At 48.8% G+C, this 65,532-nt stretch overlaps 1 protein-coding gene and 1 long non-coding RNA gene across 2 annotated transcripts; both read left to right on the plus strand.

The window, feature by feature from the left end:
* Window positions 1-13,122: 13,122 nt before the first annotated feature.
* Window positions 13,123-37,703, plus strand: LOC149347694 (uncharacterized). The gene is made up of 7 exons (XM_089541625.1): window positions 13,123-13,752; window positions 14,062-14,550; window positions 26,164-26,263; window positions 31,937-32,017; window positions 35,926-36,000; window positions 36,685-36,820; window positions 37,571-37,703. The coding sequence occupies exons 1-4, from the start codon at window positions 13,123-13,125 to the stop codon at window positions 31,963-31,965; spliced, it is 1,248 nt and encodes a 415-aa protein (XP_089397751.1). The 3' UTR covers window positions 31,966-32,017; window positions 35,926-36,000; window positions 36,685-36,820; window positions 37,571-37,703.
* Window positions 37,704-61,105: 23,402 nt separating this feature from the next.
* On the plus strand, window positions 61,106-64,070 carry LOC149347695 (uncharacterized). The gene is made up of 3 exons (XR_016292615.1): window positions 61,106-61,222; window positions 62,035-62,111; window positions 64,007-64,070. It is a non-coding gene; the product is annotated as an uncharacterized LOC149347695 (long non-coding RNA).
* Window positions 64,071-65,532: the final 1,462 nt, after the last annotated feature.

The following is a 65,532-nucleotide window of genomic DNA, read 5'->3' on the forward strand; positions in this document are numbered from 1 at the left end:
TTGACCTTTCGTGACCTCCATGTCATACCACGTGATGCGTGACGTGACAGCAGATGAAAAAAATTGCTGAGGCTCAGCTTGGCTAAGCCTTGGGAATGCGAAGCATCCCACGGCGACGGCGCGAGGTGGAGGCCGGCTCTCTCATCCGATGTCACGTGGTGTGACGTCGCGGTGTCACGTGGCGTGACGGCTAGGAGTCCCACGGCGACGGCGCGAGGTGGACGCCGGCTCTCTCATCCGATGTCACGTGGTGTGACGTCACGGTGTCACGTGGTTTCACGGCTAGGGGTCCCACGGCGACGGCGTGAGTGGTAGCTCTAGCAATATGCTTCGCATAAAACGGGGGCCCAACTCGCGCCGTCGCGCGAGGCGTCGTGACCAAGGATGACCACGTGGTGCGTGATGTCACAGCAGATGAGAAACGGGGGCCCAGCTCGCGCCGTCGCGCGAGGCGTGTGTTTCCTGCTTCTGCCGCTAGGTGCGCTGTAGTGAACACGTGATGCTGGAGCGGCGGTATACAAGGGGGTGCGCCTGCCTCTGCTAGGCGTACACGGGATAGAAATGCCTCCTGGAGACAGGGCTGCTCGTTGGAATGAGAAGCAAAAGTTGCGGCGTGCTACAGAGACTGATGAAGAGCGTGAAGAACGTCTAGCCAAACGGCGTGCTCGATATGCAACGGCGCCACTACGGCGTCTCTCATAGCCTTAGTCGCTTTGGGACGTTACACCCCATAAACCAACCAACCAACCAACCGCAACTCGGCGACAATATGCTTCGCATCTGACTAGGCTTAACCTAAGCTAAGCCTCAGCCATTTTTTCTGCATGCCCAAACCATGTGGAAGGTGTCGGCCACCTCCCCACAGAATGAGCAGCGGCCGCCAAAAGAAGGATTAAAGTGCTTGAGAACCGCCGGGTACAGCAGGGTGTTTGTAAAGAGCCTGAGGAGAATTCGTTCGCCAGCTTTACCCAGTCCATTCATAGGAACTGGGTATCGCCGGTGTTCGGCACGATAGTGCTCAGTAATTTCTTTAAAAGAAAGGAGAGGGCTGTGATCTGGGTTAAGCTCCTGCCAAGGGACGCCTGTTGCCCGTTGAGTGAGTGCGCGGGCTGCCTCATGGGCGGCTTCGTTACCTGGCATGCCTTGGTGGCCGGGGACCCATATGATTGAGCGATGAGTTGGATCGCCGTCGCGAGTACTGCGGTGTAAAATTTCTTGAGCGAGTGGAGTGATACAACCGAACTCAAAGTTACGACATGCTCCGCGAGAGTCTGTGAGGATGAATTTAGAGTCGGGATGGGAGGCTGCGAGGGCGATCGCCACCTCCTCCGCATGCGTTGAGTTGGGCGCTCTTAACGAGAGGCCGTCCACCTGTTTTCCCTCGTGTATGACTGCAGCCGTGTACCATTCCCCCCTGGAGCGGTAGGGGCCTGCAATGTCGACGTAGAAGACGTGTTTCTTTGAGCCATAGTGGCGGTGCAGGGCATTCGCCCGCGCCTGGCGCCGGCCATTATGGTCCTCCTTGTTCATCTTAGTCGGAAGGGGTCGAACGTAGAGGGCGCTTCTCCACAGTTCTGGCACTCGAACCCGTTCCATGGTATGGTGATCATGTCTGATATGTAACCGGTCCAAGAGGCGGCGACCGGACGCGGTCTGGGCGAGGCGCGTGTATTGGTTAACGAGATGCGCCTCGCGGAGTTCTCGATAGGTGTTGACCACCCCCAACGCGAGGAGCCGCGCGTTGGAAGTGGATATCGCGAGGTCGAGGGCTCTCTTGAAAATTTTGCAAGGCATCACGCCGAACGGGTGGTGGCGTTCCGTTGACTCCGTGGCAGCGCTACAACACACTGTCGCGTTCCACTCCTAAAGGCGAAGCTTAAGCGTCATTAATTTACAGTTAATTAGTATCTGGTCATTAATTAGTAATTAGCAACTAATTAATAATTTGGCATTACTTCGTCAATTATGTGAGACGTCATCCAGTATTGACGTCACCAGTGTCACATAGGCAAAGTGGTGCAGAAAACATTTTCGCCTCTACGCACAGTCAAAGTGCCCCCTGCATTTTTTCCAGAACCCTACACTGCGGCACCTTTTGAAGCGGAAAGCTTCACTACGAGGGTCGGAGCCGAGCTTCGCGTATGCCGGGTACGCCGAAAAAGCCATATCGTGCGCAGGTGGCCGCCGACTCCGTAATAAAAAAAAGAATAAAAGTAAGCACAGAAACTAGAATAAAAAAAAGAAATGAATGAAATAAAATATCTGAACTAAAAAATAAATAAAAGGCAAACAGTGTGCCAGGAAACACTCATATCTCGGCAGACCCCGGAACAGCACCGTAAGGGAAGGAAAATGAAAGGACATTTGGTTTTAAGGAAAGGAACCGAGGTCTGTCTCTCTCATATCTCGGTGGATACCCGAACCACGCCGTAAGGGCGTTAAGGAAAATGAAATGAAAATTGGTTTTAAGGAAAGGAAATGCCTATCTCTCACATCTTGGTGTACACCCGAAAGGAATGGACACCACAGTACATGTCTCTGAAGCAACCTTCTAAGACAGCACCGTATTCAGTACACGCGCGGCTCCTCCTCCGCCTCCGGTACAGGCAGTGTGTGGACGGCCGAACGCCTCCACCGTTATCGTGGAGCTCCCAGTGCACTGTGCGCGAACTATGACAGCCATGACGTCAAACCAAGCGTAACTGAACCTTTTCGCTCGTATATCGAGGCTTAACCACAGCTAATCCACTTCTTCATTCGGAGGTGCTGGTATTTGGCCTCTGGTGGAGTGGCACACACCAACTGGCGGGATTAGCAAAGGGGGCCTCGCTTCCACTGAGAAGTTCGATAGGTAATGCGCCTTTCATTTCCTCACAGCCAACTTTTTCTCTGATTTCGGCGGCTCTCTCATTCAGTCTCATTCCTGAAGTAACTTTTTCTACTTCATTTCAAAAAAATCGATCACAGCCAGGTTCCACCTGGATGAAAAATTTAGCTGCGGTTTTAATGTTGAATCTGCTTAGTGTGTGAAAGCTGTAGTGTATCGGGCAGCTAGACGAGCCTTGGCGTCTGTGAGCGTGTTCCAGAGACAATTGGCAGCGCAGCCGCTCAGCCACCTTCGCAGGTGGGTTGACTGCGAGATGTTGCTCACCCAATGATTGTGCGGCCTATTGATGCAGTGCCGCGTGTCTGCCGCAACGTTGTCAGCGCTAATGCATCCAGCCCAAATCTCTCTCACCCCCACCATACCTCAACACGCGATTAAGGCATTCAGTTACCCAGGAAGTCATGCGCACCTTCTTTCCTCAAAATCATCGGAGTCTAGAATGTTGACAACGCCGTCGCCAATTAACACAATGAACGCCAAAGGCCTATAGCGTTAGTGACGTGTTTCTGCCACAACGTCGTATATGCCAACGCATGCAGCCTACCGCTCACTACTGACAGGTAGCTTAAAGCGCGACAGGTGTTCAGTGTCCCAGGGAGCAGTTATGCGCCTTTGCTTTCGAAGCTCCCGCTGTTCGTCTGCTTCGGCGCAGCTCCGGAGCGGTCTCAATTTCCGGGCAGGAGTTGGACCCCCCTCCTCCATCCCGGGAGCGTCTTCCTACCTTCAGAGATATCATTATCCACTACCAAGATACCCGGCGCGTTTACGCACCGCCGGCTCCCTCTCTAACCCTAACCCAGGCTTCCCACTGGCGCCGACTCCGAACCCGTACTACTCCCTACCCTATTCTTCTTCATGCCTGCTACCCCGATCAGTTCCTTTCTTCCTGTAAGCTCTGCGGGAAACCGGGAGACTTTATTCGTATCCTTCTCACATGCCCTACCTTCCCACACCCTCCATCCCCAACCATGGCGGAGTAATACTGCGAGAGACTTCTGGCCAGCTCCGCCGCAGCTGACCAGCCCCGGATAATTACCGGCGCCTTCAAGTGCATAGCCCTCCAAGGACTGTCCTTTGCCCTTTAAGGGGCAACCCCTAAGGGTTGCCTCGTGCCACGTAAGGGGAGGAAGAGTTTGCCCCCTCTGCATTGCTTGGCAATAAATGTATCCACCACCACCGGAGCGGCTGGAGGTCGCTCATCGTAAAAGCGACGTGGTGGGCGAAGCTCGCGGAGCATGCCGTAGTAGAGATTTCGCTTTGAAATGCTAACCCTGCTCGCTGCGCATATGCACATAGTCGAACCGCCACGGCGGCTGAGTGGTTATGGCGCTCGGGTGCTGACCCGAATGACGCGGGCTCGATCCCGCCGCGGTGGTCGAATTTCGACAGAGGCGAAATTCTAGAGGCCCGTCTACTGCGCGTTTTCAGTGCACGTTAAAGAACCCCAGGGGGTCAAAATTTCTGGTGGTGGTGAAAATATTTTAATGAAATGGTTTAGGAGGTTGTAGCGGTGGTTGGAGCTCTCAGTCCGGAACCCCATTGGCGTAGGCTGCTGTCCGGGCTCTTTCGATGAGTTGCTTTTGACTATTTTCGTCCGAGCTGGACAGAGCTGCCTCCCACCCCTCCTGCGTTGGCTGGTTATTAACAGTGATCGCCTGATTTCGTTGACAGGCCCATACCATATGGTACAGGTCCGCCTTCTCCCCGCAGAATTTGCATTGTGAGTCAAATGACTCCGAGTCTATGGCATGTAGTCTTCGTGGGTTGTTGTAAGTGTTGGTCTGTAGCTTTCGGAGGTGGTGTTCCTCCCCTTTATCTAGTGTCTTAGCCGGTGGAGGGTAGACCCGACGGGATAATCTTAAGTGCTGAAGTATGTCATTGTAAGTTAGCAGTGGGGTAGGAGGTTCCATGGCATCCGCACTGGGTGCCCGGGGGAGAAATGCTCGGGCTGAGGCATGTGCGCTCTCGTTCCCTGGGATGCCCTGGTGACCTGGTACTCATAGTAAGTGTTTGTGTGTGGGTTGGTAGCCACGGATGTAGCTATCTTGCAGGATTTTAGCTGCTAGCGGTGCGACCCTGCCCCTGAGGTAATTGCGATACGCTGTCTGTGAATCTGTGAGAATGTATATTGAGCTAGTGTGTGTTGCAGCTAGAGCAATCGCCACTTCTTCCGCAGCCAGTATGTCCTGGCTAGCTAGTACTAGTCCGTCGACTGTTGTATTTTGGTGCACTACCGCGACGGCAGTCATTCCCTGCTCGGGACCGCAGCATCGACATAGAACACGCCCTCGCGCCCGCCGTAGTGTCTTTTCATGGCTTCGGCTCGTGCTTGTCGTCTTGACTGGTGAAAATCAGGGTGCATATTCCTGGGTAGTGGAGCTGCCTTGAGTTGTCCTCTCCATGAGGCTGGGATGTCGGTTTTGGTGTCTAACTGTCGGGGGCAATTGATGTTTAAATCACTCAGGACTTGTCGGCCAGTTCGAGTTGTGGAGAGCCGTACCACCTGCGCCGTAAGGTGTGCCTCTATCAGCTCATCGCTCGTGTTGTGCACACCCAGTCGCAAGAGCCTGTCCGTCGATGTCGCAAGAGGGAGTCCCAGGGCCTTCCTGTAGGCAGTTCTGATTATGATGTCGAGGTTTTTTATGTCACGCTTCTTTAGGCGGAGGTAGGGCGCTACGTAGACGACGCGACTTACAACGAAAGCCTGCACCAGTCGCAGAGTATCGTCTTCTCGCATCCCTGATTTGCCCGTCGTTATCCTGGCGATCATCCTGGCGACTTGCTCGCTCACGAGCCGTAGTTTCTGGAGGGCAAGAAGGTTGTTGCCGTTGCTATTTATGTACAGACCCAGTATCTTCAGGGTCTGAACTTCCTTGATGGGTGAGTTGTCTACGCGGATATTGATGGTGTCTTGATTCTTGCGTTGACGGAAGACTGTGAGTTCGGATTTTTCGGGTGAGCACGTTAGTCCACACGCCCGGGCATAATTTTGAACTGTTGTCGCCGCGGTTTGTAGTTGTTCTTCAATCATTCCCATACTTCCCGTGGTTGTCCAGATGGTTATATCATCAGCGTACAGGGCGTGCCGTATGCCCTGTACCTGATTGAGAAGAGGTGGGAGATTTAGGAGTGCAATGTTGAAGAGAAGTGGTGATAGTACTGCCCCTTGCGGAGTGCCTCTCGTGCCCATCTTCACTTGCGCTGTGTGTTTTGTGCCGGTGCTGATGTTGACGGTTCTGTCCGTAAGGAAATCGCAGATGTACGAGTAGACTCGCTGTCCACAGTTCATGCTGTGGAGGGTGTTGAGGATTGTGGAGTGTTTGACATTGTCAAACGCTCCCTTCAGGTCAAGGGCTAGAAGCGCTCGGTTACTGTTTGTGCGTGCGGGATCAATGACTTCGCGTTTGATTTGCAGAAGCACATCATGGGTGGACAAGGGTGCCCGGAATCCAAACATCGTGTGTGGCAGTAGCTCATTGTCCTCAAGATAATTGGAGAGACGCGTGTGGACTGCCTTTTCCATGAGTTTGCCTGCGCACGACGTGAGGGATATGGGGCGCAGGTTTTCGATGCTGATTTTCTTGCCGGGTTTGGGAATAAAGTGTACATTGGCTGTTTTCCATGCTTTTGGAATGGTGCCCGTACACCAACATTCGTTTATGTAATCCGTGAGTTGCTGCAGAGCCTCCGTGCCGAGGTTGGCCAGAAGTCCGACAGTAATTTTGTCTTGTCCCGGGGCTGTGCCTCGGCGCATATCTGCTAGTGCTGCAATGATTTCCTCTGAAGTGATATCTCTGTCTAGGTCTTCGTTCGGTTCCCCACGGTACTCCTTATTGTAGGGTTGTGGGTCTCGCGCGGTGCAGATATAGCGACGCGTCAGTTCATTCACGAGTTCTTGATCCGTGCCTTGAAAGCTGTGCAGGGCTCGATGCAAATTTCTGTGTTGTTCACTCTTCGCTTTCGGAGGGTCAATTAGGCATCGCAGAAGGTTCCATGTAGCCTTGGTGTCTAGGCGGCCATTGAGGGATTCGCACTTCGTTAGCCAATTGGTGCGAGCGAGGTCCCATGCGTATTGGTCTGCTTGAATAGTAAGCTTGGCTATTCGAAGTCTTAGTTTCCGATTGTGTCTTTGTTTTTTCCACCGTTTTATAAGACTACGTCTTGCTTCCGAAAGGTGTAGGAGGTGGTTGTCAACAGCTGGGTGGTCCTCTGTGGTGGCGAGAGACTTTGTGAGCTTTTCTTTAAGGTCCAGAATGGAAGCCGCCCAATCTTCGCAGCTGGTTATTTTTCGGATGTGGTTAGTTTGGTGTCCTTCCTGAATGTCTCCCAGTCTGTAATTCTGGCATGCCCTCGTGGTTTGCTGTGCTTGTTGCTTTCGAAGGTGGTCTGCAGCACGTAGTGATCGCTGCCTAGGGTCTCTCCTGTATTGAGCCACTCATAGTTGCGGGCATTGCGGACGAGCGTGAGGTCGGGGGAAGTATCCCGGGTTACGCTGGTGCCGACTCGCGTCGGATGCTGCGGGTCCGTGAGTAGGGTCAGAGCCATGTCAGCGATGGCGGATGCTAGTTTTCTGCCTTTCGTGTCTTCCTTGTGGTATCCCCACAGGGGGCTAGAAGCATTAAAGTCGCCAACTATAGCTAGGGGAGCTTTTTGGGCTTCTCTTAGGGCTTTAAGAAAGATCACGTCGAAGGCTACTCGGTGCTGTTTGGGGCGACTATATATATTGAGTATATAGGTGCCCTTGCTGTTTCTGTGCTGTGGCAGAATTTTTATGAAGGTATATTCAATGTCACTGTCTAGATTAAGGTCTACAGTGATTGCCGTGCATGATTTGTGGACCAAGATGCATGTCGAGGGATTTGTTTGATGTGTTGAGTATCCTCTGATCTTAGCCTCCATATTCACTTTTTGCAGGGCTATTATTTGCGGCGTATCGGGATGAGAGTCTATGTATTGCTGTAATGCTTCCCTCTTCCGTTTTAGTTCCCTGCAGTTCCACTGTAGGTTGGTAAGTTTATGTCTGCGTTGTGGAGCCATGCTGAACACTAGAATCGTAGGTCTCATCATGTGGTGCGCACTCAGGTTGTAGATCTGTCTCAGTGCTTAGCAGGCGTTGAGTTCCCCTTTTACCGTAGCTTTGGGCCCTTGTTGTGAGAAACATCTGATAATTCCTGAAGTTTGCGGTCAATTCTAATCTCTTGCGCTTGCATCCTTATTAGAACTGGTTCGAGGTTTTCCATCATGGGTTTAATAACTGATTCGAACATGCTTTTGATTGCCGTCTCGATCATAACTTGTAATTTATTTTCAATGAGGTCTTGAATAGTTCTTTCCAAGCGAGTGATGCGTTCCTGGGTTTGGGGGTGCTCTGTATATTGCGGCTTTAGTGCCTGCGGTGGTGGTGCCTGCGGAGTTGGCGCCTGGTGTGGTACGTCTGGTGTAGTTGCTTGCCTCTCGGGGGTGCTATTATCTAACTGGTGTGGAGACGGAGGGGTTAGCTCTGCCTTATCTTCTTTCATCGGACATGCCTGTTGCGTCGATGGAGGTAATGTGTTGTTTGGATTGACTGCGATGCCTAACTGCTGTTTCAATGTGCTATTTTCTGATTTTAGTTGTTCAATCTCTGCTTTAAGTCGTTTGTAAGCCAACGCTTCGGGGGAGGAGGCAGCTACATCTGCCCAGCTCACCTTGCTGCCGTTGCGTTGCTCCTTGTTATGGGGTCCTGTTGTCTTCTCGGCTCGACGACTGCCGTTGTTGTGCGACACCTTGTCGGTAGTCCCAGGTCCATTGCTTGAAGAGCGTGAGCCTGGGGGTGCTGAGTTGTTGCTGGAGGACTGGGCCTGGTGGGTCAGTCGGTCCCCGCTGCTCGATGGGCCTCTGCTGCCGGACCGGTTGCGAAACCTGGATCTTGACCGGTGGTAGACTTCTCCTGTCTTGGACTTGGTTTTTTGCGATGTTCGGTACTTGTACTTGCACTGATTCGACCCCATGGGATGTGGACCATCGCAGACCGTGCACTTGGGTTGGCAGTCGTGGGATTCTGGAACATCTTGCTGACCGCACTGCGGACATCATGACTTCGAAGTGCAAGGGCAAACATCCGCCCGGTTTCCAAGTTTTCCGCACAGTGCGCAGGCTGGCGTTGTTTTCTTGTATAGGCGTACTGGAACCGCTTCACCGTAGTAGAAGACGTGAAAGGAAACCTTTCTTCCTTCAAACGTGATGGCGGCCACGTTGGAGGAAAATAATTTTCTCACGCTCACCACTGGTGCGTCCGGGGAGCGAAGCGCGTTCGTGATGTCTTCGTTGGAAACCCTCGGGTCCACTTGTATTACTCCTTTGCAAGTGTCGTCGGAGGGGCGGAGGTAGGAGTACACTGCCTGTGCCTTGTCCCCAAGCTGAATTTCGTGAATTGCCAGGGTCTTTCTGATTATTTGGGCGTCTCGCACCCCGACGACGATGTTCTGTTCCCATATGGGCCAAACGCTGAGCTCGGCTGAGCCCTTGTCGACGCCAGCAGCAATGTGCAAGGCGTTTCCGACCGCGCTGCTTCCCCTGAATTTGTTGAGATCCAGCGTTCCTTTAGGTTTGATTATGATCACTGCATCTTGCTTGTCCAGACGCGGCTGCGGAGGAGGTGTGGTGTAAAACATTTATTTATACTATATACAAGAGAGGTATTGCTTGGACCGTGTCTGAAGGGCCCGGCCCTCACAATCACTAGGAGGGATCCCTAGTCCGGGACCCCTCTGGCCTCCGCGGCGGCCCGGGCTCTTGTCACCAGGGCTCGTTGGTCCTGGAGAGTTGAGCAGCCGAGCAGGGCAGCCTCCCAGTCCTCTCGGGTGGGGTGGGGGTGGGATGGGAAAGCAGGATTGGCAGGGCATGCCCACACCATGTGATACGTGTCCGCAAACACTTCCCCACAGTGTGGACACTCGCCCGAAAAGGCCGAATTGAAATGTTTGAGCACTGGCTTCCAACGCTTGACTTGCGTGCGGGGCGTCTGCTGCAGCGGCGTATCCCCTGCCGCGGTGACGCGTCCATCTGGCGTTCGACCTTTCTGCCGTGCCGAGTGGTTGTCACGGGCTGATGCGCGTTCCCACTCTTCTATCTTGCGTTGGATAATCGCCTCCGTAACCTTGTCGAAAACTGGGGTTTTCGCCTGCGGCATGGTGACAATCTGCATCCCCTCCGGGTCGTATCCCATCAGGGTCGTCATGGTTTGCGGCAGAATTTGCCCGCGGAGCCGCGGCAGGCAGCTGAGTCGTGGCCTAACTGTTAGGCTTAGCAACTCGCGCGATCCGCTTAGTCTTCAAATTCTCGAAGGATTTGAGAAAATGGTCCCACCTGAACAAGGGTGGGTGGTCTCCTCGTTGTTCTGGAAGTGTAGCCAGATGGTGTCACAGCGCTTCGGCAAATGCTTCGGGAAAGGATCATAAAATTCGGCGGAGCCGACGTGAGACACGTCCGCTCTTCCCGACTGCTGAGGCGCGTCCCCCAAAATTTCTGGAACCCTGCACTACGGCGTCCCTCATAGCATGAGTTGTTTTGGAATGTTAAAGGCAATAAACCATAAACCAGCACATAGCAACTCTAACCAGGCACCAATGCTCGAGCCAAGCTCCAAAAAATTACGAGGAACTTTAGCGGCTAAATTGGTGAAAGGCGAAAGCCTGAGTGCTGCATCTGCTGCGCGATTGTTCACTCCACATTCTGCTGGTGCATTAATTAACTGCCAATTAATGACACTTAATATTTGCCTTTAGGAGTAGAATGCGACAGCGTGTTGTAGCGCTGCCAGGGAGTCCACAGAACGCCACAACCCGTTCGGCGCGATGCGTTGCCGTTTGAACGCAGCGCTTTTTGAGGAAAGGAAATCACGCTGTAATTCTCTGTCATCTCGGTGGACACCTGAACCGCACCGTACAGGAAGGAAGAAAGTGAGAAGAGATAAAGAGGGGCCGTAATGAAGAAATTGGAAATCGTATTTGAGGAAAAGAAATTACGCAGTAACTGTCTCACACATTTCGGTGGACACCCGTCAAAATTCGCGCCCATTGACGTTGCGACCATTTCGACCAATCTGAAACGCGGACAGATTTGCTAACACGTCTTGGTCACGACAGTATGAGCCATTAAAGGCTTTCGCCTTTAAAAACACAAAAAGATTAAAAATGCGCCCAGAAGGAGCAAAAAAATTGCAGAATGTTCTCGAAAGTATGACCACGTGGTACCTTGCAGACGCAACATGCAGAGAAATAAAAGAACGCCGCAACCTCAGAACTCGTGCAGACGGCGACGTGTCCAGCAGTCAAAGGGTGGCGTTTGACCAGGGCGGACGCCTTCAAGCTCGCTGGGTGCAGGTGCCCTGCCCAGCGTCGATGGTGGAGCTGATTTGGGTCTTCAGCACCTGTCCTGCGGCTTCGCAGTCATCGCTGTACCATGTGAGCAAATTTTTGCGGTGTTTTCACTTCCTACTGAAAACTTGTGTGCCGTGAGGAGTAATAGCTTGGCATAAGAATAAGTCGCACTATGTTGAGGTTATTAGTTGTTTATTACCGTATTTAAATGTCGGGTTGAATTTGCGAACTATATTAGGCCAGACGTTAATACAGTTGCTTTTTTTTCACATAACCGCACCTTTTATTCCTAGCTCTTTCGCCGGGACGCGTATCTTGAGTTGGTCTTTGTTCAGTCAAAGAAACTCAGGCAATTTAAAAACCGGTGACCGAATTTCCATGTGAAGGTGAAATTCTAGAGGCCCGTGTACTGTGCGATATCAGTGCACGGTAAACAACGCCAGGTGGCCGTACTTTCTGGCAGCCTTCACTGCGGCGTTCGTCATAGCCCGAGTCGCCTCGGAACGTTAAACCCCAATAAACCAAACCAAATCTTTCTTAACAATGCAATTCAACAACAAAAGGCCTCGAACCTCCCTATCTAAATAGCTCATTAATTCATACAGTGGATCGGCATTTCTATTCAGTTGGCGTTCCAAAGCGCGTTTCCACAACTCGGGTGGAATTCTCGAACGCTAGCGTACAGGCTTTGTTGATATGCACGGGCGTCCAAGGGGGAGAAAGGGAGGGCGGTTGCCCCCCCCCCCCACCCACCCCCCCTATTCCGCCCGGAATTACGGATATTATTTATGCCCTAGTAGAAAACAACTACAAACCTACCGCCTCCCCACTCCCCGGACATTGGGTGCCCCCTCTGGAAAAATTTCTGCGGACGCCCTTGTTCATAAGCGTTTTTGCGTTGCTCGGTAAACTGATTGCTTCTGCGGGATGTGCACTTTTTTCTTTCTTCTTCCTCTCTGCTGTTCTTTAGTGAAAAATAACTATTAGCCTCCTACTCCGCAAAGCCAAACGACGGACGTGCGTCTGGAAAGGAAAGAAAAGATGCATAACTGCCTTCTTGGGTCAGTGGACACCTTAATCGCACTTTGAGGTACTACGTGGCGGTATGTATAGTGACAAAAATATGCGCGGCATGCGTTCACGTTCACAACGTTGCGGCATAAACACGGCACTAGGCACCTCTTTCTTCAATCGCCCCCACCTTGCTACCTTTCCTTACGGTGCGCGCGGTTCAGGTGCCTCACGAAGATGAGACAATTACTGCCCATTTCCTTTACTCAAAACCAAAATTTTCAACTTTTCAATACCCATGCCGCCAGCGTTCCATGGCGTTTGCCGTTCGCCTTCCTTGGAGTTTGCCGTTGGCGTTGCTTGGCGTTTGCCGTTCGCGTTCCTTCCTTGGAGTATGCCGTTGGCGTTCCTTCTTTGGAGTATGCCGTTGGCGTTGCTTGGCGTATTTCGTTGGCGTTCCTTGGCGCTGGCTGTTGGTCTTTGCTATTGGTGTTGCCAACATTGTGCACTGATTTTGATGACGGTAAAGTCCCTTTATGAGCTTTTTTACAAAAAAGCTTTAGCTAAAGGCGTATAACCAATTTTCGCATCAAAATTTTGACGTAATGAATCGTCATACAACATTGTCGGTGGCGTCATAAGTTTTCTCATTGCGTACGGTTGGTTTATGGTTTGTGGCGGTTTAATGTCCCAAAGTGACTAAGCTATGAAGGACGCCGTAAGGGCTCCGGAAATTTCCACCAGCCGTGGTTCTTTAACGTGCACTGACGTCGCACAGTACACAGGTCTCTAGCATTTCGCCTCCATCGAAATTCGACCGACGCCACGGTTACCCCAGCGGCAACCGGAGGCCCAGATTCGGCAATGTTTCGCAGCGCCGCGTTGAACGCCGCAGTGCTGCGCCGAGCGCAAGACCAAGCCTTAAAGCCGGCGTCCGTAGACGCGGCCGGCGTTCACGCCGGAAACCAGCAGTCACCGGCCCCGCGCGCGGCGGGCCGCAGTCGGCGACTGCTCACGAAGTGGAAACCGCCTGTTATTCCCAAGCCTGCTCCAGACGACTACGTCGTCGTCATCAAGCCCCGGACGCGCGTCTCGTTGTACGAGACTTTCCAGGAGACCGGCTACGGCCGGGCGTTCACGGCTCTCCTGGGCACGCAACCCGCAACAGACCTTACCATAATACCGGTAAGAGAACAAAACCTCAGTATTGTTCAGACTGCGAAACCTGAGCTAGCCGACCGTATCATCGGCGAATTTGAAATTAATGGACCCGACGGGAGGGTCCCCCTTCTGGGGCACCTGCGCCAAGACGGCAAGGACGTCTGCTACGGCGTCATTACCGTCCGTAACTCTGAAACTACGGACTCGCTCCGTACTAGGCTCCAATGGCGCTACGGCACCATCGTGGAAGTGCGAAAATTTGGGACATCCAACAAAGCGAGACTGACTTTCGCCGGAACAGAGAAGCCACGTTTCGTGCACTACGACTCGGAGCTTGTACAGGGTCCTTCAAAATATGTGCGAACACGGCGAAGCGTGCCCGCGCTCCGCGGAGCGTCAGCGCATCCGGCGCGGTCGCGCATCGAAACAATGTGGCGCATGCGCACAGCAGACTGGAGGCGGTGCTTCGTGTCGTCTGCTACAGCACGGCGCGCTTCCGTGCTGTAGCAGACGACACGAAGCACCGCCTCCAGTCTGCTGTGCGCATGCGCCACATTGTTTCGATGCGCGACCGCGCCGGATGCGCTGACGCTCCGCGGAGCGCGGGCTCGCTTCGCCGTGTTCGCACATATTTTGAAGGACCCTGTACAAGTTAGGCCTTACCAGCGAACCATTCCAGCCTGCCGACATTGCGGTGTGGTCGGCCACCGCGTGGACGCCGGCCCCGGCCAGAGGCTGGACCGGTGTGGCCTGTGCGGACAGCAGGCTCTTCTCGTTGAGGGGGTGCGGGCCCCTCACCAGTGCAACCCAAAGTGTTCAGTGTGCGGCGGGGCCCATGCCACGGGGGGCCCTGCGTGTACGGCTAAATATCGCGCTATCCAGCCCCCGCATGCCGAGCGCGGGCGTAAATCGAAGCGGAACCGACGCAAGCGTGGCAAGCGTCGCCCGGACAAGCTGAAGGCCAAGGCTGCCGACCAAGCCATGGACCAGCCTGTGAAATACTCTACCGGGAGCCAGGGGAAACCTCCAGCTGCGCCACCGCCGCCTCAAGCCGGTGCAGCGAAGCCCCTCGGACCTCCCCAGAACGGCGGCTCCAAGACGTGGGCAAACGTTGTCAAGCAACACTCCCAGGTGAGCGGCGCGGGCAGGGCAGCTTCTGCCTTCCCTCCCCCTTCCCAATCCCAACCACGCCCAATCTCTGCCGAACAAAAAGAAATATCTGCTCTCCGCGAGCAGGTTGCAAATTTTCAAAAGCGCCTCGCAATAGCGGAGGCCCGCCAAAATTCCCCCAACCACACCTCTGCCTCACCCGCAGCAGAGGCAATGGAAAGCGACGCAACCCCTTCAGGACAGGCTGCGCATGCCCTCACGGCACTCGAGGCGAGAGTGAGCGCGCTCGAAACTCAAGTTAACAACAGAATATCCTCATTGGAAACGCAAATCAATGCCACACTTACGGCGGCACTCAACAAAATTAGCCACCTTGCGGCATCTATCGCAAACCTCATAACCGCTCAGTTCGCTCAACTCACCCGCGCTCCCAAGCGCGCTGGCCGGCTCAAAACCTTCGCAGGCCGGCAGCTCAAAGCGTCTAGGCGTCGAATCGCCGGAGAAGAAGAAGAGGTCCCCTGTGCCATCCTCAGTATAGAGAACGCTCCTCTCTTTGGAGCCACTGGCTCTCAAGCCTCCTCTCTCCAAACTCACAACTCTAGCCTTGATCATGGCGGGCGCCCCTAGAAATAGGAAGCATCCGCGAAGCAATTCGATCCCTATTCAAATTGTACAGTAGAACTGTCGCGGATTCAAGGCACGCACAAAGCGAGCCGATCTACGCCTTTTCCTTACAACTTTCCCAGAATTACCTACTGTGGTGGCCCTTCAGGAGCCAGGAAATGGCGCCACCCTTGCCAGTTACACGGTGTACCAGCAGGATGTGCAGAGCTGCCTCTGCGTACATAAAAATTACACGGCCTCCCAGGTTGACCTGGATCTTAGCGCTAATTTCACCTATGTAATGGTGACGATCCTTCCGCTACGCAAACAGGACCCCCCATTGCACATACTCAACATTTACTGTCCCCCAAAGCTACCAAATGTTACATTCGCAGATATCTTCAGCCGGGCTTTGAAGGTCGCGAATCGGGATCCCCTCATAATCGTTGGGGACTTTAATGCTCCCAGCACCTTATGGGGGTACACACGTGAAGAGAAACGCGGACGCAAGTTGGCGGAGCTTGTTTCCACACTGGGCCTTACTCTTCACACGGATCCCGCGCAACCCACTCGTATAGGTAACTCCGTTACGCGCGATATGTGTCCGGACCTCACCTTTACGAAACATATTCGCTATGCAGATTGGAGGAACACCGTGGAATCCCTCGGTAGCGACCACTGCATAATTACCACTACAATCCATACCAAGCCACTCACAAGACCACAGGCCAATGAAAAACTACCCGACTGGACCACATTTAGGAGCAGCTACACCAATCCTCAATCGATAATGGACCAAGGATACTCAACCTGGTCCCAACACCTAGTATCCCACTTGAAATCAGTCGAGCAAAATGTTCAACTCTCAGAGGCGAGCCCGGCGGTGGATAACCACCTCCTCCACCTCTGGGAGGCACGACACAGCCCAGTCCGCCGCTGGCGTCGTCAAAAACACAATCGGAAACTCAAAATTCGCATCGCGGATATCACCCAACAGGCAGCACAATACGCGGCCCAACTCGCCGACTCCAATTGGGTGCACCGATGCAACACTGCAGCTCGGCAAATGTAGAGTCGGAGTACGTGGCGCCTCTTCCGCGCCCTTATTGATCCGGCACAAACCCGTACTGAGACACAAAAACAGCTTCAAAGGGCTATACATAACTTCACTGGAGACACGGCCAAACTGGCCGATGCGCTCCGCGACAAATATTTGAGTATACACCAGGGCCGGCTTGCACGAAACAAATAAGACCGGCTTATTTCCAGTCTAATCTTATTCGCGGTCTAAAAGCTCTCTCGGTTTTGAAGAAAGGAAAGGCGCATAGCTGGTTCATTTTGTCAGTGGACACCTCAAATGCACCACGAACTCCGACTTAAAGTTCGGTAACTCAATGTTTTAGTCGGCGTCGTGCGCACTTGAGGCACTCACCGGCAAAGTGTACCATCAATGCGCATTTTCTTTCCTCAAAATCGAGAGAGCTTTTAGACCGTGAATAAGATTAGACTGGAAATAAGCCGGCCTTATTTGTTTCGTGCAAGCCGGTCCAGGATCCCCGTGGTCAGGCGTACTCGTATGCAGGTTCCGAGAACGCGGATTTGGATCAACCGTTCCAGCTCCATGACCTAAAAACGGCCCTGGCTCAAATGAAGCGAGGTACAGCACCAGGCCGGGACAAGGTGACGGTAAAGCTTATTGCCAACCTTCCAGATCCCGCCTACGAAACTCTCCTCGATTACTTTAACACTATCTGGATTGGAGGCACACCACTCCCCATAGATTGGAAAACGGCACTAGTAACTTTCATTCCCAAGCCAGTAAAGCCTTTAAGACCGACAACCTCCGGCCCATCTCCCTCACTTCGTGTGTGGGGAAGCTGATGGAGACTATGGTCCGCGACAGATTGTCGGCTTTCCTGGAACAGCAAAACATTTTCGCAGACACCATGTACGGTTTCCGCCCGCACCGGTCCGCACAAGATGTCCTGTTGCAACTTCACAAGGAGATTCTCGACCCCGTCGAGCACTCCAGCAATGATAAAGTAGTCGTCGCACTTGACCTGCGGGGGGCTTTCGACAATGTGACCCACGAGATCATCCTATCCCACTTGTCGCAAACAGATTGTGGGCGCAATACTTTCAGTTATATCAAACAATTCCTTACAGATCGCCAATCCTATATCCGGCTGCAAGACACAGAATATGGCCCATATCAACTTGGCACACGAGGGACCCCACAGGGAGCTGTCCTCTCGCCATTACTATTTAATCTGGCCATGATGAAGCTCCCTACCCAGCTGGCAGAGGTCGCCGGTGTGCAGCACGCTCTGTATGCGGACGACATCACCCTCTGGGCAACACAACAATCGGTTGGAGACATCGAGACCAACCTGCAACAAGCGGCAGCTATTGTGGACGAATACGCTCGTCGCTGGGGTCTTGAATGCTCCCCGAGCAAATATGAATTTGTGCACATACGCCCCAACTCAAAGTGCACAACCAAAATTGCCCTTTCCCTACTTAGCGGACCGATACCTGAACACGAGGAGATCCGGTAACTGGGGCTTTTCATTCATCATAGGCGCAAGATAGACACTACCCTAAACAAGCTACGTAAGGTGGGGGACCAGGTGGGTCGGATGCTCCGCCGGGTGTCCAATAAAAGGGGGGGACTACGATGCAAAGATGCCCTGCGGCTGGCCAATGCATTCGTGACCAGCCGGATTTTATATTCGGCTCCCTACCTCCACCTACGCAAATGCGATGAGAATGCCTTAGAAGTAGTTCTCCGCAAGATTTATAAGAGAGCGCTCGACCTCCCCATAACGACGTCCAACAAGCGTCTCATCGGTCTGGGGATGACCAACACCTTTGGGGAGTTACGAGAAGCTCATCTTAACAATCAATACTTGCGCCTAAGCAAAACACCTGCGGGGAGCCGCCTTCTGACCCGCTTACACATATCCTACGCAACACATACAGAAGAACGGGTCCGCATCCCTGAAGCCTGGCGCTTTGCACTCCAGGTGCGACCCCTTCCGAAGAACATGACTGCAGACACCCATGATGGCCGCCGTCTCGAGCGGGCTGAGGCTATTTCTCAACAATATGGCCATAAGCCAGGTGTCTTCTATGTGGATGCGGCCGGCCCACACCACGGGGGTTGGTACACGGCGGCCGTCATCCACCAAAACACTACAGTTCAGGGCCTTACTTTCCGTGCCCCAAACATTACACTAGCGGAAGAGATCGCCATTGCACTGGCCGCCGCAGATCCAGAGTCCCGAGTCATTATTACGGACTCCAGGGGCGCCTGCCGCAATATTGAGCAAGGGTATATTCCAGACCGCGCTTTCAAAATTCTCAACGCATGCGAATACACAGGGTTTCCGACCCATCGTACCATTGTGTGGGCTCCGGCTCATGCGGGTCTTGAGGGGAACGAGGTAGCCGACGCTGCCGCCCGCGCGCTTACTCACCGGGCGTCGCCTCATCCGCAGCCTGATCCGGAATTCAATTTCAATCCGGCCATCACCTTTAAAGAGATCACCTCTCTTTATAAAAATTTTCATGGTCTCTATCCCCCTCCCTGTAAAGGCCTCACCAGGGTGGAGGAGCGCTGGCTTCTCCGCCTCTATACCAATACTGTACTGTGCCCGGCAGTACTTAAGCACTTCAATTCTTCTTTCTCGGGCGCGTGCCCACACTGTGAGGAGGAGTTTTCGGACACCTACCACATGGTGTGGGCATGCCCTTCCAATCCTGCCTACCCACCCCACCTCCACCCCACGCGAGAGGACTGGGAAGCTGCCCTGCGCGGCTGCTCCGAACTCCATGCCCAACAGGCATTGGTAGCTAGAGCCCGGGCCGCTGCGGAAGCTACAGGGATCCCGGACTAGGGATCCCTCCTAGTGTTTGTAAGGGGCGGGCCCTTCCGGCTCGCCCCATCGACCTCTCACTGTAAATAGAAATAAAAGTTTTCCTCCTCCTCCTCCGGGATAGAACCCGAATCTTTCGGGCAGCAGTCGAGCGCCATAACTACGGAGTCGCCACGGCAGATCTCATTATAGCTTACGTCTCTTAGTCACGTTGAAAGATCGCCGCCCTCGCGCTGAGAAATTTAACGAAGACGCGCTTCCGAACGCTGATTCCTCAAAAGCTGAATGCGCGAAGGTCAGAATGAAACATGCACACTTGAATATCTGTCGCGAACCATCTTCCAATCTTCTTAGTCACGTGGCAAGATAGTTCGCGTCAGGTATTCGAGTGTGCAGTTTTACGCAGACCTTCGTGGATTGAGCGTTTGTGGAATCATCGTTCCGAAGCGCGTCCACGTTGCATTTGTCAGTGCGAAAGCTGCGTCGAGGTTGAGCGCTCACGACGAGGGCTTTCACCTTCACTGCACATAACCAGTGTAAAGTGCACTATGAATTCTTGCTTGCGCTGCCTCATTACGTCTTCGTGCTTGCGCGACGCGCTCCTTGCTGACACGTTGTATTCACTGTTTGGCTTCTAGTCACACATAGTGATCATTGCATCCTTGTTCGGTACTGCTGCGTTGTTTTATGTTAATTTTCGCTCAAACTGACGCACCCAATGGGAGGGGATAGTGGCGGCATGCTGCGGTGGCTTATTTGTTTTCTTTGGTTGCATATATTGTTTCAACGCGCCTTTTTTGTTAGTGTGTCCTGCGTTCCTCGTGTTGGTGTTCCATTATATGCTCTTCTGTTGTGTTAACAATGGGAGCCGGCAGTGCTGGCATGTTTTATTCGATTTCTGGTTTATTTGAATGCGCTTTTGTTTAACTTTATGCTCTTTCTCTATTCCTTTTTGTCAGTGCGCGTTAAAGATCCTCAGGTGGTAGAAATTATACAGGACACCTTAACTTCAGCACCTCTTTCTCTCTTTCACTCCCACCTTCGTCCCTTCCCTCACGGCCGGTTGAGGTGCTCACCAGGGAGTGTTACCACGCCTTTCGTTTCCTGATAACTGGTTTGGTTAGTTTATTGGGATTTAACGTCCCAAAGCAACTCAGGCTATGAAGGACGCTGTAGTGGAGGGCTCCGGAAATTTCGACCACCTGGGGTTCTTTAAAGGGAAACTGCATATATCTTAGAAATCAACGAGCTTAAAAGGGACGAATGTGTGAAACTTGGAGGTAAAGCATGTGAAGTCTTTTTGGGCTAGCACATGAAATAGTGAAGTAATCGCCGATTAAAATATAGACGCCCTTCAAGCTTCTCCGCAGCGCGCAACGCCAAGTGGGGGGCGCATGATGACGTCATCGAAGGTATCGGTACATTTCCAACGCACAAACGCCTGCTTTGAAGGAAAAAAAGCAACGCCACCGAAATCAAACCCTGCCGAGAGTTGTTTGGCAGCGTCTAACGCGTCAGGGCAGGGCGTGGCTGACGACAGCGGTAATTTGAAATCATGCCTTCCGTGACGTCACGCTTTTTTCTGCATTCCTCCGGTGCATTGAGGAGAAGCGCAAAATTCAATCGTCGATTACATCACTATTTTAAGTGCTAGTGCAAAAACACTTGGCATGTTTTACCTACAGCCTACATAGATTTGAATCCTTCAATATTTCGGAATTCTCAAAAAAGTGCTAATGCTGCCCTTTAACGTGCACTGACATCGCACAGTACACGGGTCTCTACCAAACCAAACCTGATAACCAATCATTATCCTCCGCCATGCATTGATTGCTCGCAGATCATTATCGTCTTGGCGCTGTTGCTTTGCGGCTTCCATTAGTGCGAAAGCACTTCTTGCCACACTCCCCGGATTTCAGCGGTGTCTGTCTAAAACCTCAGCGAAGCAAGTGTAATTGACTCACTGGGTCACCTCAGCCACGCTGTGCGTAGGCGATGGCATCCACCGGTGCATGCACAGGCAGTTTCATCGCCTTTCCTTCTCTCAAAACTACCGGAAGCTTGTTTCGACTCTGTAGATTTTTAGCAAAGGAAGGGCGCATAACTGCCTCGCTTTATTTTATGGACACCTCAATCCCGCTTTGGTGTGTATGGCAGTGGTGTCCACCTGCAAAAAAAAAGATGCCCAGGCTTAGCTTGGTTAAGCCATGAATGCGTTGCATATTGCGCGGTCTTTTTGCGCTAGGTATTGCTTGGCGGCAGGCGATTTTCTCAGCAGCTTTTCCTCCGTGACGTCACGCGCCGGCGCAGCGCCCCTAGCGGGAGGAGCGGGAGTCAGGTGGTGGCTGCGGCAGCGCGCGACCGCGCGAGTTGGGGCCCAGCTTTTCCTCCGGCTGTCGTGACGTCACATCACGTGGTTTGGTGGCTGCCCGGCCGCGCCCAAGGGCTGAACTGACTAATTGCAATATGCAACGCATAAAAACTCCTTTCATGCAATAATTCTAATTCGCGCTTAGCGATGCTACACTTGAAGCTGTTTTTGTAGCGTGAGCTACACTGGCCACAGTCTCGCCGTTTCGTGTGCTCCCTCCGTCGACCATACTGCGCATGCACGAGGAGCGAGTGACGTCACTGCGCACAGCTGGCGTGCCTTGCTGCGTGCGTTCGCGGTCACCTCGCCGCGCGCGCTCGCCGCTGCCGCTGAGCCATGTGACGTCCCTGCTCACGCTATGTATATCCCGGCATAGCAGAGCTAAGCCACTGCCAACTTTTTTTTAGTTGCACGCGCCACTTTATTACGTCTTTGTTGAGGCCTGCTGCGTTCATTCTTTTCCAGCGTTTTGGGCTAGGTTCTCTACTACTATCACGAGGTAGGGTCTATGAACAGGGAAGCAGAGCGATTTTGAAGCACAAGGAAAGTATTAGGTCGGGGTAACTATTGGAATGCTATGGAGGAAGTGAAGAAAAAGAACATTCGGTTATAACAATGAAGACGCTGAAGGTAGAAATAGGTTTTCTTGTAGTTAAACAACAGTAAACACAAGGCGGTAGAAAACAGATATTGCAGTAGTATATATATGTATGTATAGTCAGAGGAGAGATATGAAGTTTTAGTAAGTTACGGTGGGCTCTTAAGGTCCATTTGCTGTCAATGCGAAAACACCTTTTGACATAAAGTTCTTTTCGCTAAATGCATTTCCCGTAAAGGTTTGGCCTAAAGGTTTCCGTCCTTAAGGTGTTTGCACCAAAGACATTCATCCTAAAGTGCTTTACTCGGAAGACTCACTTTAAACGCCTTCTACCTAAAGGTGTTTCCCATAAAAACCTTCAAGCTAAAGGCCTTTATCATTGTTGCAGTTAATAATGGCCCTGATCATTTTTTAGTCATGTTCTTTATCATTCCAAAGCTCATTATCATTCCATCGCCATCACTCACTGCTGTCTCTCCTAATGTCTGCTTCATTGCCTATGATGATCCATTACTACCCTATGCTGTCCTGCTGTGATGTTGTGATGACGTGATGGGGTTATGGAGCCCCACATTATGACGAACATCTGGTTTTACCGCTGATAAGCTTTTGCAATAGTAATGTGCATAATATATTTTACAGTTGATAGTGATCTACGCCTGCCAATTCTTGGCTCATACTCTATGTGATCATATGCCATCTTTTCTGTAACAACAACAGGAGAGAAGACGTAGACAAGGGCAAAACGTTCAAGCTGTCAACGGGGTTTTATGTCGTCTTCATGCAGGGAACATACACCTTACGCACCTTCACTCGCACTGTCAGACTGACGGAGACTACAAAATAAAACGTTATGGGGAATGGCTCCCTTTTCACCCTAGCTTCGTTTTAGGAGAAAACACACTTGTTGACCTTTTTTTTTTTCTAAGATAAGCAAAGCTTCTTAACAAGCTTTGAACTGTAACCTAAACATTTCGTTCTTTTTCATAAAGCCTGCGAACATAATCGTAGGCAAATTCAACGCTGTCTTAGCCGCATGGTAACTTTGTTCAATAATCCAGCGAAAATACAAGACAACTCTTAACATTCGACCTGGATCCGACGCCTCAGGTATCCGTCAGTAACATCTGCAGTTTAATTTCGCAGCGAAACGAATAACTTAAGTGTTCAGCTTACTTACTGAACGGAAATTTCCATGCGATTCCACTTCCACCTTTCTTTGGCGGTTGGCTGTACCATCCAGAGCGCCTTGAATTTTAACGAAGAGCCATCAGCTCCTAAAGACACCAGTCGCACAGGGCTAAGACAGCCGCGTAGTACTGGGTTGGTGTCTTGAGGAAATCTCACCTCATTAGAGCTTCCTGCTCGTCCCACCATGTTTGTGGAATGCCAGGCAAGTTTATGCAACATGCAGTGGCCAGGTTCATCCTATCCAACATTTCACGCAAGGGTTCAGTCACGCAAATGCTCAAATCACTAAAATTGCCTGCTTTATAAGATCGCCGGAAATAAGCTATGCAGAAACTTTATTATCCTGGAACTTCAACAAGGACAGAACACATTACTTCTTTCTTCTTTCACTTCCACTTCCTCCCTTCCTGTACGGTGTGGTTGTGTGTACACCGAGACGACAGAATTACTGCGCCAGTTCCTTTCTTCAAAAAGCGTTGCGTTCAAAGGGCAAGGCATCACGCCGAACGGGTGGTTTGGTTCCGTGGACTCCCTGGCAGCGCAACAATACGCGGTCGCGTTTCACTCCCAAAGGCGCAGCTTAAGCATAATTAATTAGCAGGTAATTAACAGTTGGTAATTAATCAGTGATTAGTCATTAATTAGTAATCCGCCATTACTTAGTATATAGTACTTAATTATATCAGACGTCATCCAGTGTTGACGTCACCAGTGCCACAGAGGCTGTCAAAGTGGTGCCGAAACGCTTTCGCCTCTGCGCACTTTAGACAGTCAAAGTGCCCCCTGAGATGCCACCCCCGCTGCGATTGCCGCTCCGTTGCTTCCTAAATTCTACTCGGGATGGTCATCGGTCAAACCATAGCCAATTTTAAGGCGAAAGCCTTTAATGCCTCATACCGTCGTGAAGCAGACGTGTTAGCAAATGTGTCCGCATTTCGGATGCATCCCTTATATGGGCATATGCCAATCAATAGCCATTCGATACTTAATCGGGTGCAATCGAAAGACATCGAAACATAATATAAAGGAATTTCATGATCATATCATTATACTTAATGACTAAATGAATCATTGGTCATTGGTATTAAAGCGCCATGTGGGACTGTGCACTGCGCCTGTACTTTAACAACACTAATCAATCAGTGTACCAGTTAAGGTCACGTTAACTACCACTTACCCTAGATTAACTAGTATCACGAAATGTGCCAGTCATGCTTAACTATGACTAACCATCGTTATTATTTAGGCGTTTCTAGACGTTTCATAGACATTGTGTCGAACATTCTAGAGACGTCCATCACTTGACAGATGAGTGACAGGACATGATTGATGGCATTCAGAACAATGATAAAGACCAATTAGCCTAATTAACCTTTCTAGTCAGGCCACATAAATAAATAAAACCGATTAGGAAAATAGTCGAGTTGGGGAATCGAACCAGGGTCTCTGGAGTGCGAGACGTTCACGCTATCCCCTCCCCCGTGCCTGCTCGACTGTTTGGAATGAACAAAGGCGCGTCTAGCTAATACGGCGTCTTCCTTCACTCCCATCTTCCTCCCCTCCCTTTACGGCGAGGTTCCGGTGTCCACCGAGATACGCGAGACAGATAAACCAATTTACCGTCGAGCAAGGCGTAGAGCCGTATAGGCGATGGCGTTCTGTAGACTCCCTGGCGGTATTGCAAGGCGCTGTCGCGTTCCACTCTTAGAAGCGAAGCTTAACATCTTAACCACATATCAGTGACACAAGCAGCAACACTACGCTTAAGGCTTTCGCCTCACCGCACTTTAAGTCAACAAAGTGCACCCTGAATTTTTTTTCCGGCGTGCAGTGCCGGCAAGTACAACTGCAACTACTACTGCTACGACGCCGACGCTGCCGACTTTTCGACCAAAAGAGCTGTATACGCTGTCACGTAATAAATTTACGAGGAAGGCATGATTAAAATTGTCACTCTCCGCAATCACACATTAATGCATATAAGCCTGTTCATTTCTCTCTAAAACATAGCAGAGTGCACTTCCTTGCCAACTGCTGTTATCATCATGTTATGTCAGTTATCATGTGAAAATAGAATTATTTTGAACCTTTAAAGTACATTTTGTCTGCGTCGAAACTTTTATGTTGTTGTTTCTATTGTAACCTTGGTATATTCTTACGACAACCTTTCGTTTTTGTTGTGAACAAGTGCTGTTCCTGCAATCCGCCTGGTAACTGCCTTTATCGACCAACCGTATTAAAAAAAATGATATATCTCTGCTGAAATATTTGGTCGGCACTCTCCATTACCGGGCCTCTTTGCAATCGCGAAAAGGGTGCATGTGTAGAGTTTCAAGAGTTAAAGGGCCCCCTTGACGGCGAGAGCTGCTTTCTCTCTGAGAAATAGGCCTTTATGCGCCCCTACTGTGTCAAATTATTTTCCCATCTGCGCTTCCATGCATACGGTGTACGCTTACGAACACATGCGCGATTTTTTTCTTATCAAGCTCCTTTGACCCGAAAGAAGCGGGTGCGATTCCGGCCGCGGCGGCTCTAGAAATTCGATGAAGTCGAAATTCTAGAGCCCCGTGTGCAGTGCTATGTCAGTGCACGTTAAAGAACCCCAGGTGGTCGAAATTTCCTGAGCCCTTCAATACGGCGTCCCTCATAGCGTGAATTGTTTCGGTACTTTAAAAACCAATAAACCAAACCTAAACCAAACCTTTTACACTTTATGACCATCCACTTATTGCAATCATGTGATCTTGAACCTGAATGCCTTTGCGAAATGACGCATTACGAAAGGTGTCCGTTAATGCTTTCAAGCTTTTCAGTGGACGGAAGGATGCAGTGCGCTGGGAATTGTGCAGCAATATTTACATTACACATAGATTTCGACGGGACATTTTTCAAGTGTTCACTACACTTGGAGACCATGTACAGTTTATATGCAGGAGAGCAAACTGTTCCGAATGTAGGCTCTCAAATGGTTTCATTTTGCGCCGCTGTTCCAGGCATACGTAAAGGGGCGCCTCTTCCTCAGCCGTGACGAACACAGCCAGCAGGGGCCCCTTGCATCACACTACGAAAGCGCAGAGCCAAGAACATGTCCGGGTAGGCATGCCTTTTATGTCCGTTCTTTGCCAAAGAAAAGGCTAAAATGGTGAGTACCGTAACATCTCCTGGTAAATGCCGCTGCGGTGGCTCCGTGGTTGTGCTACTCGGCTTCCGATCCAAGATACGCGGGGTTCGACTCCAGCCGCGACGGTCGCATTCTAATGGAGGCGAAATGTTAGAGGGTTGCGTATGCTATGCACGCCAGTGCATGTTCAAGAACTCCAAGTGGTCGAAATTATCCGGAACTGTCCACTACGTCAACCCTCACAGCTCGAGTCCCGTTGGGACGATAGAACCCACGAAACCTTTTCCATCACTTGGTAACTACAGCATGCCGGGGAGAAACTCCTTTCTAAACTTCAAGGTGGTTTGCTTTACTTCAAGAAAAACCTAGTATGCTTAAGCGATATTGCGTAAGTTGGGAAACTCGCCGAGAACAAGCGCAAAAGTAGGAGCACCCACCCTGCTACCCTGGCAGGCAGCAGTTAATGGTTGATCGCCAAAGTTTGCTCATCCAATGAAAGCTGCGGCCTATTGCAGCAGTGCCGCGTGTCTGCCACAACGTTGTCAGCGCTAACGCATGCAGCCGACATCTCTATCTCATCCGGCCGCGGCGGCCGAATTTCTATGAAGGCTAAATTCAGAGGCCCGTGTACTGTGCGATGTCAGTGCCCATTAAAGAACCCCAGATGGTCGAAATTTCCGGAGCCCTTAACTAAGGCGTCTGTCATAGCCCGAGTCGTTTGGGGAAGTTAAACACCAATAAACGAAACCAATCATCCCCCCATGTACCTATAAGCGCGATTCAGGTGTCCACTGACCCAGGCAGCCAGCAGCCAGTTATGCAAACTACCTTTCCTTACAAATCATCGGAGTGCGTTTTCAACGCCAATGCCAGTGAACACGATAAATGCCGACGGCCCATGGCTTCAGTTCCATGTTTTAGGCACAATGTTGTCAATGCCAACACATGCAGCGCGCATCTGTCACTACGGCCACGTAGCTTGAAGCACTAGCTTGAAGCACGTAGCCTCAAGCACAACTGAGGTGTCCACTGTTCCAAGAGGGCAGGTATGCGCCTTTCCTTTGCTTTCCAAGCTCCCGCTCCACTGCTTTCGTAACAATATCTTAAAGCGCTACTAATGTCCGCTGTCCCAGGGGACCAGTTACGCGCCTTTCCATTGCTTTCGAAGCTAATGGTCATTTGAAGGTGAAAACTGGGCATCCAGCAAACGATGCTCTAGGTCCCGTAGTGAAACTTTCGTTTCAAAAAAGATTGCCTGTAGCAACATGCCTGGGCTACATGGGCTCCAAATACAGGCTTCGTTGTAAAGGTACCATGTGTTTAACACCATTTTCTTATGTCAGCTGGTTTCATCGCTGTTAATACTCCAGTTCATATACTTGCTCAAGTTTACAAGCCACTGGTCTACTGCAGCTCTTTTCACTAGGTTTTAGTACTTCTTATTCACTACGAATGTGCAACAAGTCCCGTCAGTCGACCCCTTTCACCTAGCCATGCATGAACAACGCGATTTGAATGAAATATGACACATTATTTCAGCGCTTTTTCAAACCGTGCAACTCTTGCCTTAATGAACCCGTCAAAATCGGTAAATTGGTTTTTGAGCAAAATAAATTAAGCAGCCTGTCTCTCTCACATATCTAGGTAACCGCAAAGTGCGCCTTCAGGGAAGGGAGGAAAGTGGGAGTGAAAGAAGAAATAAATAGGTGCTGGAGACCTCCGTAGTGGAGCTCCACCGAATAATTTCGACCGCATGGGAATCTTAGACATGCACTGACATTGCAGAGCACACGGGCGCCTTTCGCGTTTCTTCGCCTCCAATAAACCCGAGAGCGCAGACTCTGGCCCCCACCGCAATGTATTTGACAAGTGCTATTTTTCTTCACGAACGCCCAACGCCCACCACGCGGACGCTTGCTCGCCGACGCGGCTCTGTGCACGCTTTCCCCCTTCGCTTTCCCCCTTTCCCTATCATCCTTGCAGAAATAGCCTCACCGACGCGCCACCTGTCGCCACTACCCTGGAATTAAACGCTGTGGTGACCACGTTTGCAGTAGTTGAAGGCGACGTGCGAGTGCACAGCCATATAGTTCTTTCTTCGCCAACGGATTTGGTAGCTTCATGGCTGCCCCCTGGCCTGACATTTCCAGCATTGCAATCACATCCGTGGCTCTCAGTCCATCCGCCTTCATAATGAAATTATTATTGGCGATGATTTAACTTCTGCGTTGCTGGCATATGTAACCCAGAACCACAAATGCCGAATAAAAGCTTGGTAACTCCGCGGTGGTCAAATTTCCATGCAGGCGAAATTCTATAGACGCCCTTGCACTGTGCGACCTAAGTGCAAGTTCAAGAACCCCAGGCGGTCGAAATTTCAGGAGCCCTCCACTACGGCATCCCTCATAGCCTGATTCGAAGTGGGACGTTAAACCACCATAAACCTAAACCGCTCAAAATAGCTTTTATAGAAGTGGGACGTTAAACCACCATAAACCTAAACCGCTCAAAATAGCTTTTACTGAAACTCCTATAATTATCTAAAGAAGCCTGACTGAACCTTTTCGTGTCTTGTTCGAATCTAGACTGTGATAGTTGAAAACCGTTAATTTAAATGAAGATCTCACAGTAATCTGCCCGCAATAATAAATATCAACATAAAAAGGGCATCATGTTCGAAAATCTATCGCATATTTACGAGAAGCTAGCTGTGATTCACATCGTCTGTATTGATCTACGATTGTCGTTATGAGTCAACACAGGGACGCTGGGCGAATGCTTGCAAGATATAGGCATTCACATGCATTAAATAACAGCTTTTTTTTATCTATACCGATATGTAGAAGGTCCCATTTCAGGCTGTTGCTTCGGGGCATCGTAAAGCATATAATTATAATATACCGACATGAAAACGGAAATGCTCTGATTTAAGCGCAGTGATATGCTTGATTATTCAACAATGCTATTTCGTATAGGTTGAGAAGATTTTCACCATAAGTTACATTAGTCTTTAAACGTACCCGTTTGCATATCCTTGCTTTCTTATAGCGACAGCGTTCCTCCGGACGCGGTACCTCGCTGCTAATGACGCAGTGGCTGGATTTGAGAACTTCAGCTAGCAGCATCTGAACCTCATAGGTAAGTTTACAGCTATTTTCTCGCTACTTATTTGCATTAATTTCAACGCAAAAATATTTAGCTCCGGGGGCGTTGGGCCCGAGGGTAGCGCATCTGTTCAACGGTGCACAACGAAGCCCTATATCAGGCAATCTGGTTTTGTGGCTTCACTTCATGTATGCGCAAAATTGACGCAGAAAAAAAAAAAGAATCGGCGCCACATTGAGTTTTACTTTAAAATTGTAAATCTTCATCTTATCTTGTGCTCACACTAAACCGATAACTCACCAATGTCTTCTCTAACACGTAATTGGCTCATTATTGAGAGCGTATTGGCATATACCGGTCATACAACGGACTACAGTAAAACCATCCATTTGCATTATTAGGGCCGATTACCTGTAATACTTGGGATGCTCCTAATTTCAAAATAACCTTCGTCCATTTGCCACCTCAGCATATTAAGAAGCTGGGTTCGCTAACTGGTCTCTTTTTTACGACGTACAGTAGTTGCTCAAGAAGACTTCAAAAAAAATGTGGCGTCGCTGTTGAAAGCGAAAAGAGCGATGAATTTGCTCACACCGATCACGAAATTGATGGTACTTCAAGAGCAATTGCACATGTTTAGAAATCGATCAGCTTAAATCTGTCGAATGTATGAAACTTCCAGGTAAAGCATACGAAGTCCTTTTGGCTAGTGTTTCAAATGGTGATGTAATCGATAATTAAAATTGCGATGGCCTTCACGCTTCGCCGCCGCGCATAGTGGCAAGTGGGGGGCGCATGATGACATCATTGAAGGTACTGGTACATTTCCAACGCATAAACACTTAGTTTGAAGGAAAAAAACCAAACGTCACCGAAGGCAAAGCTTGCCGAGAGTTCTTTGGCAGCATCAAACAAGTCCCAGCGGGGTGTGCCTGATGGCAGAGATAGGTGGAAATCTTAACTTCCGTGACGTCACATCGAACTTGCGCACACTCCTCCGGAGCATTGAGGAGAAGCGTAAATAAAATTCAATCCTCGATTACACCACTATTTTAAATGCTACCGCAAAAACTCTTAGCGTGCTTTACCTGCTGGCTGTATACATTTGAATCTTTCAATTTCGCGCAATTTTCCAGTTGTACAGTTGTCTTTTAAGGTGAAATAAGTACTGACGGCGATGATTTTTTTTTGTCTTTGGGTAAACACGAATTACGCATCACAAATTATTGGGACCCGTTCCTAACCGTATTTCTCCTGTTATGTGCAGTGGAAGAGGACGCAGTTTCTTCGTTGTCATGTAGGCATCCCCCAGAAGCATCATGCATCATGTCCCTGCGTGTTCGTCTCGGGTCTCGCGTGGAGCGAGATCGAGGGCGGAATCAGCATGCCACGTCGGGTGCAGCTTGAACCAGCCCGGTACAAAGACTATTTCCTGGCTGACATGTTTCGGCAGCGCATACAGAAAATAAGGAAAAGAGCCTATGTTAAGCGTCTGGAAATCTTGTGGTCAGTAGGTCATGCATAGGCCAATCTGTCATTTCTGGTTGATGAACAGACTTCGTTGTATGCAGGATCATTTTTGTTGTCATATTTTTGTTTCATCTTGTTTAGCTTTTCTCCGAAGGTGTGGTGAGGTTTACGTACTTATTTGAGAGCCGTCAGTGTAGATCCGATGCTTTAAATGTCAACTGATGCGTCGCAAGAAGGGATTATGTTTGCATTATATAGAGTGTCTACATTTAAAAAATATACATGGCTTATAGCTGTGGTGAGGTTTACATATTGATTTGAGAGCCGTCATTATAGACCCAATGCTTTAAATGTCAGTTTATGCGTCGCTCGAAAGGATTATGTTTTCATTGTGTACAGAGTTTACATTTGAAAAGTATAGATGGTGTATAATAGTGTTTATACACTTAGATTTCTTCATGTGTGGAAAAGTGTCCGTGGGAAGGGCAATGTATATTTAAGGCGAGTATTTTAAGATTTGTGCTAAAACGTCTTTACCATTCGTTTGATGAAAACCGCTTTGATTTGATTGGAAAGCGCTGAGTTCGTGCTGCGAATCTAGCGCAGGTTATAAAATCGCTACCCGAAAGGCCGCATGCAAACGCTCTGTAGAACCATACGAGAGACCGTTAGTACGCTCATGTCTCAAAGATTGTCCGTGCCGGCGTTGGCTACCGTTTCAAGCCTCGAAGCTTGAGCATGAAGTGTTTTGCTTTGTTTCAGAGTTTTTCCTTATGTAAAATTATTGTTTCAGTATTTGAAAACAAGTATCTTAAAGAAGTTTAAAGTTGCTGCCATAAACATCCAAGCAAAAGTAACGGTATGAGTACATGTATAAAGTGAGTATAAGGGCTTTCTCGTACTGCAATGACAAAGCCCTCAGCAACATAAATCAAAGGCTGAAAAATTACTGCAGTTGCTTTTTAAGCAGCTGAAAAGCAAGTGTGGTTCGATCCGCGTAATATTGCGGTCTTACCGTCACTCAATTTCTTTTGACCGACAACTTTTCAGGTAGGATGTACCCTATGCAGGAGAGCCAAAGCCACACTTCTACGTGTAAGATACCTGCGTCGCTCATGGACGCCCTCGACATTCGTTGCACTACAGTCCCGGTGAGTAAGCCTCGCTTAGTATAAGTGAACAGTGGTTGGCATTTCAACTCTATCGTTTTGACACTGGAAATATCTTATTCACCTCACAACTTGCCGAAAATGTTCATAGCGCGAACACCATAGCATCGATGCTCAGCGTTGGATAACCAACATGAAAACGAAGGGTTTTATTGCGAAAGAAATACTACGCCAGGTCTAACCGCTCGTCGCGTAGACCGGGGCCCGTGGACCCCGTGCTCCTCGAGGAGCCGCCCCCGCACCTAACAGATAGTCGGATGTCAGCCTCTCTATTGCTATGCGATGCATGACGTCAGCTTTTTTGGTGTCACTTAATAAAGTGGCGTACAAAATCCAATGTAAGTGATGCACATAGATGGGCACATAGATGAGCAAGCATTACGACTCCCACGTTCTGCGCTAGCGGCGCGGTTGCCTCTCACCCGATTTGGTTGCGAAAGCAACACTACTGGAGCCCAGCTCGGTTCGTCGCCTATGCTCGTGGCGGTGCGGCTACCAAACGACCTTGAGTCGCCGTTGCCTAGCAACTGCCTCAGAGGGTGCTGGTGAAGAGTAACATGGGTCGCTCATTCTCTACCGTTGGCTGTGATAGAAACAGCCACCTGCCAGTGCAGTGGCGCATCGCTTAACCGCTGCGCCACTTTGATAGTAATAGTATGAGGACTCGCCGAAATCTATGAATGTCAAGTAGGGAATTAGCAATTCTCCATTTATGGACATTAACGCACTGCAGCTATCGCGTCATACCCTTAAGCCGAAGCTTAAGCGTCCTCTCCAACTCAAGAATGAACACCTGCTTCCGCACATGTACTCAGTTTAACAATTTGAAATCCCTACCAATTTTTTTAGAGCAACATGTTGACTTGTAGTAGTTAACAAATGAGACTAAGAAGCAGGAGGTGTCTATATCGTGCTACTGTGCCTCAAAAACAAATTATATAGTGTAACATGTGAGAAATGGACAACTTCAAATGTTTATAGAAAAAAATTGGCTGCGGTTCAGCTCCGATTAAACCTGGAGTGACGCGATAGCTACAGCTGGCCGAGTGGAACTCGCTCAGTCGAATTGCAAAGTCACTCTTTCGCCGCTCCGTTTAGCTGGGCGTTCCTTCCTCATCTTCGTCGTCCCTGGACGTGGATTCACTCTCCCCCCTCTCCACTACCCCACTCGGGTTCGCCGCCGCCGGCAGCTGCTCCGCACCACGTGACCAACCACGTGACCAGCCACTGCACCGCCACGGTGGCTACGGCGCTGCCACGCTGAAGGCCCGAAATGCTAGCATGATATAGGCGCCGGGCGCACACACCAGCTGCGTGCTCTGATTTCACTCAGCGCATGCGCACACCACACGAGGCGGGTGGCGTCTCCTCCACCGCGAGGCCCGACGTGCGCGTGTCCACAGCTGGCGAAGCAGTGGTGCCACGCTTCAGCGCGCAGCCACGCTGACCTCCCTAAGCTGCTGGCGTAGTTTAGCTACACTACAAAAGAAAAACATTTTAACCATAGTCCTAAAGAGGAAAATGCGGCACCAATTAGATTGCGTGATATGGAGTTTACAACGAGTGTCTAATACTCTTCTCGTGATTTTCCCGCCAATACTCAGGTTGGAACAGGTTCCATTGCCCTCTATCGTTATGCGTGAGTGACACCCTTCCAGAAAGTCTGACTACCTTCCATATGATTACCTGTGGGATTATATTAATCCGACCCAGAAACCAACCTTAATCCACCTTTGCCTATTTTCTAGTCTGGCTCTATTTTTAGGGATCGTTGGGAATTTTCTCGTGGAGGGGAGGGGAAGCAGCATCCAAATTTTGGGGGCCCTAATATTTTCTGCTGGATGGACTACTCAGATTTTCTGCCAGGTTGCCACCTGCAACCATGGGCATGTTTTGAAGTTGTAAGGTCACGTGACCTCTCAATCCAATCAGCCGGTTGTCACCTGTCACGGTGGGCAGGTTGTGATGACGTCACAGGGTCACGTGACTTCACTCGAGCAGTGAGAAAATATTCTGACCGAGAAGCCGGAATTTTTTTTTTTGTGACAACCTAAGTGCTTTTGCATTAAAAACACTACAGAACTTCAAAGATTTTTCGACACAGCTGAACATGTGAAGAAAAGATGGCTATAACATATTCGGTCGGCTTCGAGCCGCATGAAGTTGTGCATCTCACCCACGATGCGCAGTGTCCTCTACAGCAATGCCAGTTCGTTACTGAAATGTTCTTGTGCAGTTAATTTTGCCTGTGAGTCTGGCAACCCTTACACAGCTCTCCAAAACTACAAGTGCTACGTGTTACCGGCCGTGCTTCCAGCGGCATGTTAATGTTAACAGATTATTTTGCCAAATGCCATAACGCGAGAATTTATAAAAACCTCAGCTCGAGGAAATCATCGAACAAGTTTCTGTAAATTAAGCTGCCTCAAAATTGTGACATTTTTTAGCTTAGAAGTCACGGTGGGCAGGTTGTGATGACGTCACAGGGTCACGTGACTTCACTCGAGCAGTGAGAAAATATTCTGACCGAGAAGCCGGAATTTTTTTTTTGTGACAACCTAAGTGCTTTTGCATTAAAAACACTACAGAACTTCAAAGATTTTTCTACACAGCTGAACATGTGAAGCAAAGATGGCTATAACATATTCGGTCGGCTTCGAGCCGCATGAAGTTGTGCATCTCACCCACGATGCGCAGTGTCCTCTACAGCAATGCCAGTTCGTTACTGAAATGTTCTTGTGCAGTTAATTTTGCCTGTGCGTCTGGCAACCCTTACACAGCTCTCCAAAGCTATAAGTGCTACGTGTTACCGGCCGTGCTTCCAGCGGCATGTTAATGTTAACAGATTATTTTGCCAAATGCCATAACGCGAGAATTTATAAAAACCTCAGCTCGAGGAAATCATCGAACAAGTTTCTGTAAATTAAGCTGCCTCAAAATTGTGACATTTTTTAGCTTAGAATTGTCCTTTTTCTTGTTTGTAGTTTGAGAGATGAAACTACTTGCGTGTCAGACTTGTGTATTAGATTTCGCTTTGGATCTGTTCATACATATGTGCCTGTTAGCGGGCTGTAGCTGGTACTCCTAGTGAAATTGCTGTTTCGATCTAAAAAACCATCACATTGGAATCCTGTACAGCGAGCCTTCTGCTATGCAGACCTCATTCATTGTACATGTGTATATGGCTCAGAGACCATCTTTTTTTCCCCGATGTGCACTCAGGCGAGCTTTTTTTCTGACAGCAAGGCTTTTTCTATGTCTGTGTTTGAAAATATCTAGTTATAAAGAACTAAGTGAATGTTCGATGGTACAGGTAACTAACTACTTTTAGTATGCATACCAGATGTGTGATCGCCTGTCATCTGCATTTTAGCTCATTTTCTCAGTAAAAACGTCGAGTACCTCACGATCTACAGGTTGTAGTCAGAGGAAAGTTTCTGGTGTCGGCGGCAGGAATAATACAGCAGTTTTTCCAAAATTTATTTCTTTTAATTTTTTGCCCTGCTCCTTATTGGTTCAAGCAAACCTGAACTCTAGCCAAGCAGGAGTGACGGACGGCAAAAATAGCAGAGAAAGATTCCTTGTATCTTCTCTGGACTGCATTTCATTTCATCGACCATTCTAGCACATTTACAAATATTAAGCGAAGTGCACTGTGGGTATAAAATATGCAGAACAGTAGAGGCTTGTTCCTCTCGGTAATAACCTGCTCCGACGATTGGAGACGTCCAATTCTTGTAAAGGATCAGTTTGGTTTATGATATTTAGGCCGGTGGCTAAGCATAGCAGGTGATCAAGAAACCTAAAATCTATCGTTGGGTTCATAATACATCCCGCGAAAGGTTGTCACTTGCTAGATTCTCCAGAGGACATCTTTATCGATATTTCAGGAGGATGATGAAACAGGGAAAGGAGCACGAGGCAGCAGTGATTAAGATACGGGACTTTTACTTCCACACACCATGGTAAGTCCCCCTCAATGCTGTTTTAACAGAGTGCACCAAATTTTTAAACTGCAGGTAGATGACAGAATTACACACGAACTTCCTAATTTAGTTTTGAAAGGCCACTTTTTCAGAAGCGCCAAAGCTGCCTTCTCCAGCTTGGCCTGTTGCACAGCCATAAATTTGAAGTTTGCCTTCTCACCGAAGATTTCCTTCGGAACGGCGGTGAAGCTAACCAGCTTGTCAAGAATTGCTCTCTCGAAACTTTTTTATGTGATTGTTACGATGTTGTGTTTGTTCATGCTGAAAGCAGCCGGGCACGCATGTCCCTTTGTAATTCGCAGCTTTTCGTTTAGCTGTTTTTCTCAACCACAGAGAGATATTTTCGGCAGCTTAAATAACCATTAGACCAGTTATTCAAAACTCTCCGAGACCTTTCGAAACATGAATCATTCTTCTTGGTTATTTGATTACTTTCTTTGCAGAGAGTCCGCACGATCCCAAACACATCGTTTTTTCCTCTTCAAACTTGTTTTTCATATATTCCATAGCGACTCTGTATGCATCATACTGACTCCACAAATTCTATAGAAACATACGGAAATTATCTCTAAAGTAACACTCTCCAGACACGCATCTCCTGTCTTAGTATATTTTGCGTGCGTCGCTACGCATGATGCTGCATTCTGCTTCATCCATTCGCAGACGGGAATGTGCCTATAGCCTGTGTTTGGAGCTGTCTTCGCGAAGCCAACCAGGTTGTTTAAAACCTTTGCTTCTGCCGGGAGTGCTGCGTCCTGCTTTGCGTCTCCTGCAGCCATTGTCATACTACTGCGACGAGGTTAGTAATCTCAACAGCAATGCTCTTGTTCTGCTATCTTAACTAATTTGTCCAGCTACCTAGCTCATTGAAGAGTCGTGCTGGTCATATCGCTGCATGCAAACTTGAAAAATCTAACTCTCTCGTGTTGTCCGAACTGCTTGTAGTTCTGGCTTGCGGTCGTGTAGAAGGGTGAATGCACAGTCATGAGTGGGAATAATCTTTTTGCAGAGAATTGCGAAGTTTTTGTTCTTCCTCTAGAAATTTTGAGACATTTTCTAGATATTATACGCCAAGAAGAAAATTCGTTAGACGGCTGAAATAACTATGCTTATCACATATGATTGAGGAGTAATCAGTAAATAAAGTTTCTTAATTTATTCCCTGTCATAATCCTTACGACTGTACACGTTTTGTAAACTATGCAATTATTCGCCCGCCACTGACGGTCTCCACGCGAACACGTTGTGCAAGGTGTCGCTGACGAGGTAGCACTTGATTCCTCGCGTTTCGCAGAACCATGGACGCAATGTCTTGTACTTGCCACCAACACCTTCACCCTATAACCACCGCCTTTCATCTCCTTCGTCCTAGACACCCCAGTTTCCAGCATTCCTAGCGCAGCCAAGCTGCTCTGGCAGTGGCTGGAAGCTAATGGGAGCTTAGCATGCCAACAGAACTGCGGCCGTTCATCTCTGCGAAAGTCTTATCAATGCGATTCGTAGATACCCGCAACTACCGGCAGCACAACTGCATATTCATTGAATTCAGTTTGATTTCCGATGGCAGGATGCCCGTCACCTCCTGGTCCATCTCAGTGTGACCAGCCGCCCAACACCCGACATCCCCAGAGCCGGAGCCTGACCTGAGTTCGTGTGGAATACCTGCGCCGCGTGCGCGTGGTAGTGGTCGTCATGCAGTCCAACAGATGGGTGAGAAGTTAAGACGTGAGCATATTGAGGAAGATCCGTAGATGACACTTGGATCATTTACTATAAATTTCACAAATATGGCACAATAGAGCGTGACGGATTTATTTTTTTTCAAAACGCTTCCATCCTAGAGACCGTGGTGGCCAAAATGGCTCTCATGGTAACGCCAGAAACTGTTCGAAGCTTAGAGCTGTCGGTGACTTGGCGCTGCGGCTACATAAAGGCGTGGTGTCACTGTGGTAGCCATAATATCGAAATCGACGACTGCGGGGCCAGACTTTTCCTGGCACTTCCTTTCGCCTAGGACATGCCTCTTCATGTTAGTTTTTACCTCGGAAAAAATGTGACGGATGATTTGGCTTTTTTTATATAGCATCCATTATTCCTTGCATAAATGCAAAAATCAGTCGTAACACGAAATGACGGTCTAGAGTGTCGATGAATCCGTTCAGATATAGCACAGAACCATAGTTCGTTGCCCGCCCTGCTGTAACGGCTTCAATTCGGGCGGTTATTTTTGCCCTATTGAGGCGAAAATTTAGCATTCTAACATTTTCCGCGTAACTTCTTGATAGCAGCCAGGGTCTCTTTTTGTTTAGGACGTTGCTTGTTTGGAGATCAGTTTTAATGGCAGAATAAAAGAATTGTGATCATTTTCTGTTTAATAACTCTCTGGAATATGGGAGAAAAACGAAGCGGATATTGTTTGGTTTGGTTCATGCGGTTAAAATCCCAAACCGAGTAGAGCTATGAGTGATGCCGTAGTGAAGGGCTCCGAAAATTTCGACCACTTGGGGTTCTTTAACGTGCACTGAGATCGCACAGTACACGGGCCTCTAAAATTTCCCTCCATCGAAATTCGACCACCGCGGCCGGGATCGAACCTGAACCTTTCGGGTCAGCAGTCATCAAGGTGCCATGGCGCCCTCTCCTGTGCGAAAGCCCGCATGTGTCCACGCTGGAGACGCTTAGCGAAAAGTATAGGGCAAAGAATCTAAGGCTTTCCAAACGCAAAATCTGCACGTTTAGTTTAGGTGCATTACTTCAGTAAAACAAGTGGAGAAGAGAGACGCTGAATCTCGCAATAAGAACCTTGCGCAGCTGACCAAGAGTGGCCGCACATAGGTAGCCACTTCGCATCACCAACTCTCCTTGTGAGATAGTCGTACCTTGACTACTTTCTGACAAGGACACTCACAACGGAGCCGAGAAAGGCTTTATTTATGCGCTTTTGGTCAGATCAGACTACTGTGTCGCGCTAACGGCGTGCACTGAACATGATCTTCTCAGCTGGCAGGACAATTCCGACATCACCCCATTACTCCCTACCTCCTGCAAAAATTTTGTTCTCGACATCTGCCAATTTGATGAGATCCATTTGCTTCCCTCGGATATATTATATAGTACTGTAATCTCAATATATCTTGTAAAGAAAAAGATGGTCGGCAGCTGCAGCCAGCTGCGACAGTAAGCGCGGCGAACGACAGAGGTGGACAGCGCCGTGAAGCGAAGGCGTCGGACGGTATAAAGATGCTAGGGTCGTCGGGAGTATAGTCGCAGTTAACGGAGATCAAGACGTCGTCAGCCGCAGTCAGTTTGGCGCTCGTGGTTGTGGTAACACCCAATGGGTCTTCGCCGAAGGGAACAAGTTCACTTCGGCGCGAGTGCAGTTGATCACGACGTGATGTTGGGAGAGAAAATCCCTTAAGATGACGTCTTGGGAGAGCACAACGAAAAGCCGCCATAAGTGGCGATTTTGCGACGCAAAGCGAAAAACCAGCCAGCGTCGTCGTCATTTCTTTGCAGTTGGCGGCACAGTTTCTCGCTCAAGGCAGGTACAGCAGCGCCGATGTCAGCCAAAGCAAAAGCATCGCTGCTTTGCGCAGAAACTTGCTCCATATTCGGCAGAGAAAGTCGAGGCCTTGAACAGGTCAGCTCGTTCCTTTCCCAGATCAAGCGCTTTGTCCGTGAGAAGATTGCTCGGACACTCTCGCATGTTCCCCCTGACCCGCCTGCACGTTCTCGGGCGCAACTGTCCGCGGCGACCATCGGTTTGCTTCCAGCCTCCCATTGCAGCGCGGTTTACCTACACCGAAGCCGTCAAGCGACCCCGCCAAGAACCTTTGGTTTCGTTTCACCTCCAACATGGTTTTCCCCCTTTCCTGCCACCCGACCACCACCCCAACGTTTGTACCAATGGCGCACGACGAACAGCCTCCGTATTTGTTATGGCTGCGGCATTGTCGCCAACGTGATGCGTCACAGCCGCCGCCGGACCCTGTCCCCAGTGGCCGATGCCAACCCTCAAACCCTTCTTCTACGTCTGTCCGAAGCCTTTTCGTCACACCCCGCATCTCTACAAAGATAAAACGGGCGTTATTTCTTGCAGGAGTATATCTGTTGCCAAAGCTGGGTACAGAAGTCAGACAGGTCCGGGCTCAAACAGTTGGCGCTGTCGTCTCACGGAACGTGTTCACTCTGCCCCTGCAGCTGCCGAACATCTTACTCTTTACAATTGTAGTACACCTCCCTTCCTCCCTTCCAAGAACCCGGCTGCTGGGGCTGAATTTCGATGGAAGCGAAATTCTAGAGGCCCATGTACTTACTGTGCCATGTCAATGCACGTTAAATAACCCCAGGTGCTCTAAATTTCCGGAGGCCCTTACTAAGGCGTCCCTCATAGCCTCAGTCGCTTTTGGACGTTAAACCCCAATAAACCAATCCAAGAACTCGGCGGAGAGGGAGCTAGGGATAACAAATTTTTAGTGGCATGAAATACAGAGTTTCAGCTGAGACTACAAGTAAATAGTCGGTGCCTGTTTTATTGGTGAAGCAATATATGGCTCTCTGGCAATGAAACCGGGTGGTGCTGAGCGCAAAAGTTGTCGCGAAAAATCATGGATGACGTCAACGTGCTTACAAAATAAAAATCAAATTTCCTCGGAAGGCGTGGGACTGAAACCAGGTCTTTCAAATTGCGAGGCCAGCACGCATCCTATAGTCCACAAAACATCTGCTATTCCTTTACTTAGGCCACAGAACCGCATTGCTTCCTGGAGAACCGGTCTGCCTTATTACATATGTCGCGCCTTATGACTGTGTGTTAATCAGTAGGTGAGCCATTAGAAAGAGAGAGACTATATTGAGCAACTCAGTAAGCCATACACAGGAAATAAAAATAAAAAAACAATGCTCTCGTATCCAAACCGCGTATGTAGTGTTAAATGCCCTCCGTGACACACCCGGCTATATTCTTATGCGCCGTATTCGCAGGAAGCTGTCCGCTCTTCGCCGCGTAGCAGACGACTTGTTCGTCCTGAACTTCCGGCGTCTATGCTGCGTTTGCTGCAGGATAACGAGCAGTAAGTATGATTAGTCGTACTTCTCACTGCACTTCACACTTTGTTGCACAGGGCCACACATTCTTACTTAACTAGCGAGCACCTTCTTAACGAACACCTTCTTAACCAGCACCTTATTCTCTAATGAGCACCTTCTTGCTTAACTAACGAGAGTAGAGCGCTGTGCGTGGTGTATGAACACTGTTGCCCCACTACATTCAGCACCATTCGTGCCCACAGCTGCTGGGTTCGACAATGTGGCGAAATTGGTTTCAGGATCCGCGAGAGACATTGGCACTTCTCTCCCGCTATCCCACGCTCGTTGACCAGCACATAGTGTGGGAGCAACATAAAATGCACGCCATGCGTGAAATAATGTTTGACGCCGTTTGATTCATGTCACTCTTCCTAAAGATTACGGACAAGAGGATATTAACCACTTTAAAAAAATACTCCCACGTTGCATATAAAGAGTAGTCAATACCGCGAAAAAATCCTTTTTAGTGCGTCCCGGCGTGTATCTGTGTGCGCGTGGATTGGATCGCTGGAAAACGCAAGGCTCAAATGCAAAACTTAATTGGTGGATGGTTGGAAAAATGTACCATAATATCGGGTCAAATGACTGAAAAAAACACAGTCTGTAGAAGGATCGTTGGTTGCATGCTCTTCTCGTAGTACACTAAAGCTATTCCCCACGTTTAATGTCCGTCTTGCAATAAACAAACTCTTCGGACGACCGATGTAGTCGTTTAGCGGTTTTTAAATGAATTACGCTATGGGCGAGCCAAGTGCTTTTATGCCATCGAAATTCATCGATATGAGCGTCGTAAGCACACTTAGTTTCCAGAGTGCGTTCCCGTAAATAGAAACCTAACGTCGCTCACTGGTTGTTGCACGCTTTCTTTCATTGTTGGGTGTGACGTGTCTTTGTTAGTCAGCTCGGCTGAAAGAGATGCAGTTGTTTTTGATGACAGTTCCCGTCTTTCACAGCCACCAAGCAGCCGTCAGGTCTCGCCCAGTCGGAATCTGCTCAGGGCCGGTACCCATTGCGGTTGCAAGAAGCTGCGCTCATCGTCGCAGCCTTCCTCACACTACGCGGACGGGTGAGTGACTGTTGATGAGAGCTAATGTGGTATCGCCGAGGATGGTGTAATGATAAGAGTATATCGCAAACACAAGTGGGGAATAGCCTCTTTAGTGTTGTAAGTTTTTCAGCGCAATTTTATTCGAATATGTATGATCTTAGCAATTTTCCCTAAGCAGGATATTCTGAAACTAGCGATGGCCGGAACCCCTTAGGCTCCCTGCAACATTCTTACCACAGCTTAAGGATTCGGTGATGTGGCAGAGCCCCTTTCAGGACCGACGAGGGACGTTGGCACATGCTCTCCGGAACATCTAACATTATACATAATGTATATTGCTGCCCTACCCCTACACTTTCCTTCTATCGATCCCGCATGTGTACTATGCGATGTCAGTGAAAAATTGAGAACTCAAAGTGGTCGCAATTCATGCAGCCCCGCACTACGGCGTCCCTCATAACCTGAGTCGTTTTGGGACTTTAAGCCCCAATGCACATCAACCTAAACCCACTCTGGCTCTTCCCTCTCTTTCCCTCTGCCTGTCCTTTTATTCCTGCTTGCCGCAGGTCATGTGCTTGAGGTTGAGATGGTAGATGCTGTAGCTGGCAACATCTTTTTCTTCTATTGTTAGTTTTATTTGTAAATGGCCACTAACAACAAAACAACTAACTAATGCTGTCTCCTGGCACTTTTGTGTTTGTGAATGTGGTAAGAAAAAAGCTGAATTCAGACTACCAATGCCTGTTTCAGGGTGCTAATCCATCTTAATCCTATCGACGGCAAAGTTATATTAAAGCCGGTAGCATATGTACAATGTGTGCAAATATATTTTCTGGAATTTTTGAAAATACAATTTAAGCCTTACGGCCGGCCGTTTTTATCGCTTTGGTTATAACGACCGGGCTGGCATAGTGTGCGGATAACTGACTCAGTGGGCACCCGTCATTGCGGACGTGGTTTAACTATGTCCTCTAGCATGTGCTAGGATCATTCAACCCAGGGTAGTGGTCTAGGAATGCGCTCTCATGGAGGTGGTGTGCACTGCAATGTCAGTGCAAGTTAAAGAATCCCAGGCGGTAGGAATTAATTGAGAGTTCTCCACTACAGTGTATTTTATGTAGGGGTTGGGCATTTTGGTTTTTATTTTTTGGAGATTGGGTGAACTTCTTTCGCTGTTTATTTGAGAGCAGATTTTTTTTCTCCTTTTGGCGGATATTATCCTCGGTGAACTAACTACAGACTGTATTCGAGGATTTCGTGTCGCAATCCTGTGTGGTCAAAAGTCACTTAGTCTATCTCAGTATTTATACACTGTGAAGAGTATATTTAGAAGTATTTGGAAATGCTAGAAACGGGGGTTGTGCTTAACGTGTTGCTACAGTCGTTATACAGTAACCCAAATTAAGTTCACTTCTAAGAGATGACTGACATGTTATTATCGGGTTGCCTTGCTGGATTCAGTGACAGCGCAGAGCATGTTGATGGTAGAGATGGAAGTGCCACTTAATCGTGGCGGTAGCCAGATTATATTTGTGCCGCCTATACACGGTTTCGTGTCATTGTACAGTTGATAAACCTGCTCAGCCAGCTAACTGCCCTAATATGGTGATAATAGTGAATAAGCAGAGCTTAGCTATAACTTCCGGTGAGTGTGTGGTGCTCACCGCTCTGCAGAGGCGTGTAAGCTAGCGGAATTTTCAACTTTGCGTGTAATACATACTCGACAGCCAGCCAGCTGTGCATTGCATCACAAGAATGCGGACCTCACAAAAACTGAATTCGGCATACTTTTGTCAAGCCCCTTCTTTCATTCAAACCGAGCGGCCGAACGACACCTTGTAGCTCATGTGTCTCTTCCGGCACTAGACACCGCGATTCTCAATTTTGGAACAGAAACTGCGACGCGATTCTTGTTCGAATAGAAACTTTCAGTAAGTTTGTATATCTTGGAAAACGCAATACACGAACGAAGGATTTAGTTGTACAGTTGCGACCACTTCCAGAATGTTTAGCCACGTATCCCGTCATTTTTGTATTTTCCTCCACCTTATGGGGTTTAAACTGGGGGAGATAAATAGGTTCTCCTCGCTTAAGCGCGGCTGACATAGTTCAAAACCGCGCGGACCCCACCCCGTGGTCGCGTACGCTACTGAGCGCACGCCGACCACGGCGGGCCTTGCTCTGAGGGAACAAAGGAACGACACACTGGCTGACACAAACAAGGCATTTATTGCTATAACAGCAATAACGCCAGCTAGCAACAAAATACACTGAGGAATCTAGGATGTCCGACTCACCAGCACGGCTACGAGCGAACGTCCGCCCACGGTAGGGCAAAGGGATAAACTCCGAGGTCGAGCGGGACGGGCTCGGCGGGAGTAAGTTCCGACCAAGAGGCGCCCGTCGACGAAGAGCGAAGCTGCGAGCGAAACGTCCGTTCGCTTCCCGGTGCCGAGGGAGAAGAGACCCCGTAGCTCCCCGCGAGCGCGCAGCAAAACGCCATCCGTGGCGCTGGTGTCGCTGCGACGCGAGCGCCCTCCCCTGTTAGTGGAAAGTCACCGAACCGAGAGGAGTGCTTTGCGGACGAGCTAACCACAGGGAACTAGCGCGTTGAGGGAAAGCGAACGCAGGGGACGAAAGCGTCCCCTCATCCCCCCAACCTTAAATAGACCCCCGCGCCTGCAAGTTACATGCTATGGAGGAGTCTCCTGGTCTTCATGCACTTGAGGCAGGTCTTGCAGCGGAGGTCACGCCGACAGCGTGCACGCAGTCTTCCGCGCTATTCCGAAGGCGGCGTGAAGGTCTCCGCTGGGACGGCTCGCATGGCCCGCGGACTATGTGTCCGCAGGCCCGCGAAGAGGGCCGGTGACCACTGCAGGCCAAGATTCCGCAGTAGTCGCCAGGGTAACAGCAGGGGAGGTGGCTGCTGTCTGGTCTCGCCACGGCTGCCCCGGATGGATGCGGCGAACAGGATACAGGCCGCTCCGTCGCAGCAGGCGGCAGCGAGACGATGTGCACAGGACAGCAAGCCGGAGTGGCTCCACTGGATCTGCAAAATTTTCGAAACACACTCCGCACGCCTTTAACGTAGGTCACGGGAGGGGAAACGGCGTACACAAGGGCCACGTGGCTCAATACTCAACTCGCTAGCAAAATGTGTCGGGCGGCTGTGCAAGGCAAAGTTCGAGTGAACAAAGCCCTTTCTTGAGTTGAACGAGAATGCTCGGTTCATGCGAGGTTAAAAAAAAACGGGTGGCCAGCAAAGTGCGCCCCCTCTCAACACCATGGTCCGGTGGTCATGTCACTTTTGACAAGGTGCAGGCAGCTATGAATAGCCTTAGGCCTCACCACCGTAGTGACGGTCGATGACCCCCAACAAAAGAAAGACCCGAAACGGGTTTCGTGCGCGCAGCCGCGAGGAGACATCAGCTTTGTGGGGTGGTCCTCCCCGCTCACTGCACAAAGCAGCTTGTGAGTGATCGGCGCCCACCGTATCGGACGGTGTCGGAACGCCCGGTGCCGAGCTGCAATACCAGCGAGCTCGTAACGGCACCCGTGGCTTAGTCCACCCGGCTCCCGGAGCCGCGACTCCCAGAGTCGAAAAAGAGACAGCGAGAAAATATATACAGAAAACTCGGACCACCCACGCGGCTTCCGTACTCACTCGCTTCCGTACTCACTCGCTTCGGGCTCGGCAACTCCGCGGGCGCTAGGCCTCGCGTTCCCTCGATGCGGACCAAGTGGTTCTCGTGCTGAAGAAACTTGAGAAAACTTGACAGAAAACACGCTGAGCATGTCGAAAAGTTCAAACATGCTGCAGCGCAATACACCTCGCACTCAAGAAAGCATGCCGCAGGTCCTAGCGATCAAAATTCACACTAGGCCTACCACTTGTCAAATCCGGACAAAGAGCGTTCCTCGAACCGAACTGACATTCGTCCAATGTTCCAAGAGCAGGCCCCACGTTGGGCTGCCAGATATGGGGTTTAAACTGGGGGAGATAAATAGGTTCTCCCCGCTTAAGCGCGGCTGACATAGTTCAAAACCGCGCGGACCCCACCCCGTGGTCGCGTACGCTACTGAGCGGACGCCGACCACGGCGGGCCTTGCTCTGAGGGAACAAAGGAACGACACACTGGCTGACACAAACAAGGCATTTATTGCTATAACAACAATAACGCCAGCTAGCAACAAAATACACTGAGGAATCTAGGATGTCCGACTCACCAGCACGGCTACGAGCGAACGTCCGCCCACGGTAGGGCAAAGGGATAAACTCCGAGGTCGAGCGGGACGGGCTCGGCGGGAGTAAGTTCCGACCAAGAGGCGCCCGTCGACGAAGAGCGAAGCTGCGAGCGAAACGTCCGTTCGCTTCCCGGTGCCGAGGGAGAAGAGACCCCGTAGCTCCCCGCGAGCGCGCAGCAAAACGCCATCCGTGGCGCTGGTGTCGCTGCGACGCGAGCGCCCTCCCCTGTTAGTGGAAAGTCACCGAACCGAGAGGAGTGCTTTGCGGAGGAGCTAACCACAGGGAACTAGCGCGTTGAGGGAAAGCGAACGCAGGGGACGAAAGCGTCCCCACAACCTTCAGCGTTCGGGAACCGACCGCCGTGCCGAGCTGACCCCGAGCCACCCACGGAGACAGCGAAGCTGCCTACTTCCAAGGTTAACCCTTTTTCCACACTTTGTCGAAACACCTAGCGAGCCAATGCTGTGCGCGATAACTTCTTGTGCAGCGACAAAGAATAGAGCAGCTGAGGGCCATTTGTTGAACTAGAAGACCCCCCCACTAAACCAAAGACGAGGTGGAGGAAGAACAGCAATGGCAGGGCGGTTCTCGAACGCTGTTCTCGAACGCTGCTGCTTCTGGACTGTGCTGCTGGACTCTGCTTCTTCTGGTGGTTCCGGATTGCTCTTCACTGGTGAGGCCGTTCTACGTTGGGGGGTTTTTGGCCAAGGCTTAGGCTAAGGTTAGGTTAATGTGAACCTGAGGGGGCGTTTCGCTGTGAGATGTCTTTGACCTCCCCAGGTGGAGGGTCGGCAGCTTGGTTTGCCAGCTTGCCAGCCCAAAGCCTGCCGCTTGAGTGCTTCCAGAAAAATGGCATTGAGGCAATTCCTGTGGCTCTCGTCCCAATCGGTGAGGGGGCGATCAAAATGAAAACACCCAAAGTTATTCAACAGGAACTACGATCATTGACAGCCAACTATCTTCAGATCTCTGAAGTGCGCCCATTTGGCCGTAGAGGCATTGTCTGCAAATCGTCCGATATCGCTTGTGTGGCCGACTTGCTGCAGTGCAAAATTTTCAGTTCACTACCGGTAAAAGCATTCATTCCCGAGCAGCTTGCATGCGTCAAGGGCATTGTACGCGGTGTGGACCCAGCATCTTCCCCGCAAGAAATTCTAGAAGAATTTCAGGATGCAGGTGTTGGAGTCCTTTCGGTATATCGGTGCAGTAGAGAAATAAACGGCTCGCGTGTTGCTACTGAATCGGTGATAACAACTTTTGCTGGCACTTCCTGCCCTACTGAACTAAAAATCTGGCCTATTGTATACCGTGTAGACACTCTGCAACCGCGCCCACTTCAATGCACCAACTGTTGGCGGTTTGGGCATAGCGGCAAAGCATGCAAGTCAGAGACCCGCTGCCGTTTGTGTGGCGAAGGTCATGCTGCGGATAACTGCACCTCAGAACAGCCTCATTGTTGCCTCTGCAGCAATAACCACCCAGCTGATGATGCCGACTGCGCAAAACGCAGTGAGGAGCGCAGCTTGTTAGACATTATCACAGAGAAGCGGTGCTCAAGAGCCGATGCTTACGCTCTTCTTAACAGGAAGAAGGATTCATACGCTAGTCGTGTGCGCGCTTCTGTTGGGGATATTGAGTCCAACTTGACTGCCTCCATTGTCTCCACTGTAGAAAAAGCCCTTAATAATGTTGTTGATCGTATGCTAAACACATTTTCTGAGGCGTTAGCTCAGTTTATTGCAGTTCAATCTGTGTCACCATCTCCATCCGTTCTGGCAGCGAAGCCTGCGTCTGTTTCAGCTTCTGCCGCTACTGCTAGCAGCTCAGCATCACCTCCTGATGCTTCCCAGGTCCCATCTAACATCTCTCTACCTAGCAATGCATGTTGCACCGATATCTGCACAACAGATGTTGAAATGTCGTGTTCTACGCAGAAGCGTCGTGCTTCCTCGTCTCCATCTAAATCTAGTTCTCATCAGATGAAAGCTAGAAAAGGACCACCAAAACTTCATCCCAATGCTGATATCCTCAAAGAGGCGGTGTCTGCCTCTTCAATTGGTCAGTAATCATGGCAGGTATCAAAGTGTTACAATGGAATTGCCGCTCGGTATTCTCTTCTCTTCCAGATCTAGAACTACTTATTCGGAAACACAACCCTGATATCGTGCTTTTACAAGAAACGTGGTTATCACCTTATAAATCATTTTCAATGAAAAACTTTCGAGTTTTCAGATTAGATCGAAATGGTGGTAGGGGAGGCGGATTGGTAATCATGCTTTCTAAACACATATGTCATCAGGCATCTATCTCTAACAAAATTCTTCTCCCTGACTGTGAGCTTTTAGCGCTCAAAATTTCATTTCCGCAGTGTGCTGATATTACAATTGCTAATACCTACTTTCCTTTAGGTGTACAGAGGACAGACTGCTTAGACAGCTTGGTGGCTGGCGCAAGTAGTGTAGTTATTGCGGGAGATTTTAATTCCCACCACAGTGAATGGGGAAGTCGCACTGATTCCTGCGGCCAGCTTCTCTGGTCGTGGCTGTCTGCAAATGCTGTACGCTGCTGTAATTCAAGAGATATAACATTTATGCGAGGTGGTGCTCGCTCAGCCATTGACTTAACATTATCGTCAGGTAGGCTTGAGGTGACTGACTGGTTGACAGAAGATTCGGGTACTTCTAGTGACCACTTTCCTATAACTTTCACTATCCGGTTATCTCCGCACAAAAATAGTTGTGTAAACCATAAATTTGTCAATCACAATATTTATAAAAGTTTGATGTCCGCCTCACTTGCCTCTATAGTCAGTACTAGCCGGGATGACAGAGCTCAGCAGGCGGTTTCATTTTTGCAAAGTGCAGTAGAACATGCAATATTCACTGTGCCCGCAGCAGTCTCTAATAAACAGCCGTCTCCCTGGTGGACACAAGAATGTGAGAAGGCCTATCGTTGCAGAAAAGCGGCCTGGAAGAGGCTATCCTGCAACCAGAGTCCAGCAAATTGGTTAAATTATAAATTTTTCTCTGCATCTTTCAAAAGAACAATTGCAAAAGCCAAGGAGGACTATAACCAAAATTTGAACACTTATCTTTCAAATCCTCGTAATCGGAAGGCCCTGTATAGATTTATGCAACGTAACAAGAGTTCTCCAGTCCCTCACCTTAATTCTTCAACAGTGTTATCCCCCCAACAGGCTCAGGAAACCCTGGATAGTATTGCTCAGGGACTAGCGGTACGTTTCCAGACTCAAAGAAATGTCCCCTTGCGCGCAATCACACCCTCTTCAGATTATACCGAGGTTGATGCGTCAGAGCTCCTCTCAGTCCTAGCAATGATGCACCCTGCAGCTCCCGGGCAAGATGGTGTCACTGTTGGTATGATTAAAATTTTAGCCAAGGATTTCACAAGCAACCTCTTAGATATTGTCAATACTTCATTGAACAATGCATGGATTCCAAGCATTGGAAGATAGCGAAAATTATTTTATTGAGGAAAGATGCTGGTAAAGGGTACGTTTTAGATAATATTCGGCCAATTGCACTAACTTCAAATTTAGTCAAATTAATTGAAAGGGTAGTGCACAGCCGTCTCACAAAACATGTTCAGGATGTTAATGGCCTTAGCCCAGCACAGATTGGCTTTCGTCGCGGATGCTCTATATGGACCGCCCATGTGGATCTTGAGAGTAGAATCCGGCTCTCGATACGCAGAAGAGAAGTTTCAGCCTTGGTGACTCTTGATGTAGCAAAGGCCTATGATAGTGTAGAACATACTATTTTACTTGACAGACTTGCGCAGTTACATCCTCCAACCTACATTTATGCATGGATATCTGAATTTCTAAAGGACAGATACTTTTACTGCGCAGAGGGTTCCCTACGTTCTAATACTTACCATCAATCAAGAGGAGTGCCGCAAGGCTCGGTACTATCACCGCTGCTTTTTAATATTTTGGTCAGTGACATCCCCATCCGTCCTGATATAACAGTTTTTGTGTATGCAGACGACATAGCTTTTTTCGCCTCGGCCACGGATATCCATTCGCTTTACCAGATTATGCAGGGATATTTGGATGCTCTTGGAGTTTGGTTGCACCGTATTAATTTATCCCTGAATGTTAACAAATGTGGCACACTGGTATTTCCTCCAGACACGCCTTTGTACATTTCATTAGCCCATCACTCTAATCTGATTCCACAAGTGGAATCTGTTACATATCTAGGTGTTACTTACCATCCAACCTTAGATTGGAGCCTTCATATCAAGAACAACGTGCGTAAAGGAGAACGCGCTCTAGGCCTGCTGACACGAATCGCCAATAAAAGGTTTGGGATGCGCCGCGACACATTATTGTTACTTTACAAAGCTTATGTAAGACCTATACTTGAATTTGGTTGCGTTTTGTTCTCAGGAAGCGCAAACTACAAGGTCCAACCCCTAATCTTACTGGAAAGGCGCGCTCTACGTCTCTGCCTTGGTCTCCCAAAATCAGTTTCAAACGCCCTGCTTTATCTCGAAGCCAGTATGCCCGATTTAATTTCTCGCTTTCAAATACTCACGGTGCGAACTTTCCTCAGGTCGTTGGACCCGATGACTAATGTCAGTACTCCTATTTTTGTGTCTCAGCAGGCCTTATTTTTTTACCATCATTGGCCACGGTATAAAATGCCACAAATTACCTTAACGCAGAAACTTTTAACCCCGATTGGTGTTGATCTCAGTTCCTTGCAGTGGGTTGACGACACGCCGGCAGCAGTGGAATTCCATTTTGACCACATCTTCCCATCTCATGCGAAACACATGCCCACAAACATTTTAAACGGCATTCTTTCTGGTCATATAGCGGAATTCCCCCATCATGTGGTGCTTTCTACTGATGCCTCCGTCAGCGGCCAAAAAGCTGCAGTTGGCATCTTTTCGCAGGATTTGGCATGGAGCTATTCTGTCCGCATCCCAGATTATATCCCCATATTCTTTGCGGAATTTTTGGCTCTTGGAATGGCCCTGCACAAAATTCCGTGTCATGTATCTCACGTTATCATCCTGGCTGATTGTTTGTCAGTTTTAGTCTCCCTTGAAACTTCCCAAAAATATTTTTTTGTGCCGCTTCCTGCGATTTTTTGTCCCGTCCACTTTAAAGGAGGTCCGTTTTGTCTGGGTTCCTGGTCATGCAGGCATTCATTCCAACGAGGTGGCTGATTATTTAGCAAGGTCAGCTCTTGACGGGCCAGTAACGCATCCCGTCCCGAATTTCAGTCTGCTGGCGATCTCCAGGTTTCAGCGGTTCCAACACATATCAGCCAGGTTACGCGATCCCCTACTAAATACTGCTGATTATCAGCACTTAGCGTATAAATGGAACATCCGTTCGTGTAAAACCAGGCAGTGTGAGGTCTCAATGACGCGACTGCGGTGCAGGATTCCCAGTTTAAATTTATACCTATGCAGATGTGGGTGGTCTCCAACAAACCTATGTGATTCATGCGGGGTCGTTGAATCTGTGGACCATTTCCTCCTCTGCTGTCCAAAGTTCGCACTTCAGAGAAAGATTTACCTGGAGGTCCTTCTCTCCAGGTTAGGGCTCCCGTTATCTATGCCAGTGCTGTTATCGTTCGGAGCGAGCGCCAAAGGATTTGCTTTGAGTTCAATTTGTGGGAATCTACATGATTACATAATTGCAACTGGTAGGTTGATTTGCTAACTCCTTTAAAAGTCTCGGAGTTTTTTTTGTTATTTTTTTTAATTATTATTATTCTCGCCAAAATGTTCTTTGTTATTTCACTTCAAATATTCTTCTGTCGTTTTTCATGAATACATTTTTCAAAATTCACGTTTAATCCTATGAAAATTTTCTTATGTATACCACTACACCTTGGCCAATCCCCCCACGTGGGTATGTGCCATTATAAAGAGGTGAAGAAGAAGAAGAAGAAGAAGGGCGGTTATCCGGAAGATTAATCAGTTTTCTAGGGAAAGGGGTGACGGGATAAAGAAATGAGATAAAACAGAGTAGCAGAAAAGTAAAGTCCCTCTAAAAAGTCAGTGTTCATTGAAGGCACTCCTTATCGTGCAGGCTAGAAGTTCGCATGAAGCGGAGCAGTGAGGCCTTCGCCGCCGACGATCGGCGCGGCCAATGGCCGAGAATCATTTCCGTCAGTGGACGTGGATCTAGACGCTCCGGCGAACGCCTGAGAGACTGCCTTTCGGCGCTGTAGGCAGGGCAGTCACAAAGAATATGGGTTATAGTCTCGTCATACGTGCAGATGGCTCATGCATGCAGGGCTATGAGCCATACCAATTCAAGCCACAGGCGACACAGCACAGTTTCTTCACGTCGTGATAGGCTGGATTGAAGCCGGGGCTTCAGATCTGGGTCCAAAGATTTAAAAACGAATTTGAAAGTTGGCCAGAAATCCACGCGGCAAGCGTGATGTCCCGCGCAAGTGCGCGAAGCCTGCCCGCTGTGTCTAGTCTCGAAATGGGGATTGACAAAAATCGCCGTCGTGGTGAGATTTTCGCGCGACCTTAACCACGCGGTGACTGCCTGCTATGCCGCTATGCCCCGGTAGCGATTGGTAGTTAATGCCATGTCCTTTGTTGATGGCAGGTTGATGTAGTTGTCGAATTTCCGCGACCAGTTTTCTATGGGCTCTACGGCGGAAAGCCCCTTGTCAACATCACTATGATGGGCCTTCCGGCTCGACTCGCCCGCCACGAGAGCCTTCATCATAGCATTTACGCGGATGACGTCACCCTCTGGATGACTGGCGGCAGTGACGGACACATTGAAGAGACTCTCCAGGCTGAGATCAACACAGTTGAAGACTACTTATCGGACAAAGGACTGAAAAGCTCAGCAGCAAAATCTGAGCTCTTCTTTGTGCGTTATCCCGGCACCCGGAAACCCCCCACATCTCCAAATATCCGCCTCACTGTTAACAACCTTCCCGTGCCTACGGTCGACACCATCCGAATTCTTGGCCTCCACCTCCAAGCCAACGGAGCCAGCACAAACACAATACAACGCTTGCATCGATACACACAGCAGAAAGCCCGTCTCATACGGCGCGTTTCCAACAAGCGGGCAGGCATGAAGGAGGCGAATCTCCTTCATCTCTTTCAAGTATTTGTATTTAGTCGTATTGCTTACACTGCTCCATATTTACGTCTCACGCTCACGGAGAAGCACCGCCTGGATTGTCTTATCCGCAACGGTGTCAAAACAGCCCTTGGTCTTCCTCTCTCTACTCCCTACGACAAGCTCCTCGCTCTCGGTGTCTCCAACACGGTTGACGAGCTCATTGAGGCGGCCCTCCTGGCCCAGCGCCAACGCCTCTCCCTAACTTCCGCAGGCCGCTCTATCCTCGAACGACTTCGCATCGCTCCCTTCCGTCCGCCATCCTCGGTGGTCAATCTCCCACCTGCCATCAGGGCCAACATCAAGACTCTACCTCTCCCCCGCAACATGCATCCGACTCATCATCAAGATCGCAGAGAAGCTCGGGCCGCGTCACTCCAGCAGCGATACGCTGGCCGACTTGACGTGCTTTACACAGACGCGGCAGACCATCCTACTCGGACTGCTGCAACAGCGGTTGCCACAGATGAGAACATGACTCTTCATGCCTCCTGCTCCGTACGCACTTCACATATCACTACAGCGGAGGAAGTAGCTATTGCTCTCGCGCTCTCCACTTAAGCTAGAGTAGTCATAAGTGACTCACAGCGCGCCTTTCTTAATTTTACTCATGGCCGTATTTCAGTCGAAGCGTTTCGCGTACTCGTATCAAATCCTCCTAAACACCTGACCCTACTGATATGGGCTCCAGCCCACATGGGTCTGAAGGGTAATGAGGGAGCACATGAGCTAGCTCGAGGGCTCACTTTCCGAGCAGCTTATCACCCCGCCCCCAACATGCCCGCCTTGGTCAGGAAGGACACCATAATCACTTCACGCGATCTGCTCCAGCACTATCGTCTTTCTGCCAACTCTATCCAGGTCCGCACCAAGAACTTGCAAAGACAGAGGCCGTCACATGGCGCCAACTCCAGACGGACACTTTCCCCAATCCCAAAAGATTCCATAATATATTTCCTGAACGGTATATGCCGATGTGTAAACACTGCAATATCCCAGCAGACCTCCATATGATCTGGACTTTTCCACGACAACACATGCCAACACCCACACAACATACCTGGGAGGCTCGTCTACGCAGCTCTACCCTAGACGACCAACGAACGCTCATCGGTCTCGCTCTAGAGGCTGCCAGATTCCAAGGAGTCTTGGCCGATCCCTAGATCTGGGCCTTCGGCCCCTTGACTGTTTTAATAAATGTTTACCAACCAACCAACCCCTTGTAAGCCTTGGAGGGCAGCTTTGCAATCGGTGAAGATAGACCACCGCTTTGGGTGCTGCTGCTTGATATGTTCAATGGCGACACGAAGAGCGGTAGTTTCTTGCGGGGATGACCACGGAGCCCGAAGAACTGGTAAGGTTCACTGTGCCGTCAGTGTAGACGTGCAGCCTGTTTGCATGAGGCTGATGGAAATATTCAAGAGTGACTTATTTTAGTTCTATCGGCGAGAAGTCGATCTTCTTCCTGATGCCACATATTGAAAGAAGCATACGGGGATTGTGCAGGCTCCAAAGTGGCAAGGACGGTCTAGAGACGAGTGTAAACTCAGACGGCAGAATGGCGTGATGTGATGCAATTATGTCTTTAAATGATGTTCGTGGCTTGGTAATGAGAACTAGCAGGGTAGTGAGAGGGAACCCGGAATATGTGTTGGAAATGTGCCCTGAGTGCATCAACTATTAGGTAGGTAGGGATTGGCTGCTCCTGAACGATGAGAACAGATGCTGAAAAAGTGAAAAAAAAATTTGTATCACGCAAAACTTCATGAGAGCTTCATCATAAAATTTTATACAAATATCATACACATGTCAAACAAGGTCGTAGACTTTCTCAAATTTATCGTATTGCCTTTGTTGGACAAAAAGTGTGTAAGGTTATTATTGCATTATACAGCATTTCTTCATTAGGGCAAGCGAACTTTTTGGTGGTCTCGTTGTTACTTGAAGCTCTTGGAACCCATTCACGCATTAAGTCGCGCATAAGCACGCTCAAGAAATTTTTTTCTTGGCCTTATGCAAAGATACAAAGATCGTATACAATCATGTAACACATAAATATTTTTAAAACAAGGGAAGGGAAATGAGGGGCTCGTTTGATATGCATATAAAGGAAACCAACACCCACTGACACCAAGGTACATAGGAGAATGATTTTTTTTATTTATGGCGTTGATCCATGGGAGAATGATAATTGTAATATCAGGCAACTGTACGTGGCTTGGCGTCGGTAACGTTGTGTGCGTTCTGGACACTCGGTACTCACCCTGCCGGCCTAGAGAATGGTAGTTGATCATTGATTCCGAGAGTTTGCTCACCCAATGAATGCTGCGGCCTATTCCTGCAGTGCCGTGAGTCTGCCATAACATTGTCAGCGCTAACGCAAGCAGGCCACATCTCCCTCATACCACCCCACCTACCTCAAATCGATATTCAGGCGTCCACTGGTTCGCCCAGGGAGCCAGTTATCCGCACTTCCTTTGCTTAAAAATAATCGCAGTCAAAAACGTTCTCAACGCCAGCGCCAATCAACACAATCAACGCCGATAGCCTATCGCGTCAGTGCCGCGTGTTTGCCTCAACGTTGTCGCGTGCAGCGCACATCTGTGACAACCGCGACGTAGTAAGCATGACTGAGGTGTCCACACTCCCAGGGGGCCAGTTATGCACTTTCCTTACCATTGCTTTATCTGAAGGTCAAATAAAAATGAAAACCGCAAGCGCCCCAAAGACAATAGTGAACCTTACGCTTCGAAAACAACCATACCAGTGGGATCCGAGCCCACAACCTCTGAATTTCGCTTCCGGTTCTCTCCAACGGAGCTGTGGGGACGGCACTCCAATCACCGATATGGGATGCCGTCCAATCCACTTTGTTATTGTGTTTAATGGGCAGAATAATTTCAATATTATTCTCCCGTGGATCGAGACTACAAATTAAAAAAAAGAACCCCAGGTGGTGGAAATTTCCGGAGCCCTTCACTACGGCGCCCCTCATAGCCTGAGTCGCTTTGGGACGTTACACCTCCATTCCGATTCGCGTTCGTTCCTATTGCCAGAAGGAACCCCAGGCTTAGCCCCCGCGAGCCGCAGTCTTCGCCGAAGCCGTCGACCACCCCTGCCATGGCTGAGGAATCGCAAGCACCATCCTCTGACCAGCCAGCAGGAGCATCGTCGAGAAGTGAGTCTCAAGTATTTTTTATTCATTGATGACTTAAGCTAACAGCAAACCCTGAAACCAAAGGAGCTATTTTTGTACGTGTGTTGGTGCGCACTGGCTTCGAGTTTCTAAAGACTTTCGGCTCACCAGAACGCGTAAAGAACGCGTGGGTGATAGCTTCTTGATTAGGGGAGAGGAACAAAGAACAGCGCAGCTCTGGGCTGGTTGTTGGGCTAGAATACCCCCCCCCCCCCCCTCCAACCACTGAGGTTCAAATACTGAGGTTCTGCCCACGCGTTTTCCGCTGTTGTCTGTGAAGACAGGATAAGCCTGCTGAATAAATGAAAAAAGCTATACCATGGGAAACTTCATAATTGTTGCATCATAAAATTTTACACAAATATTATACACGTGTCAAACAAGGTCGTGCACTAAAATTGATGTGATTGCATTCCTAGGACGAAACGTGCATGCGGTTACTATTGCATCACACGCTTCTGATATCCTGGCTTATTTTTTTCCAAATGGACCAACCAGATTCAAAAACCGAAGCAAAGTCGACTTATACTCTGATAGCATACAAATGCAAATAAAGCTCTAATTAAACGAGAATGTGGCCGTCGCGGTGGCAGAGTGGTTATGGCGCTTTGCTGCTGGCTCGAAAGACGCGGGTTCGATCCCGGCCGCGGAGGTCGATTTCGATGCAGGCGAAGTACTAGAGGCCTGTACCGTGCGATGTCAGTGCACGTGAAAGAACCCCGGGTGGTCAAAATTTCCGGAGCCCTCCACTACGGCGTCCCGCATAGGAGTAATATAAGTAAAAACATTTATTGTTACAAAAGGAAGAGTTAGGGAGCAGTGGTCGGTCTTCCCTATTCTAGGATTCCGTTGGCCTCCGCCGCTGGCTTGGCTCTCGTCACCAGCATAAGCTGTGTGCTCGGGTAGGAGTAAGTCATGCTGAGTCGCTGTGGGACGTTAAACCTCCATCAACCTAAACCGTTCGAAATAGCTTCTACTTGTTTAAATCTAGACAGTCATAGCTGAGAACCGTTATTTTAAATGAAGATCAAATAGTAATCTGCTCTTTATAAAAAGTGTCAACATAAAAAGGGTATTATGTTGAAACTTCTAGAAGGTATTTATGAGAAACTGTGCGATTCACATATTCTCTATTGAGCTACGATTGTCATTATGAGGCAACACAGGAACGCTGGGCGAATGCTTGCAAGATATAGCCCTTCACGTGCCTTTGATAACAGCTTTCTTTATCGTTACCGATATGTAGGAGGTTTCATTTCAGGATGTGGCTTCGTGGCATCCTAAAACATATAATTTTGGTATACCGATATGGAATAGGAAATGCTCTGATTTAAGCGTAGTGATCTGCTTGATTACTCAACGGTGCCATTTCGTATAGGTTAAGGAGGTTTTCACCATAACTTACTTTCGTCTTTAAACGTACCCGTGTACTAAGTATTGTTGCTATCTTACAGCGTCAGGGTTGCTCCGGACGCGGTACCTCGCTCCTAACGACACGGTGGCAGGGTTCAAAAACTTCAGGACATAAGCCTGAACCACAAAGGTAAGTTTTCAGCTATTTTACTGCTACTTATTCGCATTAATAAATTTTAAAGCGAAAATATTTAGCTCTGGGGGCATTGGGCACAAGGGTGGCACATCCTGTTCGTCGGTGCACATCGAAGCGCTGTACCAGGCATTCTGGTTTTGTGACTTCATGGTGTTAAGCGTGCACTTCCTGTATGTGCAGGATTGACGCAGAAAAAAAAATTGCTGTCGCACTCAGTTTCACTTTAAAACTATATAACTGTTCATCTAATCTCATGCTCAATCTGAACCGGTAACTCATCGATGTCTTCCCAAGCATCACATGTAACTGGCCCAACATTGGGAACGTATTGACAAATGCCGGTCCTGCAGTGGACTAGAGTCAAGCCATCCAACTGCATTATTGGGCCGATTACCTGTGCTGCTTGGGTTGTTCCCAGTTTGGGAATACCCTACTCGTCTATTTTTTACCACGCACTTTAGTCGCTCAAGCAGACGTCAAACAAAAAAACGTGGTGTCGCCGCTGAAAGCGATAGGCGCGAAAATTTTGCCTGCTCCGATCACGAAATTGCTGGTAGTTAAAGATAATTGCAGGTTTTAAAAATCGATGAGCTTAAAGGGGTCGAATGTGTGAAACTTGCAGGTAAAGTATGTGAAGTCCTTTTGGGCTAGCGTTTCAAGTGGTGAAGTAATCGACGATTAAAAAAATTGCGGCCTTCACACTTCTCGGAAGTGTGCAGCGCCAAGTGGGGGGGTCAGCTAATGACGTCATTGAAGGCGCTGGTACATTTACAACACATAACCACTTACTATAAAGGAAAAAAAAACAGTCCCCACAGGCAAAGCCTTCCGAGACTTATTTTGCAGCATCAAACGAGGCACGGCGGGGTGTGGTCCATGGCAGTGATATCTTGAAATCTTTCTTTCTGTGACGTCGCACAAAACTAATGGACTCTCCTTCAGAGCTCTGAGGATAAGCCTAATGCACTCCTCGATTACGTCACTATTTTAAATGACTGAGAAAAAACTCTTAGCGTGCTTTACCTATTGCCAGCATAGGTTTGAATCTTTGAATTTCACGGAATTCTCAAAAAGTGGTGCAGTTGCCATTTAAGGTGAAATAATTACTGAAGGCTTTGCTTTTTTTTTTCGCACTTCGGTAAACACCAATTGCGCATCACAAGTTATTGGGGCCTGTTCATAACCGTGTTTCTCCTGTTATGTGCAGCGGAATTGGACGCAGTTTCTTCGTTGTCATGGAGACAAGCGGCAGAAGCATCATGCGTCATGTCCCTGCATGTTTCAGTCTCGAGTCTCACGTGGAGCGAGATAAAGGGCGCAGACAGGATGCCACGTGGGTCGTTGCTCGAAGCAGCCTGGTACGAAGAATATTTCCTGGTTGACATGCTGCGGCAACGCGTACAGAAAATAAGGAAAACAGCAAATATTAAGCGTTCGGAAATCTTGTGGTCAGTGGATCATGCATAGACCATTCTGTCATTTCTGGTTGATAATTAGGCTTCGTTATATGCAGGGTCATTTTTGTTTTCATATTTTTGTTTCTTGTTTTTGTTTTGTTTTCCTCCGAAACTGTGGTGTGGTTTACATACTGATTTGAGAGCCGTCAGTGTAGACCCAATGCTTTAACTGTCAGCTTGTGCATCACTCGAAATCATTGTTTGCATTATATAGAGAGTTTACATTTGAAATGCATAGATGGTGTAAATACTGTTTATGCAGTTCGATTTCTTTATTTGAGGGCACCACTGCGCGAGGAGTGGTATGAGGACTCTGAGCGATCTATGAATGGACAGTAGAGAATGAGCAATTCCGTATATGTGCACATTAACTTATAACGCTCTAGTGTCGCACCTTAAAGCTTGGCTTAAGAATCCCCTCCAATATTTTCTGCAGTGCTCAGAGTCAGCTCATCTGCACAAAGGCCACTTTGTACCATCGGGGGCAAAAGTAACAGACCCCTTTACCCCCCCCCCCCCCCTCCAAGTTTCGAGCCCTGCCACTCTGCGAGGAGGCGCCACCTAACAAATCACTTCTGGTGTCGAAACGAGCCCACTGCACCGGTCTCAGCACCAGAAACGTTTTGACTGGTGGCACCCCCACACAAAGTGGAGCGGGACGGAACTTGGAGGAGGGGTCTGTTACTTTTTTCCTCCACGGTGCTTGAGCGCAAACGCTTAGCAGAACTGTATTCAATCTAAGCATTGACTCTAAGGAGGATCCGGTGACTCGGAGTAGGAACAGATTCACCTCGGAGTGGTCCCCCTCGCTAACGCATTAAGATCTCTGAGTGCCTCCTCAGAAAATCTTGTCCCGGTCAGGCCACCGTTCTCTTGGCGGCGGGTCATCGGTAGACGGCGATTGATTTTTACTGGTGTTGTTTATGCAGTAGTCATTTCTGCTGTTCTGTCGCTGACTGGCTTTTGGCACAACGCGGAAAGCTCGGGCATCCGGCTTGCTTGCCAAGGGTTTCATCACATCATGGCTGACGTCGCAGCCTCCGGACTGCGCGCGGAAGTTTCTGTTTTGGTAGAGAGTTTTCCTTACGTAAAATTCTTTTCTCAGTATTTGAAAACAAGTATTTTAAAGTAGTTTGATATACCTGCGAGAAAAAAAAGAGCAAAAGTAACAGTATGAGAAAATGTATAAAGTGAGTTTAAGCGCTTTCACGTACTCTAATGAGAAAGACCTCAGCAACATAAATCAACCACTGGAGTTGCTATTTAAGCAGCTCACAAACAATTGCGGCTAAATCCTCCTAAAATTGCAGCTTTGCCGTGACTCCTATTTTTTTTTATGACTGACAAATTCTGAGGTAGGATTTACCCTATGCAGGGCAGCCAAAGCCCCGATTCTTCGTGTGAGATACCTGCGTCGCTCATGGACGCCCACCCTGGGAAGCTGTCCATCCCATCATTCGTTCCACTACAGTCCCGGTGAGCAATCGTTTCTTAGTACAAGGGAACAGTGGTTGGGATTTCAGCTGTAGGGTTTTGACGCCCGAATTATTTTATTCACCTCACAACTTTCCGAAAATGTTCATAGCTCGAACACCATAGCATCTATGCTCAGCGTCGAAAAACGAACATGAAAACGAAGGGTTTCTTTGCAGCAGCATGCTGACTTGTTGTAGTCATTAACAAATGAGACAAAGAAGCAGAAGGTGTCTAATGCCTGCTACTGTGCCTCAACAACAAATTATATAGTTGAGCATGTAACAAAAGAAGACAACTTTAAATATTATAGAAAAAGAAAAAACACTTCAACTACCGTCCTAAAGAGGAAAAATCAACAGCAATTAGATAGCATCATATGACGTCTACAATGACTGTCTAATGCTCTTCTTGTGGTTTTTCCACCAAAACTCTAGTTGGGACTGGTTGCATTGCATTAGGAGGCAATTAGGAGTGGCGGAGGGCAAAAATACGAGAGAAAAAAATTCTTGTGTCTTCTCTTGGCTAGATTGCATGCCATCGTCTATTCTAGTACATTCACAAATAATAAGTGAAATCCACCGTGGCTATAAAATGTGCTGAAAAGTAGAGGCTTGCTCCTCCCTTTACTCAGCTACGGAGACGATTAGCAACGTTAAATTCTTGTAAAGGATCAGTTCGGTTTAGAATATTTAGGCCCATGTCTAAGCATAGCAAGCAATCAAGAAACCTAAAATTCTTTGGGTTCATAATACAACCTGCGCAATTTTGTCACGTGGTACATTCGCCAGAATACACCTTTATCGATATTTCAGGAGGACGAAGAAACTAGGGAAAGGACCCAGGAGGCCGCACTGATTAAACCACGGGTATTTTACCTTCACACACCATGGTAAGTCCCCCTCAATGCTGTTTTCAGACAATGCACCGAAATTTTAAACAGCAGGTACAGACAGACGATGATAGACTTGGACAAGACCACCAGTTTGTGGGTTTTGACCAAAGAAAAAGCTCAATTCAACTGCTCTGTCTTCGACGTCAAGGCTTCCTGGTTTAGTTTTCAGAGACCACTTTTTCCAGAAGTGCCAAAGCTGTCTTCTCCACCTTGGCCGGTTGCACAGCCGTTGATTTGAAGTTTTCCTTCTCAGCGAAGAGTTCCTTCGGAACGGTATCGAGCCCACCGTGCTTGTCAAGATTTGGTTTCTCGAAACTTTATGTGATTATGTTACTAAGTTGTGTTTCTTTGTTCATGCTCAAAGTAGCTGGGCACGCATGTCCCTTTGTAATTCGCAGCTTTTCGTTTAGCTGTTTTTCTCAACCACAGAGAAATAAATTTCTAGCAGCTTAAATAATCGTTAGACCAGTTCCTCAAAACTCTCCGAGACTTTTTGAAATACGGACGAGGCTTTTCGATTATTCTATTAGTTTCTTTGCAGAGAATCCGCAGGATCCAAAACAAATCGTTTATTTCTGTTCGTGTCTGCCAGTTCAGTCGTCGTTCGGTACGCTATACTGCTAGGTTCAAAGAAAAGTGTAGTGCAAATTAAACCTTTTGGTTCGGCCGTTTACCGAGTCCATCTGTGAGCGACCAACCAGTATTGATAACTAATGTGTCCTACAGCCCCCTCGGAAAAGGTAGTGGCACTTCTACAGTGCTATCCATGTATATCGGACGTTGAGTGTTTCCACGGCATGCAGGGTCCCTTACGTTGCACAGCTAGATGCCCTTTGTACATGAGCACGAGCGGAAAACAGGAGCAGGTTCACCTTTTAGTACCCCCCGTCGTTCACGTGATCAGCCACCCTTTGTATAACATCCGAAGTCCAGCCGTTGTTCCTCGGTCGCTATCATCGTGGCTTTTATTTGATGCCACTCCCCACTGTGCCAGACATGTTAGTTGGTGGTTATACCGACGGTGTGCCTCACAAGTTAACTATCGTAACCGGTTCCACCAAACGCAAAGCACCTCCAGGTTCGAAATCCGAAAAAGGTTTTAAGGCTGCGACGCATGGTTCATCATGTCTCCTAGATTAGCATCAGGGGCTATCCAGAATATGCACTGTGGGGTTGTCATACGTCTCTGTGTCACTATAGGCGGTTCTGGACCATCTGATCATTTGACTCGTGGCGTCGTACATGGGATGTTTGACAACAAAGCCGTATTGTGACAAATGTGGCAAAAAGACGGACAAAAAGCCAAATATGGTTCTAATGCTTCACTACTTACGCGAGAACTCTAGAAGAATTCATCGCGGGGAGATTCGGAAGTAGTCGCTCTATTTTGAGGATCCTGATGAATGGTCGACAGCATCAAACTTATGCCGCAGACCTTGACAGCTCTTCGTGCATGCCGTTACTCTCTAATCTCTATCCAAAGCACCGATCTCATCAAGAGCAGTGGTAGGATTATCCAGGAATCGAAACAGAGACAGTTTATAGCAGCTTGTATGTAATTATGGGAATATGGAGTCCATAAGATAAGAAAAAATAAATAGAAATGTACATCCAGTTAGAAATCTATATCTTGTCTCTGCGGAGTCCATAAGCATTCCACATTATTTGTGTGTGATTTCTGTACAGTGTACAATACGTCATACGCGCTCTCCATACGTGTTTTTCAAATATTCCACACCGACTCCGTATGCATCGTACTGACTGCATAAATTCTATGGAAACATACGGAACTTTTCAGCAAAGTGGCCCCCTCCTGACGCGCATCTCCTGTCTTAGTATGTTTTGCGTGTTGCGCTAAGGAGTACGCTGCATTTTGCTTCATCCATTCGCAGACCGGAATGTGCCTACGACCGGTGTTTGCTTCTCCTGCAGCCGTCGCCATACTGCTGAGACGAGGATAGTAATATTGGCAACAATGTTCTTGCCGTGCTATCTTAACTAATTTGCCCATCTGCCTAGCTCATAGAAGAGTCGTTCTGGTCATATCACTGCGTGCAAACTTGAAAAACTTAACTGTCTGGCGTGTTATCTGAACTGCTCGTCATTGTGGCTTCCCGTATTGTAGAGTGGTGCATGTACAGTCGCTAGCAATGCGAGAGGAAACAAGCTTTTGGCACAAAATTGCGTTTTTTTTAGCTTTTCTTCCGCTAAATATGAGAACGAATATTCGATATTATACGCCCAGAAGAAAATTTGTTAGACAACAGAAAAAAACTGTGCTCACCACATAAAATTATGAATTAATCGGGAAACGAATGCTCATACTTTGTTCCTTGTCATATTTCTTCCGACTGTACACGTTTTGTAAACTATGGAATTATACGCCCGCCTCTGGCGGTCTCATAACGAACACGTTGCGCAAGGTGTCACTGTCGAGATAGCACTTAATTTCTCGCGTTTCGCAGAACCATGGACGTCAGTGTCTTTACTTGCCACTAACCCCTTCACCCTATAACCACCCCTTTTCATCACCTTCGTTGTAGACACCCCAGTTGCCAGCATTCCCACCGCCGCAAAACTGTTCTGACAGTGGCTGGAAGCTAATGAGAGCTTAGCATGCCCTCAGCACTGCGGCCGTTCCTCTCTGTGAATGTCTTATCAATGCGATTCGCAGATACCCGCAACTGCCGGCAGCACAACTGCATATTCAGTGAATTCACTTTGATTTCCGACGGCGGGATGCCCATCACCTCCTTGTCCATCTCTTTCAGTGTGACCACCCGCCCAACACCCGTCATCCCCGGAGCTTGAGAAGCCTGACAAGACTACGTGTGGAATACCTGCGCCGCGTGCGCGTGGTAGCGGTCGTCACTCAGTCCAACAGACGGGTGAGGGACTTAAGACACGAGTGCGTTCAGGAAGATCCGTAGATGATCCTTGGATCATCTGATTGTAAGTTCAATGTATAGTGCACACTAGAGCGTGAAGTATTTTTTTTAACTAAAATGCTTCCATCCTACACGGCCGCGGTGGCATAAATGGTTCCACAAGAAACTGTTCTAAACTTAGAGCTCTTGCTGACTTGGCGCTACGGTTACGTAAAGTCGTGGTGTCACTGCGGTAGGCTTAAGATCGGAATCGACGATTGCGCGACCGGACTCTCCCTGGCGCCCTCTTCCGCCTAGTGCATGCCCTTTCCTCTTAGTTTTGTCGCCGTAAAAACGCGACTGATCATGTGGCCTCCGTTTATATAGCATCCATTATTCCATACATAAATGTAAAAATCAGTTGTAATGCAAAATGGCGGTCAAGAATGACGATGAATCCGTTTAGATGTAGCATAGAAGCCTAGTTAATTGCCCGCCCCGCTGGAATGGGCTTAAATTAGTTCGCCTATTTTCGCGGTATTCAGGGGAAA

Source organism: Amblyomma mixtum, chromosome 4 (assembly GCF_055824585.1).
Source record: "Amblyomma mixtum isolate Tamu chromosome 4, ASM5582458v1, whole genome shotgun sequence".
Lineage (NCBI taxonomy): Eukaryota > Metazoa > Arthropoda > Arachnida > Ixodida > Ixodidae > Amblyomma > Amblyomma mixtum.

What these genes read in the sequence shown, in the direction of transcription:
- LOC149347694 (XM_089541625.1), top strand. Translation starts at nt 13,123, where the DNA reads ATGTTTCGCAGCGCCGCGTTGAACGCCGCAGTGCTGCGCCGAGCGCAA. An exon ending in TCGTGCACTACGACTCGGAG is followed by an intron (nt 13,753 to 14,061) that starts CTTGTACAGGGT and finishes ATTTTGAAGGAC; the next exon opens with CCTGTACAAGTTAGGCCTTA. An exon ending in AGAGCCAAGAACATGTCCGG is followed by an intron (nt 26,264 to 31,936) that starts GTAGGCATGCCT and finishes TACCCTATGCAG; the next exon opens with GAGAGCCAAAGCCACACTTC.